Source organism: Hyla sarda, chromosome 5, assembly GCF_029499605.1.
Source record: "Hyla sarda isolate aHylSar1 chromosome 5, aHylSar1.hap1, whole genome shotgun sequence".
Taxonomy (NCBI): Eukaryota; Metazoa; Chordata; class Amphibia; order Anura; family Hylidae; genus Hyla; species Hyla sarda.
The window spans coordinates 198188081-198260169 of NC_079193.1; positions in this window are offsets into that span (position 1 = coordinate 198188081).

The window sequence follows — 72089 nt, forward strand, 5'->3', positions numbered from 1 at the left end:
TGTGGTGAACTACCTCAGGAGGAAGGGAGACATTAAGGGCCTCACTTTTGGTGGAGTTAATCTTATAGTTCGAGTAGTGTGTATAGGTGCGGATGGTGGAGAGCACTGAAGGGAGAGAGGTGAGGGGTGAAGAAAGAAACAATAAAAGGTCATCCGCAAAAGCGGAGCATTTGTGATGGTGCGAGGGTACTTGGAGACCTCTAATGTCGGGATTCTGTCGAATCGCTACTAGAAGGTGTTCCATACAGAGGACAAATAGCAACGGGGATAAAGGGCACCCCTGCCTCGTACCATTACAAATGTCGAGGGGAGAGGAAAGCTGGCCGTTAACTCTAATTTGGGCTTGAGGGCGTGAGTAAAGAGCCATTATGCGTGCCATCATCTGTGAACCAAGTCCCACCTGAGACAAAGTGGCCGCAAGGAAGCCCCAGTCCACGCGATCAAAGGCCTTCTCAGCATCCAGTGAGAGAAGGCATAGAGGAATTTTAAGTTTACGAGCATGGTGAATAACAGAGAAGGTCCTAAGCGTATTATCCCTAGCCTCTCTGCCTCGGATAAAACCAACCTGATCAACGTGGACTAGGGCTGGCATATGGGCCGCCAGTCTATTAGCTATGAGTTTAGCAAAGAGATTGGCATCAGTATTGAGCAGGGAAATGGGGCGGTAGCTCTGGCACAATGAAGGGTCTTTACCCTCTTTCGGGATCACCGTAATGATGGCACGCAGAAAGGATGGTGGAGGGGGGGAGGAGGTGGAGATGTCATTGAGGGCAGAGAGGAGAGGACAGTTCACATCTGAGGACTTTATAGAACTTGGCGGTGTAGCCGTCTGGTCCCGGGCTTTTGCCCGCAGGCAAGGACGATATGGTCGAGTATAGCTCGTCCAACGTGAACCGTGTCTCCAGGGAGGAGATAGTCTCGTCAGACAGTTTGGGGAGGGGGTAGAGTCGATGTAGGATTGTAGTGAAGGAAGGGGGGTGGTAGGGGAACATGTGCCTGGGGGCGGTAGGTTATAGAGAGCTAAGTAGTATGAGCGGAAAGCCTCAAGGATATCAGGTGTGAGATGGGAGAGGGATCCCGTTGGATCCCGAATTGCAGGGATATAGAGAGAGGATCTCTTCTCCCTGAGGGCTTTCGCAAGCAGTTTGCCAGATTTGTTGCCCCATTCGTAAAAGAGTTTTCCAGTTAGTTGTCTGTAATATCTGTGTTTTACGTTCAACAGGGCCAGGAGTTCGTAGCGGACTGAAATAATATCCCGGAGGACCTGTTCCTGTTGAGATTGTTTATGAAGGGATTCTAAGGTGTGCAATTCGTGTTGCAGGGATGTAAGTTTGGCCTTCGCCTCCCTCTTCAGCCTCGCCCCATGTTTCACAAGGACTCCACGGAGCACGCATTTCAGCGCCTCCCATTTAATAAGGGGTGGGGAAGGATCTGATTCGTGGTCTGTCTGGAAATGAGAGATTGTGGTCTGTAATTCCTGGATGCAGAGTGCGTCAAGGAGGAGGGATTCGTTCAATTTCCAAGTGGAGTGGGGTTTGGAGAACGAGGGAAGGGAGAAGGCAAACTGGACGGGCGCATGGTCGGAGAAGGTGATCGATCCTATAGAGGAGCGTGTCACTGACGGTAGGAGGTAGTGTGAACAGAAGACATAATCGATTCTACTATAAGAGTTACGGGGGTGGGAGTAGAAAGTGTAGTCACGCGTTTGAGGATGTAAGGTCCGCCACACGTCACTAAGTTGTAGGGCATGTAAGCGGGTCCGGAGGACTCTCAGTTTGCGGTAGGAGATAAGGGAGCGACTTGAGGAGGTGTCTAACAGTGGAGAGATGGGGACGTTGAAGTCACCGCATAGTAGTATGTGTCCAGTCGCAAAGGTAGACAGGGCGTCTAGGGTCTTGACAAGGAAAGCTATTTGGTTGTGATTAGGAGCATAGATGGTGGCTATGGTAAGGCGATGGCCCGAGACGTCACAATTGGCAAAGAGGTAGCGGGCATTCGGGTCAGTGGCCGTGTCTAATACAGAGACGGGTAGGGATCTATGGAACGCCAGGGAGACCCCTTTGGTTCGGGATTCAGGATTGGGGCTGTGGAGCCATGTCGGGTAGTATCTAGAGGGAAGAGGGGGGATGTGGCCCTCTTTAAAATGTGTCTCTTGTAGGGCTAGGATGTGTATGCGTTGTTTGTGAAAGGAGTATGTGATCTGTGCACGTTTCTCAGGTGTGTTGAAACCTTTGACGTTAAGAGTAGCAACATTAATGTCAGCTGCCATAGCAATGGTATAGATGTGGATAGTACTCACCGCCCCACTCGGGCCACACCCGCGCCATCATCCACCGAAGTCGTTCGAAGGGAGGATGTCTCCGTCTAAGGGGAAGGAAGGGGAAAGAGTGAGATGGAGAAGAAAGCGAGGGCTGGAGAGAAGAGAGAAAAAGCATCCGTAAGAGCACGGGTACATAGGGACTATAAAGGAAGGCCATAAGGGCCACAGTGAAGCACAAACAGAACCGGTCTGAGTGCTAGACTAGTGAGGTAACGCAGAAGGCAAATCAGCAGCAGGTAACACCGCTGTGGAAGGAGGTAAGCAACAAAAAAGAAGTAACTACGGCCTAGGGCCGGGTGTAAATCAATAGAGTTTCCCCACTGCAGAGCAGGGGGAACGCTGAAAAATTAAGGAGACTACTGACAACAGGGGTGGTGATTAACCACCAGTGGCACAGGAAAGAAAGAGGTTGTGAACACATGTCATCAGGCAGAGCAACATTATGAAGTTAAGAAGAGCAATGAGAAAAACAGACAATTTTCATCTAGGACCAAACGTAGCCCATAGAAGACAGGACAGGAAGAAAACCATGCCACATAAAGGCTAGAATAAAGGCAAATACATCACAGTCATGTAAGAAGTCAGGTTGTGCGTCCTCTTCTCTGTGGCTTGGGAGTAGGGGTCTTCTCCCCACCTGATCTTCGCAAGGCTGAGCGGACCTCCATGGAGTGTCCAGCCGGCAAGGTAGCCGGGGAGTAGAGTAGTTCCCAGTCCGGCAACTGTATTTTCGGCAGCTTAAAGGCAGCCAAGAACTCTGGGAGATCTTTGGGTCTTCTCAGGGTAGCAACAGTGGAGCCGTGCCGAGCCGTAAGCGAGAACGGATAACCCCAGCGGTATAGTATTTTAGTATTTTGGAGTGTGGTAAGGAGAGGTTTCAGGGTGGCTCTCAGGCGTAGGGTACGAAGCGACAAGTCCGGGAAAAGGCGGATCTCAGTCCCTTGAAAATGCACGGATTTCAATTGCCTGGAGCGTCTCATGACATCTTCTTTCAAGAGGTAGTGGTGGACTCTGCATATTACGTCCCTCGGTTTGGAAGGGTCAGGGCTCTTGGCTTTAAGAGCCCGATGGGCTCGATCCAACTCAACAGGGGTGTCAGCTGGTCTCTGTAGGATGTCGTTGAACACTTTTTGCAGAGTAGGAGAGAGATCTTGTGGGGCAACAGATTCGGGAAGGCCCTTTATTCGGATATTGTTCCTCCTGTTTCTGTTGTCTAAGTCATCCATATGGTCAACTATCATGGTCTGCTGAGCCAGGAGGGACGTAGTTGCAGTCCGTAATGTGTGGACTTCAGAAGCAATAGAGGAACGGAATGACTCCAGGTCAGTGACTCGTGTCACTAGGTGAGATACTTCAGCCTGAACAGGGGCAAGGTCCTGTTTCCACGCCTTTTTCATGTCCTCGGCCAGGGACAATAAGTCCATCTTGGTAGGAAGAAGAGCTAAGAGAGCTTGCAACTCTGGATGATTTTTCAGGGTGCGGGCAGCATCCGCCGGATTAGGGAGCATCGAAGCTGCAGCAGCAAGAGATGGTTGGGATGTGACCCGACAGGCAGAGGGTTGGGAGTGAGAGGCAGAAAAGCTAGAGTTAGGGTCACGGTCTCTGGGAGAGATACAGGACTCTTCAGAAGAGGAATAGTCTGTACGTTCCGTTGTAGGCAGGCGAGATTTCTGAGGGGTTTTAAACAGCTTTTTCTTCGCTGGGGGGCTTTCCCCCCAGTAGTCAGGGGCACTGTCACGGCCAGAGGAGTCCTCATCAGAGAGGGACCCATCGGAGTCCATAGGCTGGCACTCTGTGGAGGGAGCTTGGATAGGTTGGTAAAGTGGTGGCCCATAGGGCGCAACTAAAGGGTCGCCATTCCTGGGTGCATCAGAGACATGCTGCTGAGGAGGAGGTGGAGAGTGTTTCTGAGACAGTAAGGGTTGCCCAAGCCCTATGGGAGTTACTGTCCCTGTAATGGTGGTAGAAGCTGCAGCAGTAGTGGGCTCTGAGGCCGGGGACTGCAGCTGTTGCGAGGCTGGCTGCGTTCCAGGGGCAGTCAGGGCAGGGTAGGCAGGTGAGTGGGGGCTTTGAGGCCTGTGGGAGGCTGACATGGCGTGGATGGAAGAATCGCCCACATTCCCAGGTAAAATGGCGGTAGCAGAGGCAGACTGGTCGGGGGTATGAGGCTGGGGTAAGTCTGCTGCAATTACACTCACTGTGTGATGGTCAGGGGTGTCCGCGGCAGACAGGGACACCTTCCTCACGGGTCGCACGGGTCTCGGTTCACTCACTTCGCGCAGCTCCCCCAGAGCTGCTAGTGAAGAGGAGGCTGGTAATGGCGGCTGGGAGCGAGCAGGCACAGGCCGCAGCGGCGCCGGAGGAGGGACCGGACTGCGGGCAGAAGAAGGAGGTGATCTGCTGGGAGGCTGCAGCGATGTTAGTAGTGGCTTCTGTCTTCTTTTTGTTCTTGTTTCTCTTCCCCATGAAGGCTAAATCGTCTCCTTAAGCAAGGCCCAGGCAGGAGCTCTCACAGAGTGCGACCGTCAACCAGCGTGCCAAGCCACGCCCCCATCAACAATTTCTTATTATTATATGTCTCCTAAATAGTCCCGTATAACCGGAATACTTACCTTAAGATCTATAATTTTACCCAATGTATCTAAGTTTTTCCACTTTTCTATATTAGTTTTCAGTGGCTTACTATCTTGGCAGCTTGGTTCTAACATGCCGATTAATTAATATTTTTTTTTCTATTTGCGGTTCACAATGATGCGTTCCAATACCTGGGTCATGTGATCAGGATCTTATTCGTATGCGGCTGTGCAAATGTATGCATCCCATCAATCCTCTCAGATGACGAAGGATGTCACATGATCTGGTGTTACAATCCATCATGTGATCCTATACCCGGATGTACGTCCCACATGGGAACGGTCACGTGACTACTCACGTGATAAGTATCCTGGATACCAATACACGCTCCATCTCCATTCCTTTATAATATCAGCGTGCTGGATGGGACGTAGCGTCGACTTGGACTTCCGGCTATACACACCGCTGTCTGTAAAAGCGCCACTGATTGACTCATCCACAGCAGGTAAACTTCTGGTGATTGGTGGAGGTATCAGCATCCACCATATAAATAGGAACAAGCCATGTGATTTGGCATGGCGGCATCACTTCCGGCATACATCAGTTACCGGGACCGACCATCATACACATCTGATTGACATCGCTCATGCCCCTTACCGTCTCTTGATGATCGGGGCAAGAAACGCGTCGAGACGTCACCACCAATAAAGCCATAAGATCCAGATAAGTTGCATTATTAATAATGTTACAAGATCCAGATAAATTGGACTCTTTATTATTTACTGCTGGCCACATTGTGAATTCTAGTGCCATGGCAATTACAACTGTCTAGTTATCTCCAGATCTACTGTACCCCATCTATCCCATAGGAATAATGTCAGTATCTCATCTGGCAATTAAGTCTCCTAATTTGAGGAGCAAACCTTTGGCATTTTGGTGACATATGTGATATATATCAAGGAGCGACATCCATAGATCCTGTGATTGAGCATCATTATTTTTAGCCTCTTTTTTCAGTAGCACTGTGGTGGGTTTTGACACATTTTATGCTACATTATTCATTACAAGTTATATTTTAGTGTTTTTTCGGTGATGGGGAACAATGTTACCAGACACAAATTTTTAGCACTTATACATAGGTTTGGTAACAAATCAAGTCGACTTTTGGCAAACCTAGCCAAGAGCCTGCGCCCTTCACTGTGGATCCCCTCCTTAAAATCTGCTAATGGCCACATTTTGACAAACTCCCATCACATAGTGGACTTTATGGGCCGCTACTATGCAGACCTCTACGCACAAACCTCTCTCCCCCCCCACCATACCTCCTGATAGCCTCCTTATTAAGATTCCTCTGCCCCATAATAATAATATTGACAATAATTGTTATTATTATTGTTATATATTTTTAGTTTTTTTTTACATATTTCATGATATATATATATATATATATATATATATATATATATATATATATGCTTTTTTTTTCTTCCTTTTTTTTTACAGTTACGGTATTTCTTTTCTTACATTGAAATGCAAATGTGAACTTGTCCAGCAGCGAGCAATTCAGAGATTGGGTAGAAATGCCTTAGCAAAATTAAACAAAATATTCTCATATGCAGGTAGTAAATTAGGAACAAATATTACATTTAAATTCAAAGGGTATGTTATTTAGAAATGAATATGAAGATGAATATTGTGTAAAATTGTAATAAAGCTGACAACTTGCTTCAAATTTCTCATTGCAAACAGCTTGTTAACAGCCCTGCATAGAAACATTGCCAGGTGTGTATCTCAGCACAATTTCTACCCTGCTCCATGAAAGGCCTGTTTTATGTTAAAAAGTGTTATAATTTCAATTAGCTGTTTAGTCACATTTCCTGATATGAAGACAAAAAAATTCTGTATGTGTTTCAATTAAGGATGCCATTTTCAGGGTCTAACAAACTCGGGATTTGAATTTCAAATGTAATTTCACATTTTACTTTATCTTAATGTTCATCTCTTTGCTCTCTTTGCGACTTGACCTTCCTGCACAAGAAGTTAGTTCAACCAAAGCTGTTCATAAGTACTTCTAACTGTTCTACTTCTTCCTACTTTGGACTATATTATGTTACTTTCATAAAAAGATACAAAAGATTCCATTAGCTAAGCAGTATTCTCAGTAAGGCTGTGATCACATGATGCTGCTAATTAGCGGTACCACAACTAATTACCATATTTATTTTTTGCAATCAATGACCGCAATTACAGTAAGATTTGCATTATTTGCATAATTGCAGGAAAACGCAGCAATTTAAGATAAAAATGCATGTGATAGTTAGCAGTGGTACCGCTTATTAGCCACAGTATGCGAACACAACCTAACAATACCAATAACATTACTTTGATGTATCTGATGTAAACTAAAATCCATTGGGGGACACATTCAAAAACGTGCTTAGTTTTACAATGACTAGACACTCGAATATTGTGCAAGATTTTTAGAAGTGTCTCAGGCTGTTTGAAAATATGTTGCCGTTTACAGTGTGTGCTCAGTCTACACCACTTCTGAGGTGTTTTAGTTTAAGAATATTTCTTATTTGGTCGTAGACTTTAGAAAATTTGAAATTACATTAAAGGGCTTATATACCGAAAGGCTATTTTAGTACTTACCTGCCAGACAGTAATGCACATGTTTAAGAAGGATGCATGCTTGTCTTGGTTCTAAATTGCTGTGTTATGAGTCCCCCATCAAGCTGCTGATTTCTTTCAGTGAAATGACTATTTCCTGTTGAATTTCCTCCCTCAAACTACAAGTCCCAGGATTCCTAGTTGGAAGTGTGAGGACACTATTCTCCCTCCTTCATATCAGCCACCCCACCCCTTGAAGCACAGGTGAGCTGCCTTCCATGTTTTGCTGTGAACAATGGACCAGTGTTTTCTAACTAGGGCGCCTCCAGCTGATGCAAAACTACAATCACTGCAGGATAATCTCCTTTCAACCCAGCGGTCACTCCACCCATTGAAACAGGCAAGCTCCTTTGAACATCTGACAAGTGATGTTATGTCTCGGGTACACTGCAACCTTTGAAAACCAGAGACAACACTTTTTTTTTAATGCTGTTAAAAATAAACATCAGGGCAAAGATCACATAAGAATGGCAGGACCACCATTAAACACAGATACTGACAATAAATTTACAGCCCCTGTAAATCCTGGACTACCTCTTTAAGTCTGCAGTTAAGAAAGTGCACGCAGACCCTAAGGCTATGTTCACATTTTACCTCTAATTAGTGGTACCGCAACTAATTACCTTATATGTTTTTGCAGCATATGGTGACTGAATCATTAGGTGGCTTTGAAGCGACCGCAGGAGCCACATAAGACACTTGCCCCGATCTCGCCGCTGCCGGCATGTAATACTTTAGATGCAGTGATCAATGCCGATAATGGTGTCTAAAGTGAAAGTGGAACTTGCTGATCGGTCAGTTGAACTCACGGAACCCTATGGTTTTATAGCCCCCTAACCTGCCTTCTGCCACTGATACAATGATGTATGCAAGGCTTAGCTAGGCTATATCAGTGGATCACCAATCTCACTGTATAATGCTCTGCCCTAGGCATAGCATAATACAGTGAATGTAATCTAATGATGGGGACTTAAAAAGTGAAAAATAAAAAAGTAAACATTTTTTTTCTAAAATCAATTCCCTCCCCCCCCCAAAAAAAATACCCCCCCCCCCCATTTTCCGATTTTGCAAAAAAAATAATAATAATAATAACATATTTGCTTTTGCAGCATGTTTTAATGTCCAGACCATTGAAATATGTTTATAATCCCGCAGTGTAAATGTAAAAAATACCAAACATCCAAAATACAGATTTTAAACCACAGCGTATATCAGAAAATTATAAAAAGTGATGGTACCGAAAAAAAATCGACAGATCATGGTGCAAAAAATTAACCCACATACAGCCCCATATCCGAAAAAATAAAAAAGTTATAGGGGCCAGAAAAGGGCTATTTTTGTAAAGTAGTACAATAATAGAAAAGCTATATAATTCCACTTCTCTTGCCCCTTACCTCAGACCTTGCCAGGTGAAAGTGTAAAGATTTTTCTTAGTTGGGACGGATTAACATTCTGAAGATGAATGTTCTCCCATGGCTCTAATACTTATTCTCTTGCATCCCGACCCATTTACCTCGCCACTTCTTTCAAAAGGTGAATCGGCTCCTATCGGGTTTCGTCTGGGCCAACAGACACCCACATATCGCCTGGACAATATTGACCAGTAGAAAAACGGATGGGGGCCAAATTGCAAGTATTACTACTTGTCTGCTGTCCTGACAAGAGTTCTGGATAGCTTTCACAATCAAGACCGGAAGCTATGGATTGCCCTGGAATCCTCAGACGCCCAGATGGACCCTAGAGCTTCCCGGTGCTACCTCTCACAAGACTACTCTGTCCTCTATGCCCCCGGTAATGGCCTCCATTGCCATGATGCGACTGTCATATCTTTGTCACTCTCAAGTACTCTCTCCGAAGGGTCCTCTATCTCCCCTGTTTGGTAACTTAGCCTCCCCCCTGACCCTCTCGACGCCTTCATTCTTAGGTAAGAGGAGACTGTCGGGTGTAACATTCAGAGATTTTTTGGACGCCTCCAACTTAACCCCTTAAGGACGCAGGGTTTTTCCGTTTTTGCATTTTCATTTTTTCCTCATCACCTTCTAAAAATAATAACGCATTCAATTTTGCACATAAAATTCCATATGATGGCTTATTTTTGCGCCACCAATTCTACTTTGCAGTGACATTAGTCATTTTACCCAAAAATGGCGAAACTGAAAAAAAATTCATTGTGCGACAAAATTGAAGAAACAATTTCATTTTGTAACTTTTGGGGGCTTCCGTTTCTATGCAGAGCATTTTTCGGTAAAAATAACACATTGGGGGAGATTTATCAAAGGATTTAGACTGGTTTTTCCTGTCTAAATTTGTCGCACAGAAAGTCGCAGTTTAAATATGTGCGACTTTTCTGCAACTTTTGCTGTAGAGGATTTTTAGAACATGATGCATGCAAGTCTATTTTAGACGGAAATGCATTGGAAAATGCATTGGTGCTGAATTTATCAAGTGCGACTTTTGTGCGACAAGTCGCATCTGCCCAAAATACGCTGAAATATCAGGCGATGTTGGAGCAGGTCTAAATGCAGTTTAAGCTGTAGACCCTGAAGTCTGAGCACAGAATTTATCAAGGGCTGTGAGACCTTTGATAAATTAGGAGCAGAATAGACAGGAGACCACCACATACGCAGGTCTATAAGCATACCCAGAATAGACTAGATTAGTAAATGTCCCCCATTATCTTTATTCTGTAGGTCCATACGGTTAAAATGATACCCTACTTATATAGATTGGATATTGTAGTACTTCGGAAAAAAATCATAACTACATGGAGGAAAATTTATATGTTAAAAATTCTCATCTTCTAACCCCTATAACTTTTTATTTTTCCTCGTACGGGCCGGTATGAAGGCTCTTTTTTTGTGCCGTGTTTTGAAGTTTTTATCGGTAACATTTTTGTATTGATCGCACTTTTTGATCGCTTTTTATTCATTTTTTCATGATATAAAAAATGACCAAAAGTACACTATTTTGGACTTTGGATTTTTTTTGCGCGCACGCCATTGACCGTGCGATTTAATTAACAATATATTTTTATAGATCGGACATTTACGCACGCGGCGATACCACATATGTTTATTCTTATTTTTATTTACATAGTTTTTTTTATGGGAAAACTTTTATTAGGGAAGGGGTTAAATGACCTTTGTTAACCTTTTTTTTTCACTTTTTTTTGCAGTGCTATAGCTCCCATAGGGACCTATAACTCTCCACACTCTGATCTCCTATGCTGATCCCTGCAAAGCCATAGCTTTGCACGGATCAGTGAGATAGGGGCTTGATTGCTCAAGCCTGTAGCTCAGGCTTGGAGCAATCAATTGACGATCAGATGCCGCAGAGACAGGTAAGTAGACCTCCGCTTGCGTCCCAGCTGATCGGGACATTGCGATTTTATCGCGATGTCCCGATCAGCCCGACTGAGCTGCCAGGAAGCGTTTACTTTCACTTACAGACGTGGCGGTCAACTTTGATCGCCACGTCTGAAGGGTTAACAGCGCGTGGCACAATGATCGATGCAGCGTGCTGTTAACCCAGCGTCCTGGCTATGATTAGCAGCCGGGACCGACCCGGTGTGATGCGGGGTCACGACGTGACCCCGTTTTAAACACCAGGACCAGGCGTAGGGTGTACAGGTACGCCCTACGTCCTTAAGAGGTTAAAGCCGCTTGACATGATCCTGGAAGGCTCAGCCCATCCCCTGTGGCTGTGTTTCAGTATGCACAGCTGAGTCATTTTTATGGGGCCTCTAAACTGTCTCTGCAACTGCACCACCTGCTGTCTCCCTTTGAGAGGCTTTGTGTCTCTACATTGGCTATCTATTGACTGATCAGTGCGATATATAGTCTTTGTCTGGACTCACTCAGGGACTCACACCTTCCCTTTCGGTGCAGCTGGGAGGCAGCCCGCTGACAGATGATTAGTAGATGAGCACAGTGGCACGGTGTCATAAAACCTCCATATCCTGCAAAGCACAGGAGACAAAATATAAGCTCCTTACCAGGTGGTACAGAATGCCGGCCCTTCTCTCACGCTTCTACCCCTCGGTACCGAATGTGTGCTGGCGGTGTGGAGTCCTGGGGAGACAATCACACTTATATTTGGTTGGTTTGCCCTTCTCTATCCTCTTTCTGGTCCCAGGTGCTAGACCTTCTCCACCGCATGCCTGCTGTTCGCCTGACCCTAGACTCGGCCACACTGCTATCAATATTGCCGAGTTCGGTGCCTAGCGGAGCTAGGACCCTTCTATGTTTATTACTTCTTGCAGCTGGAACGGTCATTCCCCATCTTTGGAGGTCTACTACTCCGCCAACCCTTTCGTCCTGGCTTCAGGAAGTGGCTCGTATAAATAGGATGGAGGAGCTACTTGCAGACTCCCACCACTCACTCAGCAAATACACTACTGTTTGGTCCTCATGGTTGGCCCTGATTAACTCGGCAGACTTCAGAGATATACACACAGACCCCTGTCACCACACCCCCACCGATCAATGCCCACTCCCCGTCTCGACTGTCTTGAGCGGGCTCCTCATAGTAGCACAGCCTTGGGTGAGCTCGGAGCTGGAATTGCCTCAGGACGGTAAGTTATTTCTTAGATTTCATTCGTGCCTGTGCTGTGGTTTTTGTTCTTGCTTTTCTTCTTCCTCTTTTTATCTTCTCTAGTTTTCCTCTTCTTCCTTCTTCCCCTCCCCTTCTGTTCCTGTTTTTTTTCCTGCCCCGTGCTTGCCCTTCTCCACCCCTCCCCACCCCCTCCCTGGACCCCCTCTTCACATTCTTCTTCCCCCCGGTCCGTAAAGGGGTACTCCAGTCATAAGACATCTTATTTAAGTCTAAATAAATGATAATCCCTTCCTCTCTACTATTCCTTGCATTGAATAAATTATGATGGTGTCAAGTCAGCTTTTTGTATAGTAAGGCATTGATAAAAGAAGCATCAGTGATCACTAGATTGACTCTCACAAAGATACTATGCTTAAAGGAGTACTCCAGTGCAGGAACACTTATCCCCTGTACAAATAATAGGGGATAAGTGTCTGATCGCCAGGGTTCTAACCACTTAGACCCCCCAATCTCCTACACAGCACTCCAGCAGTCCCCAGGAAGGGAGTGTTTCAACACACCCCTTCATGTATCTCTATGGGATAGCTGGAGATACCCAAACACTGTATCTTCGACTCTCTCATTGAGATACATGGAGGGGGGGTGTCGACCACTGCTTCATGCGGGTTGTCACGCCCTCTTCTTGGACACTGACAGGGTGCCGTGCAGGAGATTGCAGGGGTCAACACCACCACCACCACCACGATCAGACACTTATCTCCTATCCTTTGGCAGGGGGATAAGTGGTCATGCACTGGAGTACTCTTTGGACAGATGTGAAGTCTGTGTGTTGGACTCTGAAGTTGCAGAGAGCACTCACCCATCATACTGGTAAGAATGCTGCACCTTTTTTAAACTTTTATTTAAACTTTTTCCACCATTCCTGATGATTCATAATTAGGGCTGTGTTGAAGGAAGGGTATCAGGGATGTACTTTGGGGCCTCAATAAGAGCTGCTCGTTTGGACTTTCCTTGTGCCCTGCTTTCACATAGGTCCAGACAAATGGAAAGGGCTGTAATGCCTGTAATAATCATCTATCTCATTCCTTCCATCCTCTCTAGCCACTCACCTACTTTTCTTACTGTACAGTGCCTCTCATCTCTCCCACTCCTTTCCCCCTCTTCCACTGCCACCTTGTGTACTCTAACTGATAGCAGAATTTACACTAGATTGTGAACCTACCTGGGACATCTTTTATACTAGAATGTGTGCTGATGAGGGGCAATGTTTGCAAAAGTGACAGCAGGTGACAGCATTTACAATAGACTGTAGACTAAACAGGGGTGGTGTTTAAACTAGATTGTGAATTAAGCAAGGGCAGCGTTTCAACTAGACTAGGGATTAAACAGGGGCAGCATTTCTACTTGACTGTGGACTGACCAATGACAGCATCTAAAATAGACTGTATACTAACCAGGGGCAAAATTTACTCTAAAATGTTTACTGACTTGGAAAAACTGCAGGCTGCCTGAGGACAGCTTTTATAGTAGACTGTGCGCTATTTAAAACCAGTGTTTCCACTAGACTGTGCACTAACTGGGAGCAAAATTTACAATAGACTGTTGACTGACTGATGTCAGAATTTACACTAGATTGTGCAATGTTTAAACTAAATTTTGTACTAACTGGGGGAAGCATTCCCACTAGACTAAACAGGGGCAGCAACTATACTAGACTGCGGATTCACCAGGGACAGCATCTACAGTAGACTGACAAGGCATTAAAATAAGAATGTGGACTTATCATGTGGAGTTTAAACACTAGACTGTGGACTGGCAGGGGACAACTTTTACAATAGTCAGTGAACTCACTAGGAGTCGAATTTTACCTAAACTGTGGATTGTAAATCATGTCTGCAGCAGATATTAAAGGGGTACTCCCCTGGAAAAATTTTCTTTTTAAATTAACTGGTGCCAGAAAGTTAAACATATTTGTAAATTACTTCTATTTAAAAATCTTAATCCTTCTAGTACTTATCAGCTTCTATTTACTCCACAGGAAGTTATTTTATTTTTGAATTTTCTTTTCAGTCTGACCACAGTGCTCTTTGCTGACACTTCTGTCCATTTTAGGAACTGTCTGGAGCAGGATAGGTTTGCTATGGGGATTTGTTGAAATTCAAAAAGAAAAGAACTTCCTGTGGAGCAAATAGAAGCTAATAAGTACTAGAAGGATTAATATTTTTAAATAGAAGTAATTTGCAAATCTGTTTCACCTTCTGGTACCAGTTGATAAAAAAAAAAAAAAAAAAAACGTTTTACAGGGGAGTATCTCTTTAAGCTCAGGGATAAATAGATAGATAGATAGATAGCATAAAACAAAAGGGATGACCGCAGCACCCCATAGATTAAAAAAGAAAATTGTCTTTATTCCATGAACAAAACTTGGTGCGACGTTTCGGTGTCCTCACAACACCATTCTCAAGCAAACAATAGTGATCATTACAAGGTATATATAGGGTGGAGCATGTCAAAATCAATTACAATCAATTAAAAAAGTGCATACAAAATTTTATACAAAAACTGTGTTAAAGTGCGCATAGTGCATATATTGTATATAATAAGGGATGTAATATATACATATTTAACTGTGCACTAACACTCGGATGATACATATTACATCCCTTATGATATACAATATATGCACTATACGCACTTTAACACAGTTTTTGTATAAAATTTTGTATGTACTTTTTTAATTGTTTGTAATTGATTTTGACATGCTCCACCCTATATATACCTTGTAATGATCACTATTGTTTGCTTGAGAATGTTGTTGTGAGGACACCGAAACGTTGCACCAAGTTTTGTTCATGGAATAAAGACAATTTTTTTTTTTTAAATCTATGGAGTGCTGCAGTCATCCCTTTTGTTTTATGCTGTCCATTTGGACCCAGGTCCAGGGTCCCAGCGACTGACGCGCACCCCTACTATTTTTCCTATTTTCCACTGAGGTGCTGCTCTACCCTGTTTTCTCTAGATAGATAGATAGATAGATATATGATGCACAGCAACACTCACACAAACAATTTAATGTGTGGCTTTATTTGAACACCAAATGTGTCAAACGCTTGGCAATGGCCATGTGACATAGTTGAAATGTGACTTGAGGCATTTCGTGTTTGAAAGAGGCCACACGTTAAATCACTTGTTTGAGTGCTGCTTCATCTCCAAGTTGTAGAGAGATAGATAGATATAAATTAGTAGAAGTCCGCAGCACACAATCCGAATGAATGAAAAAAGTGAAGTTTATTCCATAAACAGGTGAAAGTTACAGCGACATTTCAACCAGCTCTCCTGGTCTTTCTCAAGCATAACACAAGTGAACAAAAGGACCCATTTTATGGGCCATACAATTACAATCTCAATTAGTGAAAAAATATATAAAATCAATACATAGTGCAAAAAATTCAAAAAATACATCTCATTAACAAGTGTGAAAATATGTGTCACATATATCTGTATAAAGTACAATACATAAATACAAACGTGAATCCCAAAATCATATAGAATCCCTAATAAGGTTCTGATCACCTACTCAGAACAGATGTGCAGAATAAATAAAATCATTAAAAATCGATATTTGCAGTAACGGGTATGGGGAAATCACTCACCGCCATGATGGAGAATGTAAGCGTGGGTAAAATGTAACTGCGCATGTGCGTCCAGGTCCTGTAGTGGAAGTCAGAGGATGTATATAATATGTAGTCATGGTGACCGTGTGTGGACGGAGCGTATCGGCCCTACTGCGCATACCCATGGCGTTCCAAGCCTCGCTCTCATTCTCAGAGCCTACGTGTCCTATTGCGCACGCGCACAGTGTTCCAGGCCTCGTTCTCACACTTATCAGTCCGTCTAGCGTCCCGGTCACCATGGCAATGTGTCATGTGAAAATAGTAAATAAACATATTAATGTAAACTGAACAAAGGGTGGACTGATGGCAAAGGGTGAGTCCTTTTGTCATCCGTCCACAGGACAGGTTTTTCCCATTAAACAATATCTTACGTGCAGTACATCTTTTGTCGTCTATGTCTTGTGGTGCCCGTGTGGTCTCCTTTATGTTGGGGAGACCACATGGGACCTCAAGACTAGACTGAATCAACATAGATACTCAATTCGCAAGAAAAAACTTGACATACCGGTGTCTAAGCACTTCACAGATTTTGCACACAATGAAAGGGACCTGAGATTCATGGTCTTAGACCATGTACCCCCTTTGAAAAGAGGGGGTGACAGGCAGGGACGTCTGAAGAGACTTGAACTTAAATGGATATACATTCTGAATTCTTTGAGACCTCATGGTCTAAATATTGACTTTAAGATTTCACATAGGGTGGTAGGCAGGTAGTGAGTCCTGGACATCCTCTGAGCTAGGTTACATGGAAATCGGTGTATGTAACACAAGTGATATTATTATTTAAACTTTTGGAATGTTTCCTTTTAGAACATATTATTAACCATGTTCTTTCTCTTTCTCTTTTTTGCAGTAACCGGAGGGGATTATTGCCACTCATGTTTATATGAAAATGTCCTTTTTATTCACCCACAATAAATATCATTAAATTAAGTTATTGTTTGATGTTATCTGTCGGAAGTCAGGGATGTATAACACATGTGTGATACACATGAACTACGGTACATGAAATACACACAAAATACATTTAGTACATCACAATTTTATTCCTTACTTTTAATTTTATTTTGTTTTCTATATATCTTATTCTATTTATTTTTGTTCATTAATTTATTTTATTTTTTTTAATTTTTATTATATATTTTTTTACCCTTTTATTTTTTATATTTTATACGTAGTTATTTCTTTAATTTTATTTCTTTTATTTTACATTGATTTTTTGTTTATATATTTTTTGGGGTATAGATCACCTTTGACCTTTGCTGTTGCCAACAGCTACGGGATGAGTCGTATCGTATGAGTATAGCTCCAGTTGTCTAATTACAGTCCCCTTTCTAGCCCAGGACTAGGGCAAATGTGGTGGAATAGAGAGCTGGTTTCAGTGGTGACTTCAGACTATGGCTACCACTGGATACCGTGCTCTAGAGGATCGGAGTGGGGACACTTCATTGTGCCTACTACTCGGACCTGCAGCCACACGTCTCAATACATATGTTGGATCTGTATGAATACTTTAAATCAGTAGACCATCCCATTTTGTTATGTTTGGTTATTTGAGTTTTTTTTATTTGGTATAGATTATCTTTTTCTTTCAATTTATTTTCTTGTTCAGTTTACATTAATATGTTTATTTACTATTTTCACATGACACATTGCCATGGTGACCGTGACGATAGACGGACTGATAAGTGTGAGAACGAGGCCTGGAACACTGCCCGCGTGCGCAATAGGACACGTAGGCTCTGAGAATGAGAGCGAGGCTTGGAATGCCATGAGTATGCGCAGTAGGGCCGATACGCTCCGTCCACACACGGTCACCATGACTACATGTTATATACATTCTCTGACTTCCGCTACAGGACCTGGGCGCACATGCGCAGTTACATTTTACCCACGCTTACATTCTCCATCATGGCGGTGAGTGATTTCCCCATACCCGTTACTGCAAATATCGGTTTTTAATGATTTTATTTATTCTGCACATCTGTTCTGAGTAGGTGATCAGAACCTTATTAGGGATTCTATATGATTTTGGGATTCACGTTTGTATTTATGTATTGTACTTTATACAGATATATGTGACACATATTTTCACACTCGTTTATGAGATGTATTTTTTGAATTTTTTGCACTATGTATTGATTTTATATATTTTTTCACTAATTGAGATTGTAATTGTATGGCCCATAAAATGGGTCCTTTTGTTCACTTGTGTTATGCTTGAGAAAGACCAGGAGAGCTGGTTGAAACGTCGCTGTAACTTTCACCTGTTTATGGAATAAACTTCACTTTTTTCATTCATTCGGACTTCTACTAATTTATATCATCGATGGACCATTGACCAGGGTGCGGCTCTGCATGCACCGCTACTTCTTTTTTTGGGGTGCTGCTTCCCTTGGATTATAGATAGATAGATACTTGCTCAACAATATTATTAAACTAGCTTGATTAGCTGCTAAACTATCACTTCTTGTTCATTTTGTATGTCTATGAAAACTTAATAAACATTTATTTTGAAGATAGATAGATAAAGCAATTGAAGATAGTCACAGCACTTCAGGAGTAGAAAAAATATAAAGTGGCTTTATTCCATTTCACAAATACATGTGCAATGTTTCAGCTGCCCATGCAGCCTTTTTTAAGCATGCTTGAAAAAGGCTGCATGGGCAGCTGAAATGTTGCACCTGTATATGTGAAATGGAATAAAGCCACTTTATATTTTTTTCTACTCCTTGTCACGATTCGGCTTACAGGTAGTGGATCCTCTGTGTCAGCGAGGGATTGGCGTGGACCGTGCTGGTGGACCGGTTCTAAGAGGCTACTGGTGTTCACCAGAGCCCGCCGCAAAGCGGGATGGTCTTGCTGCGGCCGTAGCAACCAGGTCGTATCCACTAGCAACGGCTCAACCTCGCTGACTGCTGAGAAGGCGTGGTACAGAAGGACTAGGCAGAGGCAAGGTCAGACGTAGCAGAAGGTCGGGGCAGGCGGCAAGGTTCGTAGTCAATATGGATAGCAGGAGATCAGGTAACACAGGCTTGGACAACACTAAACGCTTTCACTGGCACAAGGCAACAAGATCCGGCAAGGGAGTGCAGGGGCAGTGAGCAGATATAGCCAGGGAGCAGGTGGAAGCCAATTAAGCTAATTGGGCCAGGCACCAATCATTGGTGCACTGGCCCTTTAAGTCTCAGAGAGCTGGCGCGCGCGCGCCCTAGAGAGCGGAGCCGCGCGCGCCAGCACATGACAGCCGGGGACCGGGACGGGTAAGTGACTTGGGATGCGATTCGTGAGCGGGCGCGTCCCGCTGTGCGAATCGCATCCCCGCCGGCAATGTCAGTGCAGCGCTTCCGGTCAGCGGGTCTGACCGGGGCGCTGCAGGGAGAGAGACGCCGTGAGCGCTCCGGGGAGGAGCAGGGACCCGGAGCGCTAGGCGTAACACTCCTGGAGTGCTGCGACTATCTTTAATTGCTGTATCTGGATTGGGGTCTCACACCGGGCCCAACTAGTTGCACCCTCTCGTTTTGCATTTTTGGGTTGTTCTGCTTTTCCAGTATTTTCTCTCTAGATAGATAGATAGATAAAAGTTGGAGGATTAAAAGGTGTATGAAACATCTGTACAACTGTCTATTAATTGCAGAAATTCTTGGCAGCGATTTTCAATTGACAGCATTATGGTCATGTAACAATGAAGATCGTCATGGTAACTGGCCTATGCACATCTGTAGACTTCTACAGGCCATGGGTACTGACACAACTGTTTAATTTAGCAAATTAAACGCGAGGACTTTATTTTTTTTTCAGACACTCTAATGAACAATGGCTTCAAAAAAGGTGCTAGTGACCCCCCCCCCCCCTGCACCCTAGCCATAATGTAGTCATTCTTTGCACCCTTTGCTCCTAAAGCTGCTGTTTGCTGTTCCCTAAAGTTCACATTTTCTTCAAATTTCTTATATTTTTTAAACCACAGTGCTGTAAGATGAGTATGTCCACCTCCTCTCTTACTGTAATTTCCTCTTCAGTTGTATCCATCTTACCTCTTAACCTAGCCTTCACTGAGTATCAATGCAATTCATTTTATTCTGCAGACTCTTTTATTTTCATTAACATGCCCAATTTTTGATGCTGTAATTTTGCCCATTACATTATTTCATTGGATCATTAAACTGATGTGTCAATGCATCATCCGTACACGTCTTAAATCTAGCAGAAGCATACATCTCAACACATTTACTTACAACTTCTATATGACATACTTATCACCGCTATATAAAAAAAAAGACAAATCCATATGTAGTCAGTGCTACTGTAAATAGTTTGTGTAGAACTATGGTCTGTATTTTTAGTAAAGTCACTGCACCAGACCCAGGCATTTGATGCCGCCTGACCTGATATGCCAGAAATGGTTTACACCGTGCTGGCTTACATCAATGCCACACGGTTTTCTAGGCAATAAGCAAAAGGGGAAAAGGGGCAACAGATTGTGGTGCACTACCTTTCTTCATGAGGATGGTGCACCAGAATCTGACATACCTTCTACTTTTGCCAAGGAAACCTTGAAGCAGTAAACAGAGACAACTCTGGAGCAATGGTGCAATGAAGGTAAGATTGTTATTATTATTTTTATTATATTTTTAATATTCTGTGTTTTCTTTTTATCTTTGTTGTAAATGTTCGCAGGATTATTGTCGACTACATTGCATTCAATAACTATGTCGGGCAGATAGATTTTTTGTAAAACAGCTATCACTATCCCCCCACACACAATTTTTGCCCCAGTACCAACCACCACCAGGGGTACTGGGAAAAAAGTGGTTACTTTCAAGCCCCAGGCTTCAAAAAAAATTTCAGTCACGGGCTGTGGTAGGTACTGGGGCAAGGTAGGTTATTAGTCTGCTTCTTATTTTCTATCTGGCTGCAATGGCATCTCAGGGGGGGGGGATATTGAGTCCGTTGCAGAGGGGACCATGGCCCGCCCTATGTCATGCTGTGCCCCCCCAATCGAAATGCATGCTTCCAGGGCCGCAAAGAGGGACAGAGTACTGCTGTTGGGACCAGACAAAAGAAAAGGGAAAAGGGTTCCAGCTGATATAGAGAGAGGGGTATGAGTAGTACAACTAATCAGCCAAAGGTATGACAGGGAGGGAGGGGTGGAGGGTGAACAGCTGATGCCTAATGATTCATGGGAGTTTGCTTATTTGACAGATTAATTACCAGCAATACAGGAGGAGGGGGGGGGGTATCTTTATTACTGAATTTGGCTGTAGCAGAGTTGTCTTGCCGCAGCGTGGTCTAGAGGTGAGGTGTCCCAGGTCACTCTTCACTTCACAACTCCTAAAACTTACAGGAGGTCACCTATGTGTCCTTATTTACTACTTCTCAGAGACTAAACTGTCAGTCAGCCTTCAATGAATAAAAAAGTAACAAATCTCCTGGATCCTAATCTCTGCATGAGAAAGTTGGGTGGCCAGCAATATGGCCATTGACAGCTGTCAAAAGGCTTTCCCAGACTCTTTCACACAGATGTTTTCTAGTGCATTTAGCAGGATTTGTCAGGAGTCTGAGAAACCTGGAAAAGGCTGCGCTCACACGGCCGTCTAGACCCGTCCCGTTCTTCTCCCGTCAAAATTAAAAACGGACTTTAAAAAAACGGACAATAACAGATGCAAACGGATGTTATCAATTGGTATCCATTTTTGTTCAGTTAATAAAGCCCCCAAATTTTTCTTTGTAATGAGCATGCTCAGAAGTAAAAACGGATCAAAAAACGGATTGAAAAACCGGATGCAAACGGATGACATTAAAGGCTCATCCGTTTTCCATAGACTTCAATGCTAAATTTATTGTATCCCTTTTTTCTTCCGTTTTTTGGACGGAAGAAAAAATACTGCATGTGCCGTTTTTTCTGCCGTAAAAAAACGAAAATGAGTGCAGACGGGTGCAAACTGATTGTAAAAGAATCCCATTGACATGAATGGGATTTTTTTTAAACCATTTTGAATCCGTTTACAGCCTGCAAAAAAGCAAACAAAATGGGGATAGAAAAACGGGGACAGACGACGGTGTGAACGCACTCTAATGAGGGATAAAAGCCCTATTGGTAGGTGAAATGCACCATGTGTGGAGCAATGCCTCTCTATGAAGAAACACTTTTCCATAAACAATGAATATAGTGGTTACTGGTCAACAGTGCATGTACTGAGGGCACAGTGTGTGGCACTACTTTATCCAGGCAGCACAGTGTGTGGAATTATATTGAAGCTGGAGACGTCACTGTCTATCTGGCTGGCTTTGGAAAACCAGTAGGAACCACATTTTTATTAAAGGATAAATAATTAACACACAGTAGACCATTGGGGTGGGGAGCAACTGCCAGGGACCACCCTGATGACTAGTTACCCTGTCCCCAGCATCATTAAAAACAATGATTTTTCCTGAGCGTTTCAGATTCATATCATAGTATGTAATAATCCTGCTAATATTCTCTGTTTAAAAGGAAAAAATTCAAATCAACTGTTGCCAGAAAGTTAAACAGATTTGTAAATTACTTGAATTAGAATTTTCTTCTAATCTGGACAGTTCCTGACATGGACAGAGGTGTCAGCATAGAGCACTGTTGTCAGACTGGAAAGAACTGCACAATTTTCTCTGTGGCATACAGCAGCTGATAAATACTGGAAGGGTCAAGTTTTTTAAATTGAAGTAATTTAAAAATCTGCATAACTTTCTGGCACCAGTTGATTTGAAAACATTTGTTTTCCACCGGAATTCCCCTTTAACCCCTTAAGGACCAAGGACGTATCGGTACGTCCTGATTCACCTCCCTCACTATAACGCAGGGGCCATGGCGTGTCGGGCCCGGCCGGGACGCGTGGCTCATAGTGCGGCACTGATCGCAGTGTCACGCGCTATTAACCCTTTGGACGTGGCATTCAAATTTGAACGCTGCATTTAAAGGGAAAGTAAACCAATGCCGGTTAGCTCAGGGAGCAGCTGTAGGACAGCAGGAGGGTCCCCTACCTTCCTCCTGGCTGTCTGATCGCCGAATAACTGCTCAGTGCCTGAGTTCCAGGCATGAGCAGTCAAGCGGCAGAATCATCAATCAATGGTTTCCTATGAGAAACCATAGATGTCACTAACCAGCAGGACTGGTAGTGGATCCTCTAGACCAGAGAGGTGATGGCACAGGCCGTACCAGGGGAACGGAGTCTAAGGGACTACTGGTCTTCAACAGGGCCCTCCGCAAAGCGGGATGGACTTGCAGCGGCAGGTAGCCTCCAGGTCGTTCCCCCAATAGCTGCTCGACCTCTCTGGCAGGTGATATGGTGAAGTACACAGGGAGCAGGCAAAGGCATAGTTGGACGTAGTAAAGGTCAGGGCTGGCGGCAAGGGTTCACAGGCGAGTAGACGGTAGCAACGGGTTCGGCAACAGGCAAGGAGATACAAGCTACAAGGAATGCTTTCTCAGAGGCACAAGGCTTTAAATTTACTGAAGGTAGCGCACGTGCACCCTAGAGAGCGGGGCCGCACGCCGGGAAGCCGAGAGTGTTGGTGCAGGGAACGAGGCACCGGGTAAGATAGACTGGGACGCGACGCGTGAGCGGGGACCAGCCGCCACGGCAGCCGTGTCCCCGACACAAGGGATCCCGTGCTCCTGGTCAGTGTGTCTGAGCGGGAGGCACCGGGATCCCGAGGAGAGGGGGTGAGGAAGCGGGCGCTACGGTCAGGAGGCGGGGACTGGAGCGCTCGCTGTGACAGTACCCCCCCTTAGGTATCCCCCTCTTTTTGGTACCCAGAAAACTAAGGATGAGGCTGCGGTCCAAGATATTTTCCTCAAGCTCCCAGGATCTCTCCTCAGGACCGCAACCCTCCCAATCAACCAAAAAAAAATCTTTTCCTCCGAGAGACCTTGGTTGCCAGGATTTCCTTGACCGAGAATATATCAGAGGTGCCGGCGACTGGGGTGGGAGAAAAAAGCTTGGGAGAAAAGCGGTTAAAGACAGCAGGTTTAAGAAGGGAGACATGGGAAGAGTTATGGATTCGGAGGGAGGAAGATGAAGTTGATAAGAGACTTGATTGATGTGACTCTTGATTTTATTGGGCCCCAAGTAACGAGGACCCAATTTGTAACTTGAGACCCTAAATCGGATGTACTTAGAGAAAAGCCATACTTTGTCACCCGGGCGGAAATCCGGAGGAGCCCTGCGTTTCTTGTCAGCTTGAAGTTTCATACGGGAGGATGCCTTGAGGAGAGCAGCGTGAGTCTCTCGCCAGATGGTTAAAAATTCCAGTACCAGAGAGTCAACGGCAGGCACGGAAGAAGGAGTGGGATACCGTGGTAGAGGTGGAAGAGGATGACGGCCAAAAACTAATAAGAAAGGAGACTTGTTGGAAGCAGAAGATTGTTTGTAGTTATAGGAGAACTCCGCCCAGGGAAGTAGATCCGCCCAATCGTCATGGCGTGAGGATACAAAGTGACGCAAATAGTTCCCCAAAATGTGGTTTACCCGTTCCACTTGGCCGTTCGACTGAGGATGGTATGAAGAGGAAAAGTCCAACTTGATCCAGAGCTGACCGCATAGGGCTCTCCAGAATTTGGAGACAAACGGCACCCCACGATCCGAGACAATATGTTGGGGTAGGCCATGGAGGCGGAAGATGTGTTGAAAAAACTGTTTAGCCAACTCGGGTGCAGAGGGAAGGCCGGGCAGAGGCACAAAGTGAGCCATCTTGGAGAAGCGGTCTACAGTGACCCAAATAACGGAGTTGCCACGGGAGGAGGGAAGATCTGTAATAAAGTCCATGGCGATATGAGACCAGGGAATTTCTGGAACAGGTAGAGGTGAGAGGAGGCCTGCAGGTCTCAGGCGAGGAGATTTATCTCGGGCCCAAACCATACAGGCTTGGACGAAATCCGAGACATCCTTTTCAAGAGAAGGCCACCAGTACCTTTAGGAGATTAGTTGGAGAGATTTCTGCACCCCAGTATGACCAGCAAAATGAGAAGCGTGGCCCCACTTGAGAATTTGCACCCGGTGACGTGGAGATACGTAGGATTTGCCAGGAGGAAGATGGCTCAGGTCTACAGGAGCGACGGCAATAAGACGTTCAGGAGGGATAATATGTTGAGGTGTTATCTCGTCGCCCACCACATCAGAAGAGCGAGAGAGAGCGTCTGCCCTAATGTTCTTAGAAGCCGGACAGAAATGGATCTCAAAATTGAAACGGGCGAAGAACAAAGACCAGCGAGCCTGATGAGGATTTAGTCTCTAAGCAGACTGGTGGTAAGCCAGGTTCTTGTGGTCCGTAAAGGTATTCACAGGATGAGTGGCTCCCTCGAGAAGATGTCTCCATTCCTCCAGAGCTAATTTAATAGCCAGCAGTTCTCTGTCCCCTATGGAATAATTTCTCTCTGCGGGAGAGAATGTTTTCGAAAAGAAGCCACAAGTTAAGGGCTTGCCCGTGGGAGATTTCTTTGTGAGCACAGCTCCGGCTCCCACCCAGGAGGCATTCATTTCGAGAGAGAAGGGCTTGGTGGAATCAGGTCTAGAGAGAACCGGTGCTGAGGCAAAGGCAACCTTCAGAGACAGGAAGGCTTCTTCCGCTTGCGAAGGCCAGGATTTAGGGTTGGCGCCCTTTTTAGTCAAGGCCACAATAGGGGACACCAGAGTGGAATAATGAGGGATGAATTGCCTGTAGTAATTGGCGAAGTCCAAAAACCTTTGTATGGCTCGGAGTCCAGAGGGGCGTGGCCAATCCAGAACCGCCGAGAGCTTGGTGGGGTCCATTTGAAGTCCTTGAGAAGAGATAATGTAACCCAGGAAAGGCAAAGAGGACTGCTCAAAAAGACATTTTTCGATCTTGGTGTATAGACGATTTCTCCTCAAATGAGTGAGTACTTGTCGCACATGGACCTGGTGTTGGTCCAAGTTGGGGGAGAAGACAAGGATGTCATCCAAGTATACGACCACACAGGAGTAGAGCAAGTCCCTGAATATATCATTAACGAATTCCTGGAGGACGGCTGGTGCGTTACAGAGGCCGAAAGGCATCACCAGGTACTCAAAATGGCCGTCTCTTGTGTTAAAGGCGGTCTTTCACTCGTCGCCCTTGCGGATACGGACCAAATTATAAGCCCCTCGAAGGTCCAATTTGGTGAAAATCTTTGGCCCTCGGAGATGATCAAATAACTCAGAGATTAGGGGTAGAGGGTAACAGTTCTTGATGGTAATCTTATTGAGTCCTCTGTAGTCTATGCAGGGGCGGAGGGAGCCGTCCTTTTTGGTCACAAAGAAGAAACCTACCCCAGCAGGAGAAGAAGACTTCCTTATGAATCCTCTCTGTAGGTTCTTACGAATGTAATCGGACATGGCAAGCATCTCAGGAGGTGAGAGAGGATAAATTCTACCCCGGGGTGGAGTAGAACCAGGCATTAGGTCGATCGGACAATCATAGGATCTGTGAGTAGGAAGGACCTCGGCTTGTTTCTTGCAGAAGACATCCGCAAAGGAATGGTATGGCTTAGGCAGACCAGGAGGCGGAGCAACTTGCGGGACCTGCTTGACAGGAGAAAGCTTGAGACATCGGTCCGAACAGGAGGGACTCCAACGCAGGATCTCACCGGTGGTCCAGTTCAGGACAGGACTATGACGTTGTAGCCACGGCAGACCCAGGAGGAGTTCGGAGGAGCAGAAGGGAAGGACAGGGAACTCTAGAGTCTCTGTATGAAAAATTCCAATTTCCATCTTCAGTGGCAGGGTACAGAACTGCACAGTGGCAGAGAGTCTCTCACCGTTAATCGTAGAAATGAAGAGCGGTTTAGTTAGACGGGTAACCGGAATGTGGTACTTGTCGACCAAGGAGGGGTGGATGAAGTTGCCAGCTGAACCGGAATCCAAAAAGGCTGCAGCGGAGAAGAAGGACTTGGAAGGAAGGAACAGCTGTACGGATATGATGAGACGTGGAGAGGAGGAATCCACACCTAGCAACGCCTCTCCAAAGTTTACTAGGTGCGAGCGTTTCACGAACACGGTGGACAGAGAGGAAAGTCTCGTAGGAAGTGCTCAGTACTGGCGCAGTACAGACACAAGTTCTCGTCTCTGCGACGGCTTCGTTCTTGCGGAGTCAGGCATGACCGATCACCTGCTTGGCTTCCACGGCAGGAGGCCCAGAAAGAGGTTGAGGTGGATGCTGAAAAACAGGAGCCAGACGAGGGTAGCATCTAGGTTGAGCCTTTCCCTTTTCAAGAAGGGGCTCCTCTTGTCTCTCGGGGAAACGCTTGTCGATTCTAGTGGCCAGCAAGATGAGGTCACTAAGGGTGGAAGGTAGCTCACGTGCAGCCAGAACGTCCTTTATTTCACTGTTAAGTCCGTTCTTGAATGTGGCACAAAGGGCTTCGTTGTTCCAGTTCAGTTCGGAGGCTAAGGTGCGAAACTGAATGGAATAGTCACCCACGGTAGAGCGTCCTTGGGTCAAGTTTAGTAAGGCAGTCTCTGCGGAGGTAACCCGGGCGGGTTCCTCGAAAACATTCCGGAACTCTTGGCAGAAGCTCTGGACGGAAGAGGTGGCTGGATCAGCGCGGTCCCACAACGGTGTAGCCCAGGCCAGGGCCTTCCCGGAGAGCAGACTGAGGATAAAGGCTACCTTGGCTCGCTCAGAAGGAAATTGGTCAGACAGTAGCTCGAGGTGGAGAGAGCACTGTGACAGGAACCCTCGGCACAGCTTAGGATCTCCATCATACTTGTCTGGCAGAGACAGACGGATTCTGGGTGCGGTGGCAACTGCAGGCGGAGGAGATTCAGCAGATGCGTAGTCGGACGTAGTAAAGGTCAGGGCTGGCGGCAAGGGTTCACAGGCGAGTAGACGGTAGCAACGGGTTCGGCAACAGACAAGGAGATACAGGCTACAAGGAACGCTTTCTCAGAGGCACAAGGCGCAAAGATCCGCCAAGGGCAGGAAGGGGCAGGCAAAGGGCTGAAGGTGGCGCGCGTGCCCTAGAGAGCGGGGCCGCGCGCGCCGGGAAGCAGAGAGTGTAGGCGCAGGGAACGTGAGCGGAGATCAATGTAAAAGATCAGTGTGTGCAGTGTAATAGCCCCCTATGGGGGCAAAAAAAGTGGGGAAAAAAATGAATAAAGATCATTTAACCCCTTCCCTAATAAAAGTTTGAATCACCCTCCTTTTCCCATTTAAAAAAAAACTGTGTAAATAAAAATAAACATATGTGGTATCGCCGTGTGTGGAAATGTCCCAATTATAAAAATATATTGTTAATTAAACCGCACGGTCAATGGCATCTGCGCAAAAAAATTCCAAAGTTCAAAATAGTGTATCAAAAAGTCTGATCAATACAAAAATGGTACCAATAAAAACTTCAGATCACAGTACCCTGTACGCGAAAAAATAAAAAAGTTATAGGGGTCAGAATATGACAATTTTAAATGTATAAATTTTCCTGCATGTAGTTACGATTTTTTCCAGAAGTATGACAAAATCAAACCTATATAAGTAGGGTATAATTTTTATTGTAGTGACGTATAGAATAAAGATATTGTTTTATTTATATTTTTTTATAGTGCTCACTGTGCGGTAAAAGTGATGTTATATTTGTTCTGTGAGTCGGTACGATTATTCCTTTTCTGAGCAAAATATTTTTTCCTTTTTTCTTATGGTATCATTCTCCGACTGCCGTAACTTTTTTATTTTTCTCTCCGACTTTATTGAGTGAGGGCTTATTTTTTGTGGGGCAAGCTGTGCTTTTTATTGGTATCAATTTTGTGATACATGCTGCCTTTTGATCTTTTTTATTTGGCTATTTGAATTAAAATTGCCAAATTTTGCGCCTTTTTGTTGTTTTATTTTTTTATACGGTGTTCACTGTGCAGGATAATTAACACTATAGATTTATAGTACACGTCATTACGGACATGGCAATACCTAGTATGTACAGTGACCCCCCGGACCTACGATGGCCCCGACATACGATCGTTTCAACATGCGGTGGCCTCTCAGAGGCCATCGCATGTTGAAGGCAGCATCAACATACAATGCTTTTGTATGTCTGGGACATCTCATTAACGGCTATCCTGCAGCGCTGACTGCTTCAACTGCTGCCGGATAGACGTTTACGGTGCCCCGTGTCTCCTACCTGTCCTCGGGGCTCCGGAGCGTCCTCTTCGGGATCCGCTCCATCACCGGCGCTCTCCATCGTCGTTATCACGTTGCCGTGCACGCCATCCCATCATCCAATAGGAGCGACGTGCATAGTGATGTGATGTCGACGATGTGAGAGCGACGTACCTGGGCAGCGGAGCGGTGGGGACACCACGGGGACGCGGCGACAACGATGGACAGCAACATCCAGGGCAGCGGTGACCAGCTGTGACGGGTCCGGAGCGGCGGGGACAGGTGAGTACAACTTCCTACACTTTACATTGCACGGATCCCTCAACATACGATGGTTTCAACAAACAATGGTTCATTTGGAACGGATTACCATCATATGTTAAGGGACCACTGTATATGATTTGTGGGTATTTTTATGAGAAAACATGGCTTTTATTGGGAAAGGGGCATTTTGAATTTTTTACTTCATTCTTTATTGAAGAACTTTTTATTTTTTTCATTTTCACTTTTTACATGTTATACTATGCTTCAATACATCTGTACTGCAGCACAGTATAACCTGATCAGCTGCACATAGTACAGCCTGTGCGAACCAGCCTATGGCTGGATCTTACAGGCTTCCATAGCAGGCAGACAGGAGTCATCATCTGACCTCCTGCTGCCATAGCAACCAACAGTGACCGACGATCGTATTGCGGCGCCAACGATGGGGAACAGGGGGAGCACCCTCCCCCTGTTGACACCATAACTGCAATGATCAGGATTGATCAAGGCATCTATCGGTTTAATGCTGCCGGGACCAGAGTGTTTGTGGCCCCGGCAGCTGCGGCGGGACCCCAGCTGTGATTGACGGCTGGGTCCTGCTGGCAATCTCCTGCAGTGCAGAGCAGGAGATTGTTAGGACGTATGCATATGTCCAGTTGCGCTAGCAACTTGGACGTATGCATACGTCTTGGGGCGGGAAGGGGTTAAGCGCGAGTGTATGATCACAAATTTATAATTTTTGCCTTCACATGATACATTTCCTTTAAGAAATAATTATCTCCTCAAGTCAAATGTCAGCTTTTAGCTAAGTTTCCATTTGGTTTTGTTTTTTTCTGGAAGTTTTTGGAAAACTGCCACTGCAGTTTTTGTGCCAAAGCCAGAAGTGTATTCAAAAAGAATAGGACTTATAAAGGAAGGGCTTACACTTCTTTTCCCTTATGGATCCACTTCTGACTTTGGCTCAAAAACTGCAGTGGCAGATATCCAAAAACTGCCAGAGGAGAAAAAAACGTGGAAACTTAGCCTTTCTCATATGATTTCCCTATATTTACTGCATTTCCTATTATGAAATGAAACCTTTAGCCAGGTAGGAGATGACCAAAAAAAAATCCTATAATTGTAGATCGATTATATTTTTAGAATGTGAACAATTATTTTAATAGACTCTGTAAGACTAAACTCAACATTCATTTTGCTGAATGTAGTAGTATGTATACTTAATCAAACAAATGACACCTAAGCTGGTGACTTCAGTGTTATAATAAAGCAATAAATCTTCAATGATACAAGCACTATAAAACATGGAAAAGTAGAAAGAAAAATAACTCCTGATACTACCCCTTCAGTCTGCTTAAGAATAGTTAATGGGCCATGATATGTAGTTGAGAAGTTGATACATGAGAGTGCCTTTAGGGAGAGTACATATTCTCAATGAACTGTTTCTTGAAAGGGTATTTTCAACCTTCAATATTTAAAACATCAAAATTTTTCCATACATTAGACAGAGATGAAATGCCTTGAAGATACTATAATCATATTTAGAAATGATATATCTTAGCACTGTATACGATGAATTAATGAGTCAGTGAATCTATGGGGGATTGTTTTTATACGAGATAGAAGTGACATCTCCTTATCAAATGTATGAAATATGTAAAACATTTTGCAAACCTATATATTATTATTAATAATAAAAATAATAATACTATAAAGGTTGCTACCAATGTATGTAGCATTATTTGAGTATTACTTTGACTTCTGTTTGAGCTCTTTGGCTAGTCGATACAGACAGTTTTATATTCATCATAGCGTATGCACTACTGTTGATAATATTTTACATGCACTGTAGCTGGTACTATTATTTATACACTGCAGCTGCTTTTATCACTGCTGACACTTTTATACAGTATTAATGCTATTGCATATGCACTATTGTTAATACTCTAGATCAGATCTTTCTTATTTATAATTAAATAAATATATATGTTTATATATAATGGAAGTTTATAATGGAACCTGGTGAAATGACTCAACTTGTACTGACTGATATGTATATGACTGGTACTAATACAAGGCATTGTGAAAACACCATAATTAGAATGCAAAAACAGAATGCACAAAAAAGTTTATTTCTGCATGGACATAAGTATTCAGACTCTTTTCTATGATCTACAAATGTAGCTCTTGCTCCTCCCATTTCTCTTGATGATCTTTGAGATGTTTCCACATCTTGATTAGAGTCACCTGTGGTAAATTCAGCCGATTGGACAGGATTTGGAAAGACACAGCCCTGTCTGTCTAAGGTCTCACAACTGACAATGTATATTAGAGCAAGAACCAAGTCACGAGGCAAAAAAAACTGCATGTAAAGCTCAGAGATAGAATTGTGCTGAGGAACCGATCTGGAAAAATGGTAAAAATATTTCTGCTGCACTGAAAGAGCACAGTAGACTCCATAATTGCATTTATTTTATTTTATTTTATTTTTTGAAAGAATAAAAAAAAAAACTTTGACAGTACAGAATTTTAACAAGGAGCCGGTGGTATTCACTTTACATTATAGACAAAGTTAACAGGTCCATCCTGCGGTTAAGACAGACATCATGGGTAGGTACATGTCAAAGACAAGGTAAACAAATAGTCACCCAAAACATTTGAGAACATGTGAAAAAAAAAAAAAAAATTACCAAGTTATATATATTTTATCTCATTTGCAAAAAAGAAAGAACAGACTGGCAAAGCAGGCAGTACACAGGTGAATATTAGACACAACAGAGTAGGAAAACCGGGAATGTCTGAGAACAAGGAAGAGAAATTAGAAACATGACCACTGTGCACGCAGGGAGGACCAACCCTAGGTATTATATGGGCATTGAGTCAAGGGGGAGGAACACCAAGGGGCCCCATACCTGAACAAATTTGCTGCATCATTTCCTATGTTTGTATATAACATGAGAAAAGAATACAATAGCCTTAACTAGCTTCTTCCACCTAGTTGGAGTTGGAGGTCTCATGTCCATCCATTTAAGTACAATCTTCTTTTTTTTCCATAAACAAAAGGAGAGTGCCAGTGTGGTGAGGCCAGATATCCTCATCCAAGATCTGAACAGATATATCAATGGTTCCGTTGGCAGGCAGGGGTTGATTATGGTGGACAGCAATTGTAGTAGATCATTCCAAAAGGACTGATTGTATGAGTATGCCCACATAAGATGCCAAAAGTCAGCCTTGGGGGCCTTGCAACAATGTCAGGCGTTCGAGGCAGAGTGTCCCATTCAATGAAGTCCAATATGGGTGATTTAACTATAGTGGATGATGTACAATTGAATCAATTTATTGTTGGCAGCAGGGGACAGCAGAGTGTGAAAAGACAATATCTCCTCCCACTCCTCTATAAAAATCATGGACATATGGGACTGCCAATACTGTTCTTGGGAGATCTTGGCCTGGATGAGATGGATACGAGACCCCTTAGACCCTGCAACTTCCGTACCCCAATCAGGGGATACGCGGAAATAGGTGGCCTATCATCAGGAAACTGTCCATTAAGTGCACAGTGCAACTAAAGATATGTAAAAATGGCCTCCCCGAGGATGTCATAGTCAGACTTCAGCTGGGTGAAGGACTTTAGGACATTATCAGTGTACACATAGGCTAAGGAGTGCACCACAGCAGTTATTCAAAACTGGGTATCTCACAAATTGAATCGGGAAAATTAATCGGGTGTCTGTATAAGCATGAAGCTGCTTAGTCGCAAACCAAACTTGTAAAGCTAATTTAATCACTGGGAGAAGTCCTCCTCACACCACAGGGGACCACTCTAGAATTGGTCTAAGAGATTCCATATTTAGGAACCATGTTAAGGATCGCTTTGATCAAGGCAGGGGCTCAGGCGCCAGTGGCACAAATACCTGAGCTGGCCCGCCAGATAGTATAGGTAAATGTCCGGTAGAACAGCACCCACTGCCAGTTTGGGAGAAAGGAGAGATTCATCTTAGGCCTATTAGGTCCCCATATGAATGGAGAGAAAAGGGACTGCAGATTGGTTAAAAAGGTCTTGGGTATCGAAACCGAGGAGTGTTCTAGTAAATAAAGGCACTTGGGCAGAATAATACATTTAATTTGATTAATGCATCCAGCAACAGCTAACGGAAGTTAAATATAACCCAAGTACTTGAAAGAGGAGACCACGCGGAGGCCACACATTACCTGGTGCCAATCCCTAATAGGGGCATAATGGCCCATTTAGTCCAATTGATGTACAGGCCAGAGAAGAACCCAAACCAGTCCATCAATCTGATGACATACGGCAAAGTGATTTCAAGGTTAGACATAAAAAGCATTATTTCATCAGCATATAAGCCAATGCACTACTCTCCTCCCCCAAAATCCATACCAGAGTACACATTGTTCTGCCTAATTCTAAGAGCCAGGGGCTCCACCGTTACCACAAACGAAAGCAGAGACAGTAAACACCCCTGCCGAGTGCCCCATCCCAGAACAAATGGGAGAGAGCATATACCGTTCATCAAGACAAGCGCCTTAGGGTCCAGATACAGTATAAAAACCTAGTAACAGAAAGAGGGGCTAAAGCCAAATCTAAGGAGGACTTCTAACATGGGCATTCTTTCAACTGAATTGAAGGATTGAAGGCCTTAGTGGAGCCCAGCGTCGCCAGAGCCCAGTCACCTTGTAGCCGTATGGAGGGGGAAAGGAGTTAGTACCTAAAGACCTCATTATACATATCCCGTAGAATAGGAAGAGGTACATCAGAAAACCTTAAGTAAATCTTCAGGGGTTACCCATCAGGGCCCCGGGACTTGCTCTTCCTGAATCACCTCCATTTTGAAGGGGACATTTAGAAGCTTCCTCTGATCACTAGTCAACTAAGGGAAAAGCAATGCGGAGCTGACCCGAGTCATATTGAACACACAAGGCGTACAAGTCAGCATAAAACAAGGAACATCTGTCTGCTATATCCACATTATCCACCAATAGAGATCCGTCCGAGGCTATATTCTTAAGAATAGGATGTAGGGGTGGGGGTCTGGGGGCAGACGTATTCTACCTAACCACATGAGCCAATAGCTTACTAGACTGATTTTCATGTTCAAAATAAAACTGTTTAGTGAAAAATAGTTTCCTATTCAGTTTCTCATTGAGATGTAGCATATACTGGCAGCCCATGGATAACCAAGCTTTCTTAGTAGCCTGAGAGGGATCTGTCACATACCTGGCCTTCAGCCTAGAACAACTATCAGCTATCTCCAGCTCCCACCTAGAAGTGTCTTTTTTGATAAAGGAGATAGTAGGGTGTAAACACCACCTTAAATAAGCTTTCAAGGTTCCCCACACCATGTTCAGGGCTCCCTCCACTAAGTTATGTTGAAAAAAGACCTGGAACTGATCTGGGACATGATCTTGACAAAATGGGTGGATCTTCCATCTAGAGGGCCCAGGGAGAGGAATGAGGAATGGTCATAGTAATGGTGTGGGGTTTATAAGCTATATAAAAAAACCTGGGAGTAAAACAGAGAGTCACCGCATGCAAGGTCAATGTGAGATAGAGTGTTACATCCTATCATATAACATCAGTACACCTGGGCCAGAGGGTAATGCTGTCTATAGATGTCAAGCCACCCCACCTCCTCCAAGAGTGAGGCAAGCGGGGAGGTCCAAGACCCAGAAGGCACAGTAGTATAAGCACCCTTGGAGTTAAGTCTATCCAGGACTGGATCCACCACCTTATAGGGAGAGGACAGGGGGAATCAGAGACAGCCTATGCATGTACATTGCCCCAACAATGTGCAACCATTTAAGAACTGATTAAGCATCAATAAAATAGATTAAAGCGAAAGAACTGACATATCTCTGCTCAAACCACAACAGGGCTGCCCCGTATCAGTCCTTAATTCACTCCTCCCTCAACCAGGAAAAGCTGAAGTTCTTGATACATAAGCCATAATGGGGATAAAAAGAAACGGTGAGACGGGGTGGGGGGGGGTTGGGGGGGGGGGGGTTGGGTCAGCTCCAGAAGGGAAAGGGGCACCCAGGGCAGGGCAAAGAACTCAAAAACCAGTGTCCCAAATCCATTGCAAAGGTTTCCGGAGGGCATCCGAAGGTCGTGAAGACAAGTGGGGAGAAGGTCCAGAGGATTCCCTAAATTAAAAAGACAGTAAGGGAGGAAAATAACAGGAAATAACAGTAGGAGCAGGCACATAAGATCAGTCTCCTCGCCATCTCCGCGTGAGCTCTGTGGCCATCAACAACTCTCAATCTGGTTGGATATGCCATGGAATATGCCACTCCCTTAAAGTGCAACTGTCATGGATCTTGTAACCCCCAGACTAATAACATGATAGTATAGATGATGATACTTGTAATGCAGCTATACTTTTGGCTGCTCTTTATCACACTTTATCAGCAGGAAAATAGTTTTATTGTGCGGTCAGCAACAGTTGGATCGGTGTGGCTGGGGATCGTAATGCCTCGCCTCCGCCACGCCTATACCCTGTAAGTGAGCGCTGGGACCACTGTGTGATTGACACACAGGTCCCCATCCCCGATGTCCATGATGTGCGGTCCAACATGACTCCACTGAGCCTATACATATTATGTGCACCTTTATGATATATGATACACAGTGCCTGTCCATGATATACAGTGCTGCTTCTGCTTACACTGGAGGCACTAGCACTGCATAGGCACACTGAGCTGGTGGCAGACAACAGGAGTGAGCACTTTCTTTTTTCCTCTAGTGAAAGCAGAAGCAGTGCGTCTGCGGCACCAGGAGAAGAGGCGTACAGGCACTGTGTATCATAAAGGTGCACATCATATGTATAGGTTCAGTGGAGTCACACCAGCCCACACATCTTACAGGCTTGTATAGCATGAAGGAGGGTGTCACTGACCTACTGCAGTGTTGATTCTGGCTCCTCAGTTCTATCTGGCTGCTTAGGGAAGGAGGAGGTAGCAGTACAACAGCAGTTTCTCAGCCTGGGCAAACTACTTAAGCTTCTCGGCTGACGACTGCTCCAGTCAGTGGCCTGAATTTTGCTTCCCCAGCATCTCCAGTGATTGGATAAAGGGTTCATGGTGTCTCGCAAGCAAGAATGTATACACAGGATCATGAATTATCAGGCTCTGAGCGGGAGCGCTTAGGCCGTGCATTTGCTTATCTCCTGCTCCAAGCCATGCCCCCCCCCCCCCCCAATTGTTAAATAAAAGAGGTTTGGAACAACAAAGACCAAATATCCTGTTTGCAGATGGGAGAAAAGTCCAAAAGGTCAAACATCACGGCAACACTAATTTGGTCTTTATGAAAGAGTGGCCAGAAAAAAAGCCTATCTTTATTAAAAGACATCAACGTTTGTCTGGTGTTTGCAAAAAGCATATAAAAGACTCTCAGACTGTGAGAAACAAGTTTCTCTAGTCTGATAAAAAACAAACTTAAACTTTAGTTTTACTAAAAGGATATTATGCACTGCTTATCACCTTCCCAATACTATCCCTATAGTGAAGCATGGCGGTAACAGCATCATGCCGTGAGGGTGTTTTTCAGCGGCTAGTACAAGATTACTGGTGAGGGTTAAGGGAAAGCTCAACTAAGCAAAGTACTAAGTCTTAATGAAAAATTGGTCCATAACTTTCTGGACCTCAGCTTGGAACAATGGTTCACCTTCCAAGAAGACAATGACTCTAATCATATAGCCAAGACAGTACAGACGTGGCTGATGGCCCGTATCATTGCTCTGCTCATTTTTGCCCACAGGGATGGTGTGGATATGACGTTAAAAAGTCCCCGGCTGCTCCCTACCATATGTAATGCTTAGCAATGCGTTATATGTGGTAAAATCTTTATTCTCACCATCCCTGGGGGACATATTTGCCCCCAGGGATGGTGTGGATATGACATTAAAAAGTCCCCGACTGCTCACTGAGCAGTCGGGGACTTTTTAACATCATATCCACACCATCCCTGGGGGCAAAAATATCCCCCCGGGATGGTGAGGATAAAGATTTTACCACATATAACGCATTGCTAAGCATTACATATGGTAAAATCTAGTGCTTGATTCTCTTTCATTTTGCAGTGGTTTCTCGGTGTTAGGTATTTAATTTTACTATAAAAATAATATACATTCTAAAACATTTAAAGCATTACTTTTAATTATATTAAAGTTTTACTTTTCTACAAAGAAAATTAAATCTATCATTTGTTTATCAAGATATTTATTTACACTAATATCCATGTCATATGACATGTAAGGATGTGAAAAAATTGTATTCTGTATATTATATCTGTGTACCAGATGGACCGGTGATTATTTGAATTCCATCCAAGCAATAAGTTTTGTTTGAATCATTTAGCCAGCTGGCAGGAAGTTTAAACTTGAACATTTTTCAAGTGTATCCAATGTTCCAGCTGGTACTTTTCTACAACGAGAAATATCAAACAGGGTTTTAATTGTCATAGGTCACACAGCATTGGCAGATCTTCCCAAGTACTTGTGTTTTGTAAAATAATAATTTTCTATAATAATTAAATATGGTGTAAACATGCCTTCACTAATTTGACTATTGTGTACTGCAGTTCTTTTCCTAAATCAAGTGCTTAACTTTACCAGCAGTACCTGTTAAATATTATCATCAGCTTGTATTCTTTTATAGCATCTGCAATGACAGTAAAGTCAAACCTGACTTGCAGTAAAGGTATACACGCCTGTAATTGTTGTAAATGTATTAATGTATGCATCTAAGAAGTGATTAATGGGCATTAATATCGACAGCTGACAGTGCACTTCACTAATGAAGATTTAACTTTCAGCTTTAAAAGCATTCTGCTACAACTTTCTTTAATATAGTATTCTTCTTGATATACAGATTACTACCCAACTAGCTCTTCTTTTATGTAAGTTGGTAATAGATTTTTTTCAGAACACATTACAATAATTCTGTTAAATGCCTTCTTAAAATATAGTACATAAGATAAGAGAGTAACGAGACAACAATGCAAAAGGTGGGATATATGAGGTGGTAGAAGTGAAGCACCACATCAGGGATGGGGCCATAAGGTCATTCTACAACAAAATCCATCAATGAAACCCTGATTGGGCATTATAGAGAAAGAGTTGGGCAACCCTAGCGCCTGATAATATTTAATCAAATAAGGAACTAAGAAACACAATTTTTTTTTTTATGATAAAAAAGTACAGAATTGATCTCAATATACAAGGCTTTCTGATACATGAACTTGACAATGTCCGACTGGAGAGATCGTACATGAGACAGATGGACCAGTATAGAGATGGTGCGAAATAAATATAACAAACAGGGTAAAAGGTCAATTTTCATAGAATTGGAAATAAGCCCCTGACTTTTGGGTAGACACAGAGGAGGGTCGCAAAGGGCTCTATAGCTAATGCAAAAAGTGCAGGTGATAAGGGACAACCCTGGCAAGTACCTCTTTTGATATAGATGGGTTTGATATATTGGGAAAGGCATTTCATGAAACACTTTAGGAGAGAAACAAATGGTAGATAATGAAGCTACAAATAGGTGAGAAAAACCCATGTAACATGAAACTTCAAAAAGGTAGGGCCAAAAAACAGAATCAATCATTTTTTTTTATATCTAGTGCTAGAAGTTTTAGAGACTAGAAGAGATATCAATCCAGTGAATAATGTTCAAAACCTTACGTATATTGTCCGGAGTGTGCCATTTGGGATGAACCCCAGCTGATCGTTGCAGATTAGACCTGGAAGCAGAAAGTTCAAAGGCCTCACCAGAATAGAAGTAAGAAGCTTAGTATTAAAGAGGTATTCCGCTGTTAGATATCTTATCCCCTATCCAAAGAATAGGGGATAAGATGTCTAATCGCAGGGGGCCCGCCGCTGCGGACTCCCGCAATCCCCCCCTGCAGCAGCCTGGTACCTCAGCAGCCCACAGCTAAGATTTCTCCGAGACGAATGACAGGCGGTGCAGGGGATGGGGCATTCTGACATCACTGCCCCATCCCCTCATGACGTCACGTCTGCCCCCTCAATGAAAGTCTATGGAAGGGGCATCCTGCTCTCTCCCATAGACTTGTTTTGAGGGGATGGGGCATGATGTCATGATGCCCTGTCCCCTGCACCACCCATCAACAGCCTAGGAGAAAATTTAGCTCTGGGCTGCTGAGGTACCAGGCTGCTGCAGGGGGATCATAGGGGTCCCCAACGGCAGGCCCCCTTCAACAGCCCAGTACCTCAACAGCCCAGAGCTAAGTTTTCTCCGAGGCTGATGAAGGGGGGTGCAGGTGACATCACAACCCCGCCCCCTCATGATGTCACGTCCGCCTCCCTCAATGCAAGTCTATGTAAGTGGCGTCAATATGCCCCATCCCCTGCACCGCCTGTCAACAGCCTCAGAGAAAAATTAGCTTCGGGCTGCTGAGGTACAGGGCTGCTTCAGAGGGGATCGTGGGGGTCCCCAGCAGCTCCCCTCTGCGATCCTTTGGATAGGGGATAAGATGTCTAACAGCAGAGTACCCCTTTAGGGTTTATGAGAGAAGCAGAATGTTAGTTAGAAGAAATTAAAGGAGTACTGTAAGAACCAGAAGGGTTAAACATACCTAAGAGAGTTTGTTATTTTGGTTGCTGGGCTACGCCTAGCTTTCTGGTTGGTTAGCTGACCTCGTTGGCTTTTCACCTATGTAGCAGCCTATATAATCCTTCAGTGTAAAGTCCATGTCCAGGCTGTGCCTGGGTTTATTTTAAATGTCAACAGAACAATTTAGCCTTAATGTCAAGCCAAACTTACAAAATAAAAACCTGCTTGGCTGAGCCCTACCTAAACAAGGAACAACACTAACTATACCAGAGACACATTAAGTTCCCGCGTACATGAAATAAACAAAAGAGCACGGCCACTTACAACATTGTTCTTGGCATTCCACCAGCAGCCGCACACAGGCCTGCAGACCCAGGCTTTATAGAGCCTGAACACAGCCTCATTTGGTAAGTGGGAGTGACCTCCCACCCATCACTTGGTCACTCCAGGAAAGACCGATCCGGACTAAGTGGGTTGGAACAGCTATACTGCAACTGGGATGTGTCAGTAACATAGTATCACTGACACGCAAAACTGTTGGTTTTCCTTCACCCAACCCAGGCCTTTCCGTGAAAACGTATCTGTTCACAAACTGCCTAAAGCAGCATAGGAGAGCATCCTAGGAGAGATATGCATTCCCTCAATAACTCTGCCTTTCACTGTCTCACATACCCTCCTCTCTGTTCAAGCTTGTGGAATGAGACACTTTTAGCCATCAAACAGTGAACTCTTGAAAGTGCATCGACATTGTGCTGTAGTTTTCCTGCCCTGTGTTCAATGGAGAAAAAAACATTTTTGTAGTGCCAGGAACCAACTTGTGACCCTGGCATTTCTCTCTTTGGCTTGAGGCATCCAAGTTAGTGGAGAGTGGTCTGTGATCAACCTAAAGTGACGACCCAGTAAATAGTACTTGAGGGACTCAACGGCCCATTTGATGGCCAAACACTCCCGCTCAACAATACTATAGTTCCTCTGCAGGTGTAAGCTTTCTACTTAAGTATGTGACTGGATGCTCTTCTCCATCTACCTCCTGGGCAAGTACTGCACCCCATCCCAGATGCACCTATCTGTACAATAAACTCTTTTTTTAAAGTTAGAGGGGATCAGGACTGGTCCTTTACAAGGGGCTAGTTTTAACACCTGGAATGCTCTTTCTTCCTCTGGGTTGCAGAAGACCATAACAGACTTACTGTGCCTTGTCAAATCTGTAAGAGGTGCTGATATACTCGCAAAGTTTGGGATAATCCGACGATAACAACCCACAATACCTAGAAAGGCCCTCACCTGCCTTTTTGTTGTGGGTTGTGGCCAGCCCTGTATAGCCTCCACTTTATTGACCTGAGGTTTTATAATGCGCCTACCTATTATGCACCCTAGGTACTGGGCTTCTTCCAGACCTAAAGCACATTTCCTAAGGTCAGCCCTGCTTCTCTAAGAGAATTAAGTACAGCCTGCACCTTCACTAGATGGCTATTCCAGTCCTCACTAAAGATAACTATGTCATCTAGGCATGCTGATGAATATTGACGATGGGTCTTGAGGACAATATCCATCAACCTTTGAAAAGTGGCTGGAGCCCAATGCAAACCGAGCGGTAGGCAGACATATTGGAACAGTCCGTCTGGTGTTGCAAAGGCCATCTTTTCTTTGGCCCTGTCTGTTAGGGCAACCTGCCAGTAGCCTTAAGTTAGGTTGAGAAATATCTGACATGACAAAGTCTTTCAATTAACTCGTCAACCCTCATTCAGCTTACGCAAATGTTTGATGCAACTTACATAACTCCCTTGTGACCTTTGACATAAAGGGAGTCCCTTGATCAGTAAGGATCTCTTTCGGTATGCCAGTATGGGAGAACATATGTCACAGCTCCTTGGCAATAGGTTTGGAGGAGGTATTCTGTAAAGGTATGGCCTCAGGGTTACGTGTGGCATAGTCTACCACCACCAATATATACTGATGGCCCCAGGCAGACTTCACTATGCATTGCGATCTTCTCAATCAGTACGTCTATGATGGGTGATGGTACCAGGGGACTCCTGTATTGGGGCATAGGAACTGTTAGCTGACACTCAGGGCAGGACTCACAATACTGCTTTACATCAACATGTACCCCTGGCCAGTAAAACCTTTGAAGGATGCGCTCCTTTGTCTTTTCATTCGCTAAGTGACCTCTTAAAACATGTTTGTGGGCAAGGACTAAGACCATTCTACAAAAAGGCTGTGGCACTACCAGCTGTTCTACTACCTCCCCACGGACCTTGTTAACCTGATACAATAACTCCTGGTGTATTGCCGTGTGAGGAAACACTGTATCAGCCCTGGGATATTGAGGTTCTCCATTCACAACCTTGACATTCTCCCATGCTTTCACTAAGGTGGGATCTCGGAGCTGGGCAGTCCCAAAATTATCCCGTGAGACCCTCAGTTGAGGCTTAGAAGGCATAGCCACCTCTTCCTGTTCCTCAGTTTCACCAGCAAGAACCGTTAGGGGAAAATTATCACCATTTTCCTGGGTCACCCCTATTACCTGAACCGTGGCATAAGGTTAAACGGTTCTGGATTAACAACAGGGCGTGCATTACCTACATTATTATTTTACATAGTACATGAAACCTTTATTTGCTAAAAATTCCATGACAGGATGAAATCTCTTCCCAGGATTACTGTGTGCATTAGGGATCTCACAATACACACCTCGTGAGAGGCAAGTCCACATGGAGTCTCTAGCTATACTAGGGAGGTGGGGTACGCCTTGGTGTCCCCATGGATGCACAGAACCCCTATAACATGTCCCGTGACTGATGCAGGGTCTATCAGGCTGAGGTGCACCAGTGTGACCAAGCTCCCAGAGTCCAGTAGAGCCTCTACAGGATAGTCATTCATTTTGATGTGACACATTTGTTGTTCAGTTTCTAACACAGTCCCTGCTGAGCAAACCAGCTGTGCGAACAAAGACCTCCACCTTGCAGAGTCACATTCCATTGGCTCTACTGTAAGGGGACAGTTTGCTGCAATATCCCCAGGTACACGGGACACCAACATAGTATGCGGCCCTTGTGACTCTGGACTGGTCCGTACTGTCCATTTGGTTCCCATTGACTCCCCTGTACTCTCCCCTCCTGAACCACCTCCATTTTGGACATTTTTCACCCCCCTTATGCATAGAATAGTCTTAACGGAGGTTATGGATGATTTGCTTTTCCCGGGGCTGGATCATTCAGGAGGTGTGGTCTGGAGTAAGCCCTCGGTAGCTTAATAGCTCTCAACAAGGTTTACGAGGTGCTCCGCATCTTAGTGGTCACCTTGTCCAACCCAGCACTGGATCTCCGGGGGCAAAGAGCAGACAAACTTTTCCAGAACCACCATTTCCACCATCTGTGCTGGAATAGACTCCTCTGGCTGTTGCCATTTTTTCACCAGGTGGACTAGGTCGTACATCTGTGAGCTTGCTGGAAGGTGATCAAAGAAGGTCCAGTTATGCACGCGTCAGCCCATATGTTGGTGGACACCCCCAAACGAGCCAGGATGTCGCCCTTTAAGTTAGTGCAGTCCTGGGCATCCTGCTCGCCGAGGTCAAAATAGGCTTTCTGTGGCTCGCCGATCAGGAAAGATGCCACTACCTCAGCCCACTGAGCCACAGGTAATTTCTCTCGCTCTGCCACTCTTTCTAAGACCATGAGATAAGCCTTAACATCATCGGTGAGGGTAATTTTCTGCATGGACGACTGTACAGCAGCACAAGTGGTGGGAAGCTAGCTTGGTGGCCTCTGCACGTTTTGCTCCACAGCCAGGAATTGCTCTTGGTGTTGCTTGTTAATGTGCTGCTGCTCCTCTAAAGTGAGCTGGCTAGCTCTATCAGCAGGGAATTGGTTTCTGCCTGGGCACGCATGGCCTCCTCATGTACTTTCTGCTGGTTTGCTGTCATCAGCTGGAGGTTACTGTTAGCCTAGATAAGTTGTTTTAAAAGTTAATCCATCCTGACCATCTCTGATTGCTGCACAGCTGCAATTTTTACCCAGGACCAAGTCCAGGCTGTGCCTGGGTTTATTTTAAATGTCAACACAACAATACAGCCTTAACCCCTTAAGGATGCAAGATTTTTCAGTTTTTGCATTTTCATTTTTTCCTCATCACCTTCTAAAAATCATAACGCTTTCAATTTTGCACATAAAATTCCATATGATGGCTTATTTTTCGCGCAACCAATTCTAATTTGCAGTGACATTAGTCATTTTACCCAAAAATCCACAATGAAACAGAAAAAAAAATTAATTGTGCGACAAAATTGAAGAAATTTTTTTTTTTAACATTTAGGGGCTTTTGTTTCTACACAGTGCATTTTTTTTGGTAACAATAACACCTTATCTTTATTCTTTAGGTCGATAGGGTTAAAATTATACCCTACTTATATAGGTTGGATATTGTCATACTTCGGAAAAAAATCATAACTACATGCAGGAAAATTTATGTGTTAAAAATTCTCATCTTCTAACCCCTATGACCTCTCACCCATCACTTTGTCACTCCAGGAAAAAACGACCCGGACTTGCGGGTTGGAACCACTATACTACAGCTAGGATGTGTCAGTTACATAGTATCACTGACACACAAAACTGTTGATTTTCCTTTCGGTGACACATATCTGTCCACAAACTGTCTAAAGCAGCATAGGAGAGCATTCTAGGAGGGATAAACATTCCTTCAATAACTCTGTGCTCCTAGGTAGTTAAGGGTCCAGTGGGTACTCTTAAAAGTGGGAGTACTGTAAGAACACGAAGGCTTAAACATCCCTGAGAGAGTTTGTTATTTTGGTTGCTGGGCTACACCTAGCTTTCTGGTTGGTCAGCTGACCTCGTTGGCTTTTCACCTGTGTAGCTGTCTATATAATTCTTCAGTATGGTATCAATGAATGAATGTAAGAGTAGTTGGCACTGTGGCTGGAATCCTGGTGCACGTGGAAAATAGTATGGCAAATGAAGGAAGTCCTGGCACTCGGTAAGTAGCTTTCACTGTTTTATTGAAGTTTTCAGCTTGGCATACTGCACGCGTTGCGGCTTCACCTGAGCCTTTCTCAACAGTTGATTACAAATAACGAAAATTACATCTTATAGCATCACAAATGGGCGTGATCACATGTAACAAAAACTTAGCAACTCACTGCTTACAAATGGTTAAACTAGGCATAATGCATAACTTAAAAAAACAGGTATGATTTATACCTACAAGAAATGAACAAACAAAAATCTTACTTTATTTGTATTTTCTTACAATAAGTGTTCAGGTCATTCTCTGCTGGATCTGAAAATAAAGATAAAACAACATAGTATCAAGTATTATAAATATTGCAAAATTTCACAATCCCTATTGAGACCACTAGGTGACAATGTATCGAGGATATGGATTCAGTATGCCTCACAGAGAAGGAGAAGCTTTTTTATGTCGCCGCCCCATCTAGGGTACTGAACCTGCTCCAGAATCTGAAGCCTTAATTGGAATACGGAGTGTTCCTTTTCATGAAAATAGTATGGCACTGGGAGTAATAAATGTTTACATCAAATAGTAGATTTGTGTTTGCTTAAACGATCTTTCATTCATTGTGAGGTTTCCTCTATATACAGTAGTCCGCACGGACACTTTAAAGCATAGATTACTAGACATGTGCAATTTATTTCGTAAGAAAAAAAATTTTGTCCAAAATTGTTCATATTTTGTACATTCGGATTGATCCAGATGTACAAAATATTTACATCTGAATGAATCCGAATTCGTAACAAAACAAATTATACATGCCTTTAAAATTGTGAAAAAATAATAGTATTTTTGTTAAAACAAAATTATTTTTCATTTAGAAGCAAGGGACCATCATGGGGAGCAGGAAAACGGAAAAGAAGAGACCCGCAGAGATCAGAACATTGGAAGACAGGTAAGATAATGTATAATTTTATATGATTTATTAATACATGATTTAATGTTGAATGAATGAATGCTGCTTGAATGATTGGTGTGTTTGATCGATGTGTTTGATTGACGGGTGATTTATGTATAACGTGTCATGTTGGTTATTTTTATTGTATTTTTCATGTAGATATTTATAGTAAAATATGTAATTTTAATATATACCTATTGTTAATACATAAATTTTTATGAAATGTGTATTTTTTGAACATGTAAAACATGTTAGATACATGTTTTACACTTGCGCTAACCCAGTGTTTCTGTTACCCAACAAACCAGTGTGCCTCCAGCTGTTGCAAAACTACAACATCCAGCATGCCTTGAAAGCCAAACGCTGTCCAGGCATTCTGGGAGTTGTAGTTTTGCATGATGTACCCTGGTTCATTTGCAAACACTGCGCTGTTACCTTGTAACACTGCGCTGTTTTCTTTTTGTCATGGGGAGATTTTCATCAGCCTTTTTTTTTTTGCCTTTCTCTGGATCAACACAGGTTTTATGTTTAACTTGATGAACAAACTATGTATGTAATGCCTCCATACAGGCCTTCCAGAATTCTATATCTGCCAGCAGGATTCACATAGGAGTGAGCAAGAGAAAATGGGAGAGAATTATGAAGAAGAGACTCCACTCTCTGGTATTTAGATATGTGTGATGCCTGAAATACTTTAGAGTAGCTAGAATATAGGCAGGATGGAATAATTGGTTGAAATGGGACTTCTGCATGCGGGAAAATATCAGGATTATGTGACATGTAATCCAAGAAGGCCTTTTTCCTTTTCAAGGGGGAATTGAAGACATTTTGAAATAATACTGTACACTTTAGGAAATGACAGACGAGACAGCTAAGACATTACAAAGAACCCAACAACAGCAGGAGAAACATAAAGAAAAAGAATAAGTAAAAAGAAGAAAGTGACTATAGAAAGAAGATGAGAGAGAAAAAGACTGCTAGGAAGGAAAGGGAAGAGGAACAAAGGAACAACCAAACAACAAAAACAATACAGCTTAGGCTGGACAGGATCGCATCATGAAGCAAGATGTCAATCCTTGACCAGCAGTGTCTCAGATACAGAGGCAACAAGATAATCCTGATCGTTTAGCAGCCTCGCATCATAAAGCCTTTTACCCTATATATGAACGATATAAAGTAACTGAGAAAAAAATAGATATAAAATAAAATGAGGGAAGGCAAAATCATAGGTAGTATAATCATATACTGTAAGTAGTCTAAGGTGATAGAAATTGTAGTTTCTTTCAGGGAGGAGGTAGGCAATAGATACTGTGTAAAAGTCCACCTAAATGGAAAACAGTAGGAAAAGCCACACTCAGATTGAACAAGGTGGGGTATACAAATAGTAAGAGTCCCAAAAACATAAGATAGAGACAGTTAAAGCAAAAATAACAAGTCATGCGATCAATAAGTACATACTTTGTAGTTCAGCACTGGATGAAACCACTTGCAATGTAGAGCCATATCAATATGTGTATGGAGGTGTGAGGTGGCGCCTCTTCTGCATGAAGTCAGAACGGTGCCAAACCTAGTTGGATTTCAGAGGGCGTGGAGGAAATTATGGAGAGTCATCACATTATCTTGTCTAGTCACAATATTTCTTACACTTCTGGAAGGATCATGCTGTACAATTGTGAGAATTAATTTGGAATTGCAAGCTAAATAGAAAGCCCCATCAGCACCCCCCCCACCCCCCCCCCCCACCCCCCCCAGATATGCTGCTTCTGCAGAACTATAGTAGCAGGTCTCATGGCATGGCACTGCTCAAATATCAGCATATAAATTAACAGAGACAGGCATGTCTGATAGTGGAGAAAGATTATGTGCGGCCTTGACTTTCTTGCAGAAGGTAAGCATTGCTGCTGTGGAGCCAAAAGCAGCGCTAAGAAAGGCCGATTGAGAACAGTTGGCACAGAGCTCAAATGAAGTGCTACTGCTTTAGTGAGTCCTGGAAATGTACCATGGAAGAACTTTTTAAAAATGAAAGAAGCAATCTAATTGGTTGTTATGGGCAACTGCAACATGTTTCCTCTTCAGTGGTTTGAATAAATCCCTCTGTACCTGTGTTTAGCATACCACAGAAACCTGTCAAAAGTATTGATTGTTTGGGAATCAGTGCTGAGCAATCTCTGTCCCGTGGCCCCATTATAAGATTACTAGGACATCTAGGGAAGCTAGGTGGAGATTACTGCAAGTTGAGGAGCAAATCACACTACCACATTCTTCTCCAGGCTTTTCTCCTAGTTGGTGGGGGTCTCAGCACTGAGGCCCCGATCCATCAACATTTTTGATTTGGTGTTTGATGAAGAGGGTCATTCCAACTAGAGACTGTGAGTGCTGTGTTCAGAACCAACCCCAGACAATTCCTTTAAAATAATAATAATTCCTGGCTACTCTTGTGTTCAAGGCTTACAATCATAAAAACTAAAAGTTAAAGTGCAACTGTTATGGATAGAGATGAGCGAACTTACAGTAAATTTGATTCGTCACAAACTTCTCGGCTCGGCAGTTGATGACTTATCCTGCATAAATTAGTTCAGCTTTCAGGTGCTCTGGTGGGCTGGAAAAGGCAGATACAGTCCTAGGAGACTCTTTCCTAGGAATGTATCCACCTTTTCCAGCCCACCGGAGCACCTGAAGGCTGAACTAATTTACGCAGGAGAAGTCATCAACTGCCGAGCCGAGAAGTTTGTGACGAATCGAATTTACTGTAAGTTCGCTCATCTCTAGTTATGGATATTGTACCCCTCAGACTAATACCATGATAGTATAGATGATAATACTTGTAGTGCAGCAATACCTTTGGCTGATTTTTATAACACTTTATCAGCCAGAAAATAGTGTTATCATGTGGTCAGCAACAGTCAGATAGGCTTGGCCAGGGTTCGCAATGCCCTACCTCCTCCACGACTATCCACTGTAAGTGAGTGCTGGGACCGCTGTGTGATTGAAACACAGATCTCCAGCGCAAGCGCCCCGATGTTCATGATGTGCGGGCCGTGACTCCACTGAGCCTTTACATATTATGTGCACATTATGATCTATAGTGCCAGTTCTCCTGGTGCCAGAGACGCGCTGCTTCTTTCACTAGCACGTCACAGGCGCACGGTGCAGATGGCAGACAACGGGAGTGAGCGCTTTCTCTCTGCCAGAGACAGGAGTGAGCTCTTTCTCTCTGGCAGAGAGAAAGCGCTCATTCTTGTTGTCTGCCCCCAGCGCCATGCGCTTGTGCTGTGCTAGAGTCAGGGAGTGAGCGAGTTCTCTGCCTCTAGTGAAAGCAAAAGCAGCATGTCTCTGGCACCAGGAGAAGAAAGAAGAGGGGTAGGGGCACTGTATATCATAAAGGTGCACATAGAATGTAACGGCCCAGTGGAGTCACGGCCCGCACATCACGAACACCAGGGTGCTTGCATTGGGGATCTGTGTGTCAATCACACAGCCTTCTCAGTGTTCACTTACACGGGGCATGGAACATCTTAGCTATGAGGAGAGGTTAAAGGAGTTACAATTGTTTAGTCTTGAGAAGAGACGTTTAAGGGGGGATATGATAAACGTATATAAGTATATTAATGGCCCATACAAAAAATATGGAGAAAAACTGTTCCAGGTTAAACCCCCCCAAAGGACGAGGGGGCACTCCCTCCGTCTGGAGAAGAAAAAGTTTAGTCTCAAGGGGCGACACGTCTTCTTTACCGTGAGGACTGTGAATTTATGGAACGGTCTACCTCAGGAACTGGTCACAGCAGGAACAATTAACAGCTTTAAAACAGGATTAGATAAATTCATGGAACAAAATAACATTAATGCTTATGAAGAAATATAAAATCCCATCCCTTCCCCAATATCGCGCCACACCCCTACCCCTTAATTCCCTGGTTGAACTTGATGGACATATGTCTTTTTTCGACCGTACTAACTATGTAACTATGTAACTATGATACGCATGATTGAGGTGGGGCATTGCGAACCCCGGCCACGCCTATCAGACTGTTGCGATAAAACTATTTTCTGGCTGATAAAGTGTTATAAAGATCAGCCAAATGTATAGCTGCATTACAAGTGTTCATCTAAATCATCAATACTATCATGGTATTAGTCTGGGGGGTACAATATCCATGACAGTTGTGCTTTAACAATAAAAAAGGAGTTATTTTTCCAAATACAGCCCTGGCAGCTTTACTCACAGTTTATATGTGAATGTTGCCTGACTTTTTTTTTTTTCTCTAGTGCAATAGCCGTAGCCAATTATTTAGCAGAAGGTGTGTTTTAGACTACTTGTACACTTTGTATCATAGATAGGATATAGTGACAGCTGTGCCCCATTGGAGCTGAATTAAAAAGCAGCCAAGAAGCAAGCAAAGAAAATAAATAGGTATGGAAGACCTATAAGGTATGCAATATCTATAAGTATTGACTTATATTTAATCTTTGAGGCCATGCCAGTACAGTCATTTTTTAGGTTCCTAACCTCACAATTAGCCCATTAATTTACACTGTGTGGGAAAGAGTTAATTAATACCACATTCTTCTGCTAAAAGTGACCTTTTTTGTTTCAACTGAAACATAAAAGTATAATGATATATGTGACAATTTTCAATAAATATTAATTTAAAAAAAAAAACTTCATATACATATTTTTTAAATATCTTTCTTTTCTTGTAAATCCATGTTTAAAAAGTGTCTTGACTTTAAAGAAAAAAAATGGTATAGGAATAATAATTATGATTTATCTTATGACCTTAAATCTTTGACCATTGTATGATGGATCTGGAAGAAAAAACAAATTGAAAACTCCTATTGCAATGAACTTGAAAAAAGTTCAGTATAAATCATTCTCTCTTATGCTCAGTGATCATCTAAGGTCTGGTTTAAATGTTACTTACATGGATATTTTAAGATTGATCGAGAGTGACCTTCAGTCTTCAGAAATTATGCATGGGAAAAATTGAAAGGTAAGCCAGTATAAGCAATTTTACACTGTCCAGTCTTATGCAGAATTGATATACTGTATATCAAGAGACAGGTCTATATCGTGCTGTACTGTACACTCACTGAGATAAACAATAAAGCAACAAGAAGGGGTTGTTGAAATTAAATGAAACTTTCTTTATAAGTGTTTTTATGAATGTTATTGATATGTGTAAGTTATTATAATATTAGAGTGAAAGGATTGATATGGATTTTATCAGTTATCTAGTAACTATCTTACTCTCGACCAATTCATCAGAACGTATACACCAAAGTAAATCAAATGGAGCCATGTCAGTTTCAAGTACTTCAACATTCTGCTACCCTTTATTGGCATTCTTACAGCTTTTATAACCATTGCAATTAAAATATGTTCCCACCCTCACTAGGGGAATGTTTTTAGCCCTGGCATAACATATGCATACCAAATAAGGTATGCTTTTTCTATAGATCCTGGTGGGCTTCAAGGCTTTTGTTCAAGAGGACAGAAAAGGATCAAGGAGCAGAGTAGTGTGGGGGAAGGGGCTTTGTCAATAAGTCATTTTAGGTTGCATATATATATATATATATATATATATATATATATATATATATCCATTACAATCCCCCCTTAAAATGACCATTTTACCTTTCCCCAATTTCCATCATCCTAACTCATCTGCCCCAATGTGTTTTCTCAAACGCTTCACTGTACTTTAAACGACCCATGGCTTGTCCATGGACCCCCTTAGCCTCAGACTTTACACATATGAAGTCAGATGCTGTCCATCTGGTTCACTGGCATTGAAGCTCTGTAATGGGGTATAGGCTTCAGCCATAGTCTCGAAGTCCACATTCGTCATCACTGGCGTGGCATTCTCGACGACCTTCTCACACATCTTCTTTAGGCAAGGCAGAACACAACACACAACAAAAGCAAGATTATCAGGATTATAAGTATGGTTATCTTACCGTCCTATGTTGGCTGAGATATATGGGCAACAGGTCTCCCCAAAAATTTTACATACCCCGCCTTTTTCCGCTAACACCATATCTAATGCCATACGATTTTGAAGAGTCATAGTGGTTTTGGCTCTTAGTTGTTCGGCCTGACTTTTAAGAGCATTTACTGAGGAATGTATGAATCTCTGCTGAATGTGGTTTGGGTTCCTCTGTAGGTTTGGAAGTGAAAATGTGTATGGGCAGAAAATGTGTATGGGCAGAAGAGCCTTGGCATTCTCCAGTCCAATTTCCTTCTATCGGGTTCTAAGGTTCATATCCCCAAGTATCACATACCTTAAGGTAGTTGACATTTACTCATCCCACTAGCTAGGCCTATCCTTTCTATAATCTTACATCAAGTATGTTCTTTATAACATCATCAGCCACTGAAATGCTTATTCCACCCCGCTTTTTGTACAAGTTCACCCATTTATTCTCCTCATACAATGTCACATCCTAACAATCCGTTGTGATTATCTTTTCCTCTGGAACAACCATGGTTATGTACAGACATAGATTTAACAGTTATAAGAGAATATATCTTAGATACATCTATAGGGGATCATCATATGTAAGCGTCTCTTTCCTCAATAATTTCCTGACACCCACTCATAAGTTTAAGGAACTGGGTAACAATTACATAATCTGAGCTGGGCACAACTTTACAAAAGGTTCTTAGTTGTATTTGTTACTGTATCTATGGTTGGGGAATCAGTACAGTCAGTCAAGGACATACTTATATTGGTCAACCTTAGACAGTTAGATGAAGTCTACTCATAGTCTCTGAAACAGGTAAAATGATTATGGAGTGTATTGGTCAGGTACCTTTATTGTTTTACCTAGGTCATAACAGATGTAAAAAATGAAGTCTGTACAAACCTTCTTTCTGCATTGTTGAATCCTAAGGCAACCCAATGTATGGACATTACTACACACATAGCTCCCATCTGCTTAGTGTATGGGGCCACATATGTTACTATGGGGTACAAGACTGTTGGCCCACACAGTTTCTTACAAACTCTCTAGATGCCGTCTTTGCTCTGTACCACCTCTTTCTTCTTCCATTGGTTTCTCTCAGCATGCATTGCTGATTGCTGTAAGAGACCTAACCAAACAGATCCACACTCCCCATCCACCTGTATACTCTGTACCATAACTGTGGGAGGGCAGGAGCACTGTAGCCTTGGCAGCCTTCTCCGCCATCCAGTCCCCTTGGCTTTTTTTTTTTCCTTCATGTGGGACTGATCTTTATGATGGCCACCTTCTCTGGCAGCTTTAGGATTTTGAACACTTGAATTACAAACTACAGATTCTACATTTGTTTGGCTTGCCCAAGGATTCAAGAAAAGATTTACTCCAATAGGCCCATATTTGTGGGCAGTAACATAAGCGTACCCGTACTCATTATGTCTTAACTTAAGATATCTTACACATCTCAGTGAATATCTCCACCTCTACTTTCTGAACCAACAGCTCAGATCGAGTGGTTTATTGCAGTAGAACTTCATTCTGCGTGCGGTCACCATATATCCTGTCTTATGTATTACATCTTTGCATCACTTGGAGTAAGCTTACATTTACAACTCAGCATCAACCATGGATTTTGTGATATCCTATCATGGCTCTTGAATTTTTAACCTCATAAATTCAAGACAATTAATCATAATCTGAGGGTAGCAAAGCTACCAAAGAACAGTCTTCTTTTTTTTTAGCATCTTCATATTACAAATATTTTAGCATTATACGCCCCTTTGAGTCTGGCTTTTTGTTTTCCCTCAGGTTTGGTCAGTCTTCAATAATGCTTGATGTCTAGTATCTGCCTTGATTCCTGTATTACAATACAATACACATGTAACATGTAACAATACTGACATTTACAAAAACTCAACATACAACACACAGGGCCCAACACACATTCTCACCAAAAATGTAAAAGAAAAAATTATACAGAGCTTTTTCAAAAATTGGGAAAAAATCACTTTCAATGCACATTGTTTATAATCCAATAAACCATTAGCTGTATTTAAATGTAATAGTTATCAATTAAATAGTGATCACTTTTTTATATATATCTTATCTTATTTTCCTTGGCCAAACGTCTTCTCTTGTTACTCCTATAATGTAATCAGACAGTTAATCGCATTTCCTGATACACTTCATTTTTGGCATCCATTCTGCGCAACTGTGAAAACAAAACTTATTAGGAAATTTATGAAATATCATCAAATATGTTTAATTAATACAACATGGATTTTCTTTTGTTCTTTACCAATCCAAAATGATCCATTACAACATAAACAGCTTCACACAGAAACCATCATTGATCATACTTCATGTATTCCTGATTCATTAACCCCTTAAGGACCAAGCCCATTTTGGCCTTAAGGACCAGAGCGTTTTTTGCACATCTGACCACTGTTACTTTAAACATTAATAACTCTGGAATGCTTTTAGTTATCCTTCTGATTCCGAGATTGTTTTTTCGTAACATATTCTACTTTAACATAGTAGTACATTTTTGTGGTAACTTGCATCCTTTCTTGGTGAAAAATCCCAAAATTTTATGAAAAATTTGAAAATTTTGAATGTTTCTAACTTTAAAACTTTCTGCTTGTCAGGAAAATGTATATTACAAATATTTTTTTTTATTCACATATACAATATGTCTACTTTTTATGTTTGCATCATAAAATTGATGAGTTTTTACTTTTGGAAGATATCAGAGGGCTTCAAAATTCAGCAGCAATTTTCCAATTTTTCACAAAATTTTCAAACTCGATATTTTTCAGGGACCAGTTTAGTTTTGAAGTGGATTTGAAGGGTCTTCATATTAGAAATACCCCATAAATGACCCCATTATAAAAACTACACCCCCCAAAGTAGTCAAAATGACATTCAGTCAGTGTTTTAACCCTTTAGGTGTTTCACAGGAATAGCAGCAAAGTGAAGGAGAGAATTGAAAATCTTCATTTTTTTACACTCACATGTTCTTGTAGACCCAATTTTTTTTTTGCAAGTGGTAAATGGAAAACATGTTTACTTGTATTTGTAGCCCAATTTCTCTTAAGTAAGCACATACCTCCTATGTCTATGTAAAGTGTTCGGCGGGTGCAGTAGACGGCTCAGAAGGGAAGGAGCGACAAGAAGATTTTGGAGAGAACATTTTTCTGAAATGGTTTTTGGGAGGCATGTCACCTTTAGGAAGCCTCTAGGGTGTCAAAACAGCAAAAAAAAAACACATGGCATACCATTTTGGAAACTGGACCCCTCGGTGAATGTAACATGGGATAAAGTGAGCCTTAATACCCCACAGGTGTTTCATGACTTTTGCAAATGTAAACAAATAAATAAAAATTTTACCTAAAATGCTAGTTTTCCCCAAAATTTAACATTTTTAAAAAGGATAATAGCAGAAAATACCCCCCAAAATTAGAAGCTCAATTTCTCACGATTCAGAAAACACCCCATATGGGGGTGAAAAGTGCTCTGCTGGCGCACTACAGGTCTCAGAAGAGGAGTAGTCACATTTGGCTTTTTGGAAGCAAATTTTGCTCTGGGGGCATGCCGCATTTAGGAAGCCCCTGTGGTGCCAGGACAGCAAAAAAAAAAAAAAACACATGGCATACTATTTTGGAAACTAGACCCCTCGGGGAACATAGCAAGGGGTTAAGTGAACCTTTATACCACACAGGTGTTTCACGACCTAAAATGCTTGTTTTCCCAAAAAATTTACACTTTTAAAAAGGAAAAAAGCAGAAAATAGCCCCCAAAATTTGTAACACAATTTCTCCCGAGTACGGCAGTATCCCATATGTGACCCTAAACTGTTGCCTTGGAATACGACAGGGCTCCAAAGTGAGAGCGCCATGCCCATTTGACGCCTAAATTAGGGACTTGCATAGGGGTGGACATAGGGGTATTCTACGCCAGTGATTCCCAAACAGGGTGCCTCCAGCTGTTGTAAAACTCCCAGCATGCCTGGACAGTCAGTGGCTGTCTGGTAATAATGGGAGTAGTTGTTTTGCAACAGCTGGAGGCTCCGTTTTGGAAACAGTGGCGTACCAGACGTTTTTCATTTTTATTGGGGAGGGGGGCTGTGTAGGGGTATGTGTATATGTAGTGTTTTTTACTTTTTATTTTATTTAGTGTTAGTTTAGTGTAGTGTAGTGTTTTTAGGGTACAGTCGCACGGGCGGGGGTTCACAGTAGTTTCTCGCTGGCAGTTTGAGCTGCGGCAGAAAATTTGCCGCAGCTCAAACTTGCAGCCGGATACTTACTGTAAATCTCCGCCCATGTGAGTGTACCCTGTACGTTCACATTGGGGAGGGGGGCGGGGAACATCCAGCTGTAGCAAAACTACAACTCCCAGCATGCGCTGACAGACTGTACATGCTGAGAGTTTTCGTTTTGCAACAGCTGTAGGCGCACTGGTTATGTATCACTGAGTTTGTGACCTAACTCAGTGTTTCACAACCAGTGTGCCTCCAGCTGTTGCAAAACTACAACTCCCAGCATGTACGGTGCATGCTGGGAGTTGTAGTTTGCAACAGCTGGAGGCACACCGGTCGTGAAACACTGAGTTAGGTAAAAAAAAAAAAAACTCTGAGTTTCACAACCAGTGTGCCTACAGCTGTTTCAAAACTACAACTCTCAGCAGTCACTGACAGCCAACGGGCATGCTGGGAGTTCTAGTTATGTAACCAGCAGATGCACCACTACAACTCACAGCATGCACTTTAGCTGTTTGTGCAAGCTGGGAGTTGTAGTTATACAACAGCTGAAGGTACACTTTTCCATAGAAAAATGTGCCTCCAGCTGTTGCAAATCTATAAGTCCCAGCATGCCCATAAGGGAATGCTGGGAGTTGTGGTGGTCTGCCTCCTGCTATTGCATAACTACAGCTCCCAGCATGCCCTTTTTGCATGCTGGGAGCTGTTGCTAAGCAACAGCAGGAGGCTGTCACTCAGCTCCAACTGCTGATCCACGCCGCCGCTGCAGGTCAGTCCCTCGCCACCGCTCCTGGGGCCCCGATCCCAACAGGGACGCCGGGGATCGGGGTCCCCAGCTGCCGGGGTCCTCTTCCCACACCCGATCACGTCCTCCGGAAGAGGGGCGGAGCGGGTTGCGGGAGTGACACCCGCAGCAGGAGCCCTGATTGGTCGGCCGGTTTACCGGTTTACGAATCCGGATGATCGTGAGGTGGCACTAGTGGCACCTCACCCCTGCTGGCTATGGCTGTTATGGGCCGTCAGAGACGGCCCCGAACAGCCTGTAATTCCGGGTCATCGGGTCAATGGAGACCCGAATGACCGGGAATCCGCCGCAGATCGCTGGGCCTAATTGTCCAGCGATCTGCGGCCATCGCTGACATGGGGGGACATAATGACCCCCCCTGGGCGATATGTCGCGATGCCTGCTGAATGATTTCAGCAGGCATTCGGCTCCGGTCCCCAACCGGCTAGCAGTGGGGACCGAATTTCCCACGGGCGTATGGATACGCCCTGTGTCCTTAAGGACTCGGAATGCAGGGCGTATCCATACGCCCTGTGTCCTGAAGAGGTTAATAAACATCACACATATACAACATACTTTATATCATAAGAACATCCTATGAATGTCATCATATAACTGCATACACAAAATCAAAGTAACAATCATGTATCACACAGCTTTCCTAGAGACCCACTGCATCCTATGCATTCCATAGCACTAAACACTCCTCATCATCATCTTTACTTTAACTCCCACCATTGGAAACACAACTATCCCCCATTCAATCTCCCTTTCCATTCATGGAACCTCACATATTTGGGAATTATTATCCACACCCTGAAACACAGACTCTCTTCATTCGACATCCTATCAACAGGCTACCAAAAGGTATGTCTTGTACATCAGTGTTAATTTCATCACCTAATTATCTTCATTATACTTTTAGCCAACAACTTTGACTTAACTCTACCCATTCAGATGACTACACTATAACTAAATCAAATCCTAATTGCTCTCAAGAATCACACTGCTGTATATAAATACTTATATCCACCAACCATCAGATTATTCCAAACTTTCAACTGCATTAATATCCATTATATCCATTCTTCACTCACCACCATCAAAACCTAGAGTCTCCATTTTGTTTATTTCTCTAATCCTATCAAGCTGCTAACAACAATCCGCTCCTCTTTCACTTGTCTTATCACTTGTACTGCAACTTCCATCATACCTTCTGTTTATCCCTTTACAAACACACACACACTTTTTCAGTTTCTCCAGCTTTCATTACCGTCTCTGGTGCCCCCCCCCCCCCCTTCCTCTTTCCTTTCAACAATTCTACAAGGGAGGTCATTCTAAACTGCAGCTCCATGACTTTTGCTTCTCCCTGCCTGTCTCCTGCAAAGTACATGTAGCCCACTGCCCCCCCCCCCCCTTTATTCCATTCAAGGTGGTACCTATTTGTGGGACCTCCAGCTGCTGCTCAAACCGCTCTACTATCTGCTAATTAACTGCAAACCCCTCTCAACCCCTCCTTTTCTTAGGAGATATCTCTAAAACATTAAGGTTCAATTAACAGACACATTTAAATGCAGTTCTGCCTTTTTGACTATGTCTAGTACTAGAAAGGAAAGATCTACTCCCTCTTTTCTTCTACATTAATCCATGGACACATGAAGACAGGACACGACACATATACCACATATAAAATCAGTTATAATGTAAAAGGGTCCTGGGAATATGTTATTTTGGGGGAGTCCCAAAAACCGTGTACACTCTGTCCTAGACACGCAATGTCTACTTATGACAGTATAACCTGCATCCTGTGCCAAACTATCCTCTCTATGGATCATCAGCTTACCCCAAACAATGGACCTCAGATTGGTCTGAAGGTTTGCCTTTCAAGAATACAATGACCCTAATCACAGAGCCAAGGCAATACAGGAGTGGCCTAGGGACAACTGTGTGAATGTTCTTGAGGGTCCCAGCTAGATCCCTCACTTAATTCCAATCGAACATCTCTGGAGAGGCCTAAAAATGGCTGTCCATCCCCAAGTCCAGATTTGCTAACCTTGTGGCATCATACTCAGGAAGACTGGAGGCTCTAATCGCAGCCAAAAGTGCTTTGATTAAGTACTAAGCAAAGTGCCTGAAGACTTATGTCAATGAAATATTTTAGATTTCCATTTTTTAAATAAATTAACTTTAATAAAATTAAGATTTTTAACATTCTGTTTTTATTTTATCATTATGGAAGTGCAGAACAATGAGAACACCTTTTTTTTCTTCTTAAATGCTCAAGTCTGCAACATAACAATATGTGAAAAAGTGAAATGTTCTAAAGACTTTACAACATTTCTATATGTCTGTATATTGACACTACGGAATTTCTGTATGCGGAATTGCGCTGAAGAAATATGCTGTGTGAACCTTTATATTGGTGTGAATGGGTCTTCTGTGGTCCCGATCACACCTATGAGAAACCAATAATCAATGTAAAAGATCAGTGTGTGCAGTGTTATAGCCCCCTATGGGGGAAAAAAGGGGGAAAAAATTAATAAAGATCATTTAACCCCTTCCCTAATAAAAGTTTGAATCACCCCATTTTCCCATTAAAATAAAAAAACTGTGTAAATAAAAATAAATGGTCAATGGCGTACGCGCAAAAAAATTCCAAAGTCCAAAATAGCGTATTTTTGTTCACTTTTTTATATCATGAAAAAAAGAGTAAAAAGCGATCAAAAATTCCGATCAATACAAAAATGGTACCGCTAAAAACTTTAGCGGACTGTTTAAGCAAGTGGACTTTTAAGCACATGAAATAAAGAAACCTGCACAGCTTCTAAACATGAGTGCCTTCTGCTTTTTCTTGTACTACACATTTATGAGCTGCCACTCATAGAATGAGCACAACAATATACCTGCAGTACGCCTGAAGTCTCCATACTTCCACCTGTTTAATTACAGCAACCCCAGCGTTAATCGCTCCACTTAACGTCTCAGTGCCGACCCACTCCCTCTCCTGCTGCTGTGCTAAAAACTTTAGATAATGGCGCAAAAAATTAGCACTGATACCACCCCCTACACGGAAAAATAAAAAAGTTGTAGGGGTCAGAATTTGACAATTTTAAACGTATTAATTTTTTCCAGTTATGATTTTTTCCAGAAGTACAACAAAATCAAACCTATATAAGTAAGGTATCATTTTAATCGTATAGACCTACAGAATAAAGATAAGGTGTCCTTTTTACTGAAAAATGTACCTAGTAGAAACGGAAGCCCCCAAAATTTACAAAATGGCGTTTTTTGTCGCACAATGATTTTGTTTCCGTTTTGCCGTGAATTTTGGGGTAAAATGACTGATGTCATTACAAATTAGAATTGTTGGCACAAAAATAAGCCATCATATGGATTTTTAGTTGCAAAATTGAAAGAGTTAAGATTTTTAAATGGTAAGGAGGAAAAAACGAAAGTGCTAAAATGGAAAAACATCCGTCCCCAAGGGGTTAAACTCCATTTAGTACGGTCAAGGCTCCAGGGCATTTAAAATGGCTGACCCACATATGAGGACATGGGGCAAGGAATCCTAGGAAGGCAGGAACAAGGGTAGGCGGGATGACCCTGAAACACAGCCTTTCAGCAGCCAGACAACCCCTGTGATGTCAGAGCCCTATATAATCGGCAGCCATCTTGCAGCCAGTCACTTCAGCCTTTTTTTTGCAGGGAGAGAGAGAGAGAGAGAGAGAGGGACAGACAGCAGTGTGTGTTGCACAGAAAAGCATTTTTTCAGCAGCGATTCCCCTCCCAGTCACATCAGCGTTCTGTTGCAGAGAGAGGGACAGACAGCAGTGTATGTTGCACAGAAAAGCATTTTTACAACAGCTATTCACCTCCCAGTCACATCAGTGTTCTATTGCAGAGAGGGACTGAGAGCAGTGTGTTGCACAGAAAAGCTTTTTTACAGTAGCGATTCACCTCAAGCCCGAATTCAGCCTAGAAGCACTGATAGGGAAGGGAGTGAGATTGAGAGAGAGAGTGCAATTTTGGGTGTAGTATACAGCGACTGTGTGCTGCAGCACTGGTGTGTACAACAACTGAAAAGCTAATAGTAGCCAGCCAGTAAGGGTGAGCAGAGCACTAAAAGAATATTGTCCACTATTAAGTGTAACATGTGCGTACATCTAAGTGGTGTATAATTTTGTTCCTGTTAAAGTCTTCAGGGCCTAGATAGTGTGACATGCCAGGCAAAAGTACACACCCGCTGGTGTTGTAGATAAATACTGTTTTAGGTGTAGTGGAGCGCATTGTCCTCCCCTCATAAGTGCATACCACATACGTACATCTAAGTGGTGTACTATTTTGTAAGTGTTAAAATCTTAAGGGCCTAGAAACTGTGAGATGCCAGGCAAAAGTACACACCTGCTGTGTTGTAGACAAATACTGTTTTAAGCGTAGTGGAGCGTATTTTACTCCCCTCATATACGCACTAAGTATGTCAGGCAGAGAAGTGACAGGACATGCACAGAGGAGTGGCAGAGGCATAAATTCATCAGGCAGAGGTCGCAGCAGACTAGGGGCGAGTGGCAGCAGTAGTCGCAGAGAGAGGCCAGAACTCATGGTATCAGCTAGCAGTCGTGTCTTAACCAGCAATCCATTTGCCATCATCAATTGGCTAACACAGTCATCCACTTCATCACAAGTGACATCTGACACCTTCAGTCCACAGTTGGTGGGTTCCTCAGACACAACCCTCAGTTGGCTTGGCCTGGGAGCATTCCCTTTCCTCCCATTGCCTCTGTCCTATGCTGTTCCCTCCCACACAGAAGTATCTTATGCTGTGGGTCCACTATTTAGTTAGGACGATCTACTAGAGGACAGTCAGCAGCTACTGCCCAGCCAAGAAATGGAGGAGACATCAGCCTCTTCCTCCACTAGGCAGGCAAGTAGTGATGGGAAGAGTGATGTGGGAGGTGGTGTTGCAAGCGTTCAGGGTCCTGAGGCAGACACTGTTGAGGAACCTGTGGAGGACATCAGTGACGTGCAGACACAACTCGATGATAATGAAGCCGATCGCACTTGGGAGCTGGGTGCAGAAGGGGCTTCATTATCATCAGGAGACAAGGGTTGTAGGTTGCCCGTGAGGCAGCAGCTGAGTCAGCAAGGTGGTAGCATGGTTGGCAGTCAGCATGGTGGCAGAAGTGGAAAGTCTGGAGCCAAAGGTGCCCAGGGTAGACTACCTGCTTCGCCACAGCCTACCTTCCTGGGAGATCGTGGAACAGGGGTTCCTGGAGTCAGCGGTAGTAGCAGTTAATCAATACGGACTGTTGGTTGGAAAATCGGCTGCTCGGCAATGTGGCAGTTTTTCATCAAACATCCGGAGGATGTTACCTGGCCACATACAAGATGTGTCGGCAGAAGGTGAAGCGTTTCCCAGGGTCCCAATGTGGGCATCACGGTCCTGCGTCAACATATTCAGCATCACCATAAAGCGGCCTGGGAAAACCGTGGCTCCGATGTGGTGGTCCAGCCTGCTGCATCACCCAGTGGCACGCCGCTCCCTGTTTCAGCCAGCCAAAGCCCCACCACCTCAGCCGAAGGGAGCTGTGTGTCATATCCATCTTCTGCCGCTCCAGATGCTCCTGCTCCTCCTACTTTTAGTCAGTCATTCTGCCAGCAATCCATTGGCGAAACCATTTTAAAGAGACAAAAGTATGCGCCCACTCATCCAATGGCACAAAAGCTGAATGTGCTCCTGTCCAAGTTGCTGGTGCTGCAGTCCTTCCCTTTTCAAGTGGTGGACTCTGCACCTTTCAGAGTACTGATGGCATGTGCCGAGCGGAGGGGGAGAGTCCCGAACCATAATTTCTTTGCAAAAAAGGCAGTACCAGCCCTGCACAATTTTGTGGAACAGAAGGTGGGCCAGTCCTTGAGCCTGACGGTGTGTACCAAAGTGTTCGGCAGCTCCGACGTGTGGAGCTGTAACTATGATCAGGGACAATACATGTCCTTTATGGCTCACTCGGTGAATGTGGTCCCTGCACAGCCACAACAGCAACTTGGACAGGTCACGCCGCTTCTTCCTCCACGCTCTCAGGCCATTGGTTTTGTGACAGTGTGTGACTCGACCTCCTCATCCTCCACCTCCACAGCCCAGACAAGTCTCAGTGCCCTCCCAGCATACCATGTGTGCAGGGCACGGCAGTGTCACTCTGTTCTTCACATGGTTTGCGTTGGCAAATGGAGTCACACAGATGAGGAACTACTAAAAGTCATTCATGAAGAAATCAAATAATGGCTTACTCCAAAAACACTTAAAATGGGAACCTTGGTGATCGACAACGGGAAGAATATCTTGTCTGTGCTGTGACAAGAAAGCCTGAGACATGCGCCCTGCATGGCACACGTGTTTAATTTGGTTTTCAAGTGGTTCCAGAAGTGTTCCCACCATCTACAAAACATCCTAACAATGGGAAGGAAACTGTGTATGCACTTCAGCCACTCAAACACCGCAAAGCACACCTTCCTTGAGCTGCAGTGTCAGAATGGTTTCCCTCAACATAGTCTGATTTGCGATGTTTCCACACTTTAGAATTCCACCCTCCATATGTTGGACTGACTATACGAACAGAGAAAAGCCATCACTGAATTCTTGACGATCCAAGCGGATAGGGGAATTCCCCTGTGTAACTTCAATGTCAACTAGTGGCAGCTCCTACGTGACACCTGCCGTTTGCTCAGGCCCTTTGAGGAAGCCACATTATTAGTCAGTCACTAGGATTACGGGATGAATGACTTCATTCCATTGTTTCATCTACTACAACACGTGTTGGAAACGATGGCTGTTCAGGGCACTGGAGATGTCATCTCATGTACATCTCATGGCCACATGAGCCCAGTGGGGGCTGAACTGGAGGAGGAGGGGGAGGGGCATAGTGGAGCACAGTTTAGGTTTCGTGAGAAGGGTGGTTTTTCTAGTCATCTGACAGGAGAGAAGGAGCAGGAGCAGTCAGAGGAACTAGAGGATTATGGCGAGGTGAGACAGAGGACCCAGACACACCGTGGCAGTATGCAGTGGAGATGGAGACAGGGAGTCCCTCCGAGTCACTTGCACAAATGGCACGATGCATGTTCCCTTGCTTGCGTAGTGACCGCCCAATTGTCACCATTTTGCAGCAGGATGACTTCTGGCTCTTCACCTTATTGGAGCCTTACTAGCCTCAAAAAATGGGGGACTTTTTCACACCCACTGAGAGGGAGGACAAACTGACCTGCTACATAGACATCCTATGTAGTCAGTTGGCTGATGCCTATCTGCGTCATCATCCATCCTCTCGCAGGTCTGACTCGGGGGGGCCCACTGCTCTCACCTTTCACTGCCATGGCTGCTGGGGAAGGGTGGGGTGGCAGGATCAGTACCAGTTCCATCAGCAGCAGCATGAGTCTACAGTCACTGATGAGTACCTTTCTTCACCCGCATAGTGAAGAAACTCATCAGCAGCAGGTGGACCTGAAGCAGGACCTTAACCAGCAGGTGGTTGCATACCTTGATATGACTCTGCCAACACACCTTGAAGATCCGCTGGACTTCTGGGCAGCCAAACTTGATTTGTGGCAGCAACTATCAGAGTTTGCCCTGGAAAAGCTGTCCTGTCCGGCCAGTAGTGTGCCATCAGAGCGTGTTTAGTGCGGCGGGGGGCCATAGTCACCCCATGGAGAACTCGTCTGTCCACGAAAAATGTGTAGAGACTGACCTGTGTGAAGATGAATCAGGCATGGATCAGCCAGAATTTCCACCCACCAATGCCTGATGCATGAGAGTAGATTGACCATGGTGCCACACCAACACTTGGTGATGGATAGTGCTAAACATATTTAAGGCGCTGCTCCCCAGTTACAGACATTCCTCCGCATCAGACAACAGACCACTAATAATAATAGTCTTAGGATAAAATATTTGTAATCAAAATTATTTTTAAATCAAACAAAAGGAAGGTGTGCAAAAAACACCTACACCACCAAGGGAACAACGTATGGTGCATTGTAACCGGTGGGGGTAAAAACTTCCCTTGCAAGGCCCTACTCTCGCATTATTAATTCCTTTCTTGGTAAGTGTTACTCGCCCTAAAAAAGGGTGGCCCCACACAGTAACCTCTCCCTATTTCCCCCAACAAACACTGCCATTTCCCAAGGTTTTTAGGTGGAAATAGAGAGGGTTTCCTGTGTGGGGCCACCCTTTTTAGAGTGAGTAACACTTACCAAGAAGGGAATTAATAGGCTGATAGTAGGGCCTTACAGGGGAAGTTTTTACCCCCCCCCCCTGTTACAATGGACAAAACGTTGTTCCATTCCACCTTTTCGAGGAAAGTGTTACTCGTCTTAAAAACGGTGGCCCCACATAGGAACCAATCCCTATTTCCACCTTAAAACCCTGGGTTTGCAGTGTTTGTAGGTGGAAATAGGAAGAGGTTTCTGTGTGGGGCCGCCCTTTTTAGGGAGAGTAACACTTGCCAAGAAGGGAATTACTAATGTGAGAGTAGGGCCTTACAGGGGAAGTTTTTACCACCACCAGTTACAATGGACCATACCTTGTTCCCTTCCACCTTTTAGAGGTCTTTATATCACATCAATACTTGGTGGTGTAGGTGGCACATAGTGTTTGATAAAAAAAATATATATATGTTGGGTCCATAAATTTTATCCTAAGCCTATTATTAAAAGTTAAGTTTTACGTAATGCATATCCTCAATACTTACTTGTGAACACTAACACTTTTACAAAACAGACCGCTTTCTTCTGCCTACCTGCCTCAGCTACTATTCTGATCCTGCCACCTGCCTGATGCCACACATCTGATGCCAAGTTCTAATTTTTTCTCCACACTGTGTCATTCAGGCACTATAATGTCTCCTCATGCTGCTGCCACCTCCACACTGTGTCATTCAACCAATATATGGTCCCCACTTACTGATGCCACCTCCAGGCTCTGTCATTGTGTCGCTCTGAGACAGTGATTCTAATAGTGACGCCTCTCCTCAGCATGTCATACTGAATAACAGTATTATTTCACTAACCCATCACACACCCTGTGCGTGTTATAGCAAAGCAAAGTGTTCTACACTCCTATTGAGGTTCTCTGTAGGCCAGAAATAGCCGTTTTTAATAGCGTTTTGCAGCAAAAAATTCGGACTGAAACACATTTTTTTGTGAAAATTCTGAGATTTGGCCGAATCAAATTTTTCAAAAATGTGCTCATTTCTAGTGATAGACATGCTGCTGCCAGTATTTCAAAAGCTGACATCCTAGTGGGTTTATCTTGTTATGCAGCTGAGTGAAGAGTAAAGTAAGAATGGTGAGATCAAGGGAAAACATTTAGTGACAGGGGATCAAGTGAGCAAGTTTATAATGTATATAACTCAAAGGCTCAAAAGTTCACAGTTAAGCAAGTTTAAGCTAAATAAAACACAACTTAGTGGCACAGATTTACTAAAACTGTCCAATTTTTATACAGTATAAACTTAGACTAGACAGTTTAAGAATGTTCCAGTTTCATTATGTTGTGTAGGCTGTTTTCCTAGTGGAAAATAAATAAATAAATATTTATTTATTTAATGTGGTGCATCTCGTGGATACATTTAACTCAAGTCTATTCCGACATATGTATTTATTCCATGCAAGACATGTGACCCTTGTGTTTGGCCAGCTTCACAAATGATTTTTTTTTTTTTTTGTCAACTGGGGTACTGTCTAACATTCAGTGGCGTTGCTAGGGTTGGTGTCACCCGGTGCGGTAGAAAATGGTGTCACCCCCATACCTCCCCCCTCCCCCCAGTAAGTTTTTAGCCTGTTGTGACAGACACCACTGTTGTAGCGCATTGTGAGAAATTCCAGTATAATAATCAGATATACCAGTTGCCACAGAATGGGAAAGTGTTAAAGAAGTTTTCACCATTTAAATATACAGCTCCCAGAATTACTTAAAGGGGTACTACACTGGAAAACATTTACTTTTATATCAACTGGTGCCAGAAAGTTAAACAGATTTTTTTTATTACTTCTATTTAAAATCTTAATACTTACAGTACTTATAAGCTGGTGTATGCTCCACAGGAAGTTGCGTAGTTCTTTCCAATCTGACCACAGTGCTATTTGCTGACACCTCTGTCCATGTCAGGAACTGTCCAGAGCAGGATAGGTTTGCTATGGGGATTTGCTCCTACTATGGACAGTTATTGACATGGACAGAGGTGTCAGCACAGAGCACTGTGGTCAGACAGAAAAGAAATTAAAAAAGAAAATAACTTCCTGTGAATCGCTTATACAGCAGCTAATAAGTACTGGAAGGATTAAGATTTTTAAATAGAAGTAATTTAAAAATCTGTTTAACTTTGTAGACCAGTTGATTAAATTTTTTTTTTTCCAGTAGAGTACCCCTTTATGCAGTGATTAGGTTATGCTGGGAGTTGTAGTTTCACTGGCCATAACTGTAGAACTGACAAGTGACTACAGCTCTGATAGGACACAGAGAGGAGAATGTACAATGATATCAGTGACGTCTTCTCTATAGTCTTCCCTTATCTAATTCAGATGGTACATACCGCCTGGTCCAGCTAAAACTTCTGTCTGTAGAATGTGACGCCCAGACGTCTCCTCACTATGTCAGCGCATTCTCATCCTCTATATGAAAACAATTATTATTATAAACCTGCCAGACACTGTATCCTCTAAATATAATACTACTATACACTATACTCTTTGATTATAAACCTTCCATACACCATACCCACTGAATATAATAATACCACACACTGTACATTCTGAATATAATACCAACACATACTGTACACTCTGAATATAAATCTGCCACATACTGTACCCCTGAATATAATACTATCACATACTGTACCCTCTGAATATAATACTACCATATACTGTACCCTCTGAATATAAATCTGCCACATACTGTACCCCTGAATATAATACTATCACATACTGAACCCCTGAATATAACACTATCACATACTGTACCCTCTGAATATAATACCAACACATACTGTACACTCTGAATATATTACTACCACCCACTGCGCCCTCTGAATATAATACTTAGAGATGAGCAAACTACAGTAAATTCAACTCGTCACAAACTTCTCAGCTCGGCAGTTGATGGCTTTTCCTGCATAAATTAGTTCAGCTTTCAGGTGCTCCCGTGGGCTGGAAAAGGTGGATATTGTCCTAGGAGAATCTTTCCTATGAATGTATCCACCTTTTCCAGCCCACCGGAGCACCTGAAGGCTGAACTAATTTACGCAGGATGAGTCATCAACTGCTGAGCCGACAAGTTCGTGACAAATCGAATTTACTGTAAGTTCGCTCATCTCTAATAATACTACCACAAACTGTGCCCTCTGAATATAATACTACCACCCACTGTGCCCTCTGAATATAACACTACCACAAACTGCGCCCTCTGAATATAACGTTGCCATACAGTGCACCCTCTGAATATAATACCACAACCGCAGTAACACCCCTCAACATCCGTTAGCTGATGCTATTACCACGGGAGGGGGGTATTGGTGGTGTTGCTAGTGGATGATCGCAGTGCTACTACTGGGGGGGGATGTTGCTGAAGGATGATGAGGGTGCTACTGGCCATCCCCCCTGGCAGTATCACCCCCATCATCCATCGGCAGGATCATCCTCCTGGCAGGAGCACCGCCTCATCCACCATCAGGATCTGCTGATGGAGGTGCTGCTGGGGGGGGGGGGTAGTTGCTGGCGGATGATGAGGGTGCTACTGCCAGGGGGGGGAGCATTAGGTAGGCAGCGGTTCCCCCACATTAGGTAGGTAGCAGTTTCCCCACATTAGGTAGCATCTTTTCCCCACATTAGGCAGCATAGATTCCCCACATTTGGTACCAGTTTCCCCACATTAGGTAGGTACCAGTTACCCCACATTAGGTAGCAATTTCCCCATATTAGGTAGCACAGATTCCCCACATTAGGTAGCAGTTTCCCCACATTCGGTAGCACAGATTCCCCACATTAGCTAGCATAGACTCCCCACATTAGGTAGCATAGACTCCGCACATTAGGTATCATAGACTTCGCACATTAGGTAGCATATACTCCGCACATTAGGCAGCATAGACTCCCCACATTAGGTAGCATAGACTCCCCACATTAGGCCGCAGGTTCCCTTGCAGGTTCCCCACAATGCGTCAAAGTCTCCCCACACACACACACATGCACACACACAAAAAAAAAAAAAAAACATACAACACAGAGAGACACACACACAAACACACACAGTCAGAGAGACACACACTCACAGACAGACACACAGAGTCACACAGTCACACACACACACAGAGTCACACACAGAGTCACACACACAGAGTCACACAAACACACAGTCACATACAGAGTCACACAAATACACAGAGTCACACACACACTCAGAGAGTCACACAAACACACACAGTCACACACACAGAGTCACACACACAAACATAGATAGAGACAGACACACACACTCACCCATCCAGCGCAGCGATCCTTCTCACCGGGCGCAATGCGAGTGACGTAACTGACGTCCCCCTGCGCGGCCATGCGGTGTGACGTCAGGCCGGCGCAGACGTGGGAGCGGAGGCCGGGCACAGTACTGGTGAAGGTGAGGGGGGACGTGATGACGGACGGGCACACTGAAAGGGGGGGGTTGCTAACGGACGGGCGCACCGCACACACAGCACAGGGGGGGTGTGCTGACGGATGGGAGGCCGGTCGGGCACATAGGGGGGTTTCAGTGTAGCTGGGGAGGGGGTGTGGGTGCTGCGGAGCGTCTTGGTGTCACCCCATTAGGTTGGTGTCACCCAGTGCGGGCCGCACCCCCCGCACCCGGGTCGCAACGCCACTGCTAACATTCACTTTACCTGAAAAGTGGATTTTGTCACTTGAAAAGTGGATATTCGTATATAGGTTTGATTTTGTCGTACTTCTGGAAAAAATCATAACTAAATGCACAAACATTTTTACGTTTAAAATTTTCATCTTCTGATCCCTATATATTTTTTTTTTTTCAGCGTATGAAGCAGTATGAGGGCTAATTTTTTTTTTGCACCGTAATATGAAGTTTTCAGCAGTACCATTTTTTGTTTTGGTTTGACTTTTTGACTTTTATTCATATTTTCTTGATATAAAAAGTGACCAAAAATACGCTATTTTGGGCTTTTTGGAATGTTGTTGCGCGTACGCCATTGACCGTGCTGTTTAATTAATTATATATTTTTAAAATTTGGACATTTCCTCACGCAATGTTTCCACATATGTTTATTTTTATTTTCACAGTTTTTTTTTTTTATGGGAAAAGGGGGGTGATTCAAACTTTTATCAGGGGAGGGGTTAAATGATTTTTATTAACTTTTTTTCACTTTTTTTTTGCAATGTTATAGCTCCCATAGGGGGCTATAACACTACACACAGTGATCTTTTACATTGATCATTGTTATCCCATAAGATAACATTAATCAATGATTCTGCCACTTGACTGCTCATGCCTGGATCTTAGGCACGGAACAGTCATTTGGTGATCGGACACACAGGAGGAAGGTAGGGACCCTCCTTGTGTCCCGCAGCTTTTTGGGACACCGCAATTTTGCTGTGGCGGTCCCAAACAGCCCACTTAGCTAGCCGGGAGAAGTTTACTTTCACTTTATTTGCGGCAATAAACTTTGAATGCCGCATCTAAAGGGTTAATAGCGCACGGAACCATGATTAGTGCCGTGCGCTATTAACCACGAGTCCACAGCGTGGCCCTGCGTTATAGAAAGGGAGCGGACTCAGGGCGTGCAGGTACGCCCTTGGTCCTTAAGTGGTTAAGTGACATGCGGTTGCCAGAATTTAGTATTAATAGTAAAGTAAAAATGGTGTGATCAAGGAATAATATCCAGACAATCTTTATAACCTAATATACCCCACATATTTTGAATATCATAGCCTTTCATTTAGTCACTGAGTCTTTGAGCTGTCAAGCTGCCCGCTTCTCTCCCCCTGCCTTTCCTGGGGTCTAGAGCGCTGCTGTCGGCCCTTCTCACCCCCTGGTTATCGGCGCCACTGCCCGTTCTGTCCCCCTGACTATCGGTGCCGGCACCGATAGCCAGGGAGAGAGAAGCGGCGCCGACAGCCAGGGGGAGAGAAGGGGCAGCGGCACCCATTGCCGGCGCCGCTGCCCCGTTGCCTCCCCCCATCCCCGGTGGCATAATTACCTGAGTCCGGTCCGCGCTGCTCCAGGCCTCCGTCGTGCGTCCCCGGCGTCATTGCTATGCGCTGAACGGCGCGGCGCATGACGTCAGAGCGCCGCACTGTGCATAGCAACGACGCTGGGGACGCACGACGGAGGCCTGGAGCAGCGCGGACCGGACTCAGGTAATTATGCCACCGGGGATGGGGGGAGGCAACGGGGCAGCGGCGCCGGCAATGGGTGCCGCTGCCCCTTCTCTCCCCCTGGCTGTCGGCGCCGCTTCTCTCCCCCTGGCTATCGGCGCCGGCACCGATAGTCAGGGGGACAGAACGGGCAGCGGCGCCGATAACCAGGGGTGAAAAGGGCCGACAGCAGCGCTCTAGACCCCAGGAAAGGCAGGGGGAGAGAAGCGGGCAGCGACGGCCTCTCTCCCCCTGCCTTTCATGGGGGTATATCGGGGTATACACGCGCACACACGCACCCTCATTTTATCATGGATATTTGGGTAAAAAAATTTTTTTACCCAAATATCCTTGGTAAAATGAGGGTGCGTGTTATAGGCCGGTGCGTGGTATACCCCAATAAATACGGTATATATATATATATATATATATATATATATATATATATATATACATATTATGCAAGAAAGTTGCTTTTATGGACTGAATTGTACATTCTGATTGTCTTTTGTTTAAAAATACTTAGAAAGACATATATTAAGAAGCCATTACAACCGTTAATATGCTCCACAGATAATCTGCTGATGTGCAAAGTGGAAAATCCATCTGAAAAATCTGCTGTGCGATGAGATGTGAAAATCATAAACTACTGTGGAGCACATTTGTAAGAAAGAACAAAACATATCATATGTTTCAGTTCTGATGTGCCACCTTGTCTTGACTTTTAGAACAACAGCAAAGAGCAAAATACTATAAGCATGACCATATTTTATTTTCTATAGATCTATAAATAGTAACCCCATTTACTATAATTGTATTATTATAAGTCATTGTTTTTGTTTAAAATCACAGAAAATATGCTGGACAAGTAGAAAAGGAAGGACATAACAGGTGTGTATGCAATGTATTTCTGCTAATAAAGTAGTGAAACAGTGTTTTCATATTACTTAACTGAATGTGAATTATAAGGAGGGAGATTATTTCTCCCTGATGAAGAA